The sequence below is a fragment of the Lactuca serriola genome, chromosome 5, assembly GCF_051521515.1.
Source record: "Lactuca serriola cultivar US96UC23 chromosome 5, Lser_US96UC23_V15, whole genome shotgun sequence".
Lineage (NCBI taxonomy): Eukaryota > Viridiplantae > Streptophyta > Magnoliopsida > Asterales > Asteraceae > Lactuca > Lactuca serriola.
This window is the reverse complement of record NC_136412.1, coordinates 6321511-6393599: the sequence shown is the minus strand read 5'-3', so window position 1 is coordinate 6393599 and position 72089 is coordinate 6321511. Positions and strand designations below refer to the sequence as shown.

General features: G+C 37.9%; 2 protein-coding genes and 2 pseudogenes across 2 annotated transcripts; 2 read left to right on the top strand and 2 right to left on the bottom strand.

Moving 5' to 3' along the window:
• Window positions 1-38133: 38133 nt before the first annotated feature.
• On the top strand, window positions 38134-39227 carry LOC145055784 (uncharacterized). The gene is made up of 2 exons (XM_079004172.1): window positions 38134-38289; window positions 38748-39227. Exons 1-2 carry the CDS (start codon window positions 38179-38181, stop codon window positions 39012-39014), a joined length of 378 nt encoding a protein of 125 aa, XP_078860298.1. The 5' UTR covers window positions 38134-38178; the 3' UTR covers window positions 39015-39227.
• A 146-nt stretch (window positions 39228-39373) lies between these two features.
• On the bottom strand, window positions 39374-40474 carry LOC145049307 (chitinase 2 pseudogene; annotated as a pseudogene).
• A 10696-nt stretch (window positions 40475-51170) lies between these two features.
• On the top strand, window positions 51171-64525 carry LOC145049306 (ethylene-responsive transcription factor 3-like; annotated as a pseudogene).
• A 3925-nt stretch (window positions 64526-68450) lies between these two features.
• On the bottom strand, window positions 68451-71437 carry LOC145049305 (zinc finger protein VAR3, chloroplastic-like). Its single transcript, XM_078997732.1, has 5 exons — window positions 71385-71437; window positions 70194-70781; window positions 69921-70023; window positions 69554-69792; window positions 68451-69420 (listed from the first exon to the last, which is right to left on the bottom strand). The coding sequence occupies exons 1-5, from the start codon at window positions 71435-71437 to the stop codon at window positions 68547-68549; spliced, it is 1857 nt and encodes a 618-aa protein (XP_078853858.1). The 3' UTR covers window positions 68451-68546.
• Window positions 71438-72089: the final 652 nt, after the last annotated feature.

Sequence of the window (72089 nt, the reverse complement as noted above, 5' to 3'; positions counted from 1 at the left end):
TCTGTCACGAATTCTGTTTTGTATACCATTTTGGTAAAATTATTTATAATAGTTTTTATAAATAATCATTAGTGAACATATCTAATTGCAACATAAGTTATGAAAATAGCATAATATCTTTGTTTTTAAGCCATCAAAATGGTGAATACAAGTTTACGACTATTTTACGAATAATATCATTTTTAGAAAAATATCAAGCTTTGTATTTTGTTTTATACCTTGTTACCGGTTTGAAAGTTTTGTGCCAAAAATATTTTTATGTTGATTTGAATCTAGGGAGTCACAATTTTTGTATTATCACGAATGATAATTTTTCATTTTATCCAAATCTTTGTGCGGGTTTTATAAAAATATAGTATGGATATATCCAAGAGTTAAACATGCATGGATATATGCTTAGCATGTTTTTTATTCTTTTGAGTGTACAACCCATGTCTTCAAGTTATCATGTAACATATATGTTAACAAACGCATTCATCATGATTTTTATGAAGATATATAAGATAAAATTTCTTTTTCACAAGTAGTTGTTCCATTTTAAACATAATATTTAGGATGCATGCAATTACCCAAAGGTTAAGCACAATACACATAGGTACATGCAAATATCCAATGGTTAAACGATATTTGACTTGTATCCTCCCCCCGAAAAGTATGAAAAACATGAAAAGATGGGGGTATGAAGCTCACCTTGATTTTGTGTGCTAGGAAGAAGAAGAAAGAAGTTGTGTAGTTTGAGGAGATTTCTCAAAATTTGATGAGGTTCTAAGAAGCTACACATGAAAATAGGTGTGTGAATGGAATGAGTTCAAATCTAACATGTATAATAACACTTTGAGTTTCACAAAGGACTTACCAATTTGCCTAGGACCGGTTTTTGGTTGATGACAATGCTCGAAATTTTGAGAGAACAAGGGGAGGAGTTTTTTGATAGCAAGTACGAAAAATGGAAGTGTTTTGTGTGTGTTGTGGTGTTGGCCGAAAATAAGAGAGGGGGGTTGCCTTTGTTAATTGGATGCTTAAGGTGATACTTGTTTGGATGTATGGTGGTTAAGTGCTTTGTTGTATGTTTAACAAAAATGAGGTGGCACTCATTTTTTCCATTCCTTTTTCTTTTTTTTGTTCAACCCTAACCGAACCCTATAGGTTTTTCGGTCCTCAAGGCTTTTAAAATGGGTTTTCGGTTTTAGGGTGGCCGAAAACAACCTAATTGCATAAAGAGTTTGTGGTTTTTTATGTGTGTATGGGTCTTTGGGTTTTATTTGATCCAATAGAAGGGTTTTCGGCTCAATGAGGCCCAAGGGAGAAGTTTTTGGCCCAATAGGGCCCCAGGAAGAGTCTTCGGCCCAATAGGGTGTTGGGCTGAGAATTCTTGGACCAAGGCCCAAAATTGATTGGGCTTAGCTATTGGATCAAGTTTTTGGGATTGCATGCGACCATTTCATATTGATTCTAAATGTACGCTCGTATGAAGTCAAATAACATGGTAGTTTGAATCTCATTAATTTGATGTTGTAAGGTTACACAAAGGAAGTTGTTTTGTACGTGAATTACAATCTCTCCCTAAATTTGCTTGTTGTGACATTTAATCAAACCTAGGAAGATGTGTTCATGACATAGGAGACAAATTTGTCTAATGGTTAATAACTCTTGGACCATAATTCCATTATAAATAAGAGGTGAGTGCTCTCATTTTTCTTCACTCCACTCTCCTTGGCCAAGAGCTCTTTCTTCTTCCACATCTCTTCTCCAAAGTCTTGGACTTTGAAGATTTTTGTTGCTTGCATTCTCTCTTTAAGTCATAATCTTGTTTTGGCTTAAAAGCTTAAGAGTTGTAACTAGCATTATGTCAAGTTGACACATTGTTGGTGTCTCAAGGTTTCATCCTCACTCCATCAACTTCCAAGCCTCCCCTAGAGGACTCAAAGTGCTTTAAAGGTTGTTACTACTTTGTAGCATCCGGGATTTTCCATTCATTATTATTATTCATCATAATTGAAGTGTGGTGTGGTTTGGGTTGGGCTTTGACATTTGGGCCTTGCTAGTGGGCTGAGGAAGCTGCGTACGCGGTGCGTACAATGCCGTGTACTCCCAACGTACTCGTGGAAAGGAAGCGCGGAGGCCAAGCACGTACGCCCAACGTACCAGGAGTACGCCTAACGTACCAAGAGTACGCCTAACGTACATGTGTAGATCCTTAAACCCTAAAAATTATAGTTTGCTCCCTATATAAAGAACATAACGCCTGTTGGTTCAGCCTCCCTTCACTCTTACCCAGCCACCACGAAAACCCTAGCTCCCTTTTGTGTGCCTTTGTGTTCTAGAAGCCATTTGAGAGTTTTATATGTTATTTTAGTGAGAAAAGAAGAAAGGAGCTTGAAGAAGAAGCAAGGATCCACTAAGAGCTTGTAGATCCAGAGGATTGACACCATTTCAGACTCTTTTGAGGTATCAAGCTCCATACTTGACTATTGTATGCTTAGATTTGTTTATTTGGGGTTTTTATGTCCTTTTTAGACCCCATTGTTGGGAGTGTTTGAGTATTGTTGGTTCCAGAGCTTAAGAGCAGTCCTTTTGGACTCTTAGAAGCACCTAGGGTCATAAAAATCGGATCTTGGTGGGTAAGCCAAAACCATGCAAGGGCTAGATGGTTTTAAAGTTGGAATAATTGACCAAAAATCATGTTTTTACCTCAACCTTGCATGCAAGCACATAAAGTTCGTGACTTTATGGTTTAGGAGGTCTAAAAGGATTTAGATCTGCAGTTTGAATGTAAAGACTTAACGAATTAAGTCATGAATAAAGTCCCAAAGAAGTTGGCAAGTACGTTGGGTGTACTCCTTGGTACGCCACGTGTACTGGGCCAAAATCCCCGTTGGGCGTACTCCTTGGTACGCCACGTGTACTGGGTCAAACTCCCCGTCTTGGTCAAGGCCAGCTTACGCTAGGCGTACTGGGTCAAACTCCCCGTCTTGGTCAAGTCAAGCGTACGCTAGGCGTACATACCGGGTACGATGCGCGTACACATGCAGATTGGGAAAAATTAGGCTTTTGGGCCCTAAGAGGATGGGTATGGACTTTTAGGCCCCATTTGTAACGCCTGTGTTTCTGGGCTTGTCATTAATGTTGATGTAATAGTCTAGGTTTAACCTTTGTAACCCGTTTTGAGATAATAGAAGTGTATTATGTGTTTTGTGCTTAATTGTGTGTCTTAATGTAATTAAGAATAAAAATAAGCATCAAAATAAAATGTTAGATAAAGCTGATATCTATGTATAATGTTGTAGTAGTTGAAACGGGGTTTCCGAATATATAAAGAATGCCAAAATCCGAGTTATAACGAAGAAGTTATGACCTGTCGAAGTTTCGCGACAAAACCGGCAACGCTAAATGACGTAAAAAGTGAAATTTATGTTAGAGCGATATTTAGCCTTAGTGATCTAAACGAAAGTCGTAGAGTTCGTTAAACCGAGAGCCTGCATAAAAAAGAACGCCCAAATCTGACTTCGTATGAGGAAGTTATGATTTTTCTAAGTTTCGACTTAGCAGTATGCAGCCCGAATACTTGGTTTGGGACCGAGTTGTTTTTAGCTGAAACAATCTAAACGAGAATCGAAGATCTCATTAATAGTAGTAAAACGATAAAAAGATAGGCTAAAACGGACGTCGGATGAAGAAGTTATGAATTTATAATAGAACTTTCCTGTCCCGGCCTACTAAAAATAAATAATAAAAATAAAGTCAAAATTAGCCGACAGAGTCTAAACAAAAGTTGTAGAGCGTAGTCTCACCTACGCGGGTATATAAAGAATGTCGAAAACGGAGTTCGTATGAGGAAGATATGAACTTTTGAAGTTTATTAAATATTTTCGATATTTAATTTAAATATAAAATAACCGATATTATCCAGGGGGAGTCAGCGATCCTATCCTCATTACGCCCAACGTAAATCGAAGTTCCACCCCCTATAAAAGGATGTCGAGGGCAGCCGAGTTCTTTGCTCATTTCTTCCCTTTCTCTCGCGTTTTTGCATCGTTTTTCACGCAAGAATTATCCCGAAGCCCTGATATCATTCTCGAGCCCCGAAGCAAGTCCCGAAGCCCCGAAGATCCCGAGAAGTAAGATTCCCAAGCAGAAGCTCTGCCCGTGAGGAGCCCGGTTTTTGTGAAGATCTTCCAGATCTACCGAAGAATACTACTTCTACAAGTCGTAGTGTTGTCCGATCATCTTCTGATCATGTGAGTGTGTAGTTACTTTCTTCTAACGCATAATTATGAAGTATTTTATACAAAATACGTGTTATGTGTATATTTTGTTGTATAAGTGTGAATGTATATTCACTTTCTTCGATCTCATAGATCTGATTTATTCTCTATGAAATACGTGTTATGTGTGTGTGCCTCATCTGTTATATGGAATATGTATTGATAGAACATGCTATACTGGTTTTAAACTATATATAAAAATATATATTTTTATCTACTAATATGTTGGGTAGAACATGGGTAGATAGTTGATGTGTGATAAACAGATGAGAGGCCTCGATGTTGTTAATGTTGACCTAGTCATCTAGCGGAGTATGGATGACGACCACAGACTCTTTCTAGACAGTCCAGTGGAACGCTAGCAGGTTCATAACCTGTAGGTGTTGTGAACGATGTGTTCATCGGTGTACTCTATCCCCCTCATGGTTGCCTTTAGGATATCTATTGTTGAGGAAACCCCTTAGCAGTAATGTCCGTCCCGATGAAAATCCTAGATTAGGTCCCTTGAGATAGGTGTTGTTTTAAGGACATAAAGTGAGGATAACGGGAATCGGTAATCGGGTTATTGTTGGTTGGTGATATTAAATATAATTATTTATTGTGGGTTGAAAACCCTATATGCTCACCAGGCTCCCAAGCCTGACCCACTCAGTTTTATTTGTATTACAGGAAGTGGCGCAAGGGCATAAAATGGATGAATCATCGAGTTGTTTTGTTTACAAGTTTGTATATATATATATTTGTTGAATGACTTGTAATGTTATCGTTTATGGTTTATGGTATGTATCGGAACATGACATCCCGAGTTTTGATTATATAATGAAAATGCATCTCTTGATGAAATGATTTGATAAATATTATTTTATCATATTTTGTTTTGGGAACAAATTCCGCGACTCTTTTAAATCAAAAGGATTTACTCTGAAATTATTTTAAAAAGCATAAATGAAATCGGTCTTTTCTGGCCGTGATTTTGGGGATGTCACACCATGGCCCACTGAGAAGTATCATTTTCGACTTAGGAATAAGAAACTTGAGTATTGGGCCTTTTTGGGCCAAGATTGGGCCCTTGAGGATTATTATATTAGACTTGGAAATTTTGGGTCTATTTGGGGAAATAAGGTCTAAATTAGAAATTGGACAATGAGTGGGCCCTTAGGGAATCCTTAATGGGCCATAAGAGAGTTGGGCTTGATAAGCTAGAGTCGGGACTTAAGTATGTCTAAATTAGACCAAAGGGCAAAACGGTCATTTTACCTTGAGTAGTGTTATAGACTCTGATTGAGTGTTATGTGTCTCTGATAGCTGGGAATCATCAGAGCAGCTGTTAGAGATTTCCTCTGTGATACTCAACATGCAATTTACAAGGTGAGTTACCCTCCAGTAGAAGTGAGTCTAAGGCACCAAGGCCGACCCACTAGTAGTTGGTTACAGTTGAGATGATTGTCTTTGTGATAATTGTCTGGTTTGCTATTACTTGATATGTTCTATGTGCCAGTATGTTATGTTCTATATGATAGTGGTATTAGGAGGGGAATAGTCCCCTGATCGGTTGTTAGGACTGAAGGGTAGGTCGTACACCCCAGATATGTCTGACAACATGTTATGATAGATTGTTATGTGATAGTAGTAGATGTGAAATAGTCCCCGTGACCAGTGAGATAGACCGGAGGGTAGGCAGGAACCCCAGAATGGCCTGACATGGGTAGTCAACACCCCAGAATGGCTTGACATGGGTAGTCAGCACCCCAAAATGGCTTGACAAGGGTAGCCAGCACCCCAGAATGGCTTGACATGGGTAGGTCGGGCACCCCAGAATTGCCCGACAGCATGTATGATTGTATAGTATGTGGTATGATGGGGGAACTCACTAAGCTTTGTGCTTACAGTTTCAGTTTTGGTTTCAGGTACCTCTTTATCCAAGGGGAAGGAGCCAGCGGCGTAGCAGTGCATCACATACACACACATGATTTCCGCATTGAGTGTTCTGGGATTGTACTCTGATTTTTATTACTGTTCGATGTTTTTTTTAGACATGTTTATGATGGTTTATGGATGGATATGATATCGAAAATGTTTTCAATAAACGATTTTTATAAATTACTTAAATAAAAACGAATTTTTTTTGGACTCGAAAATTGGGATGTTACAAGTTGGCATCAGAGCCTTGGTTTGAGGGATTCGAACACACCTTCGGGTGTGTTTGGACTCAAATCGGGGGCTTGAAGGTTTTTTTACAAGAAAATAGTTTTCAAAAATCTAAGTTAACAAATTTTGAGAAAGAACGAGGTGTGTGATGCGTACGACCGGCCAAGCTCAAGTAAGTTTTCTTCAAGATACCCATACTAGCTACGTTATGTTATATTATATGATTCTGAGAGCTGAATGCTAGATTAGGGCTAAGGATCTAGGAAGATGCCTTGTATGTCTGTTATATGATTCTGAGAACTGCATGCTAGATTATGGCTATGTGTCTAGAAGGATGTCTTATATGCCTGTTGTATAAGCTTATTAAGTTGTATGCTAGAGATGTTAGTCAACAGTATGAGAGCCTGATTAGGTCATGTTTGATTTGGTTACTCAATGCACAAATGTTGCTTTCTTTGTGCTTATGGGGATCCTAGCTAGCCTTAACTAACTAGCAAGTGGATATGTAATAGTATTCACAAACTAGTTAGGAAAGGATGGTAGGGACTCCTGGTGCAGCTGATGGTGGAGAGTAGGTCGGAGAGTGCCCTAGGTTAAGCCTAGGATGAGATTAGCGTGGAGATTTGTATTAGTAGAAAGGGACTTGGTGAAGTCAAGGTCGTTCTTGAGGAAAGTACAGATAGATGTGGAAGGTAGTATGGGCCCGTACTACTAGAAGTAGAGGATCCGTACTCGAATCAAGGAAGGATGAGATAGAACCGGGAAACTTGGAGAGTGTGTGATCTCTCGAGAGTATGTATGACCCTGAAATCATCATGTTTGTTTCAGTATGGTGATTACGCGACATGGAGCAGGATCAGGGTCAGGCTCAGGCACAGGATTCGAGCAGGTTGATGACGGGCTACACGAGTTCATCGCATCTGAGATCACGAGAGGTATCCTTGAGGCGACCCCAGTCATTTTCGATTAGATCAAGGAGGGGATTATTGAGCTGATAGAGGATCTCCTTCGGATATTCAGGAGTGATTTGGCATTTAGTTAGTCGAGTATGCACACAATGTCCTTCAAGGACTTCCGAGGGAGTGGTGCGCCGGACTTTCACGGGGTGAAGGACCCCATTGCTGCCAGGAGATGGATCGCGGACATTGAGTCTGCATAGTTGACGAGCTTCTGCTCGGAGGGGTCGAAGGTCCGCTTTGTTGCGGGTTATTTGAGGGACAGAGCTAGGGATTTGTAGGAGTTAGTCGGTGACTCGTTGGGAGCCCCAACCATTGAGGCTATGACTTGGTCAGACTTTGTGACCAGGTTCAGGACTGAGTTTGCACCAGTTGTGGAGCTTTAGCAGTTGGTCAGGGATATTCTTGATATGAGATAGACTCCGGAGTCAGTGGCGGAGATCACCGCCAAGTTCAGGGAGAGGACCTTGTTGGTACCTCAGTATGCGGGGGATGAGGAGATGCGGAAGACCCGCCACCATGATATGTCGAGGGATGATATTCGAGAGCATGTCATCTATTCAGCTTACCTGACCCTGGAGTCCATGATTGCCAGGGTGCGGGAGAGAGATGTTGATTTAGAGCACCTCATGAAGAGGAAGGCATAGACAAAGTAGAGTATTGGGGTTTTGGGGAAGAAACCCAAGGGATCCGACGCTAGGTCGAAGGGCCAACCAGGACAGAGCCACTGCAAGAAATACGGTACGCCGCATGAAGGAGCTTGTAGAGCGGGATCGTCAGGCTGCTACAAGTGCGAAAAGACGGGGCACTTTGGCAGGGATTGTACTGCCCCCGCCCCTACAGTTCAGACATCAAACATGATTTGCTTCCATTGCAATCGGAGGGGTCATAAAAAAGCCAACTGCCCTAGATTGACAGTGGTAGCAGCAGCGCCAGTGGTGGCGCTAACTCCAGCGACAACACGAGTTACGGATGGCCGGGAGGTCAAGGTAGAGGCTCCAGTGCTGTGGAGCCGAGCATTTCAGTTGACAGCCGAGGAGGTACGCGCCGCACCCGATGTGGTGACGGGTATGGTTTCCTCTCTCTAATTTTTATATTATGTCGTTGTGATTTTGATATGTTATGCTATGTTACACGCTCTGTTTAGGATCGTTCATGTGAACGGTATTCTAGTTCAGGTTGATGGGATTAAAACAACTTTTAATCTATGAAGATCGATTAGATCTTGAACAAGTATATGAAAATAAAACAGCAAGAACGCAATAATAAGAACAAATCAGCTTGAATCAAACGTGTCGAATGATTAAATAAAATCCTCAAAAGAGCTCGATTAAGAACATCAACTGTAGAGGATTAGAAGATTACAGGAACGATTGAAGAAAAATATTGTACTCTGTATGAATCGCTATCTCAATAATCTCTAAAAACGTTAACCTAATATGCATGCAAGCATTAACTTATATACAATACATAAAGGGCTCTCGGCTGGACAGGCCCAAACCGGAGAATACAAGGCTAAACTAATGAGCCCAAAAGACGCAACATCAAAACTATCTTCAGCCCAACAATCTCCCCCTTTGCGTCAATTTGGAGCGAGACCTTCACTTGTGACTTGGGCCGGCAGCTGAAGCTGGTACCTTCTTCTTTACGGTGTTAAACAGACACTTGGTTATGGAAAGGATGGTCTGTCTAAACCGAATGTACCAATTGATCATATCATTGAAGTACTTGATATCATCAGCCGAATTTTCCTTACACCGCTTGATGATTGATAAGACGTGTTCCAAGCAAGCTGTGGTGTAAAGGTGCTTGTCAGCTAAAGCGAAGAGACATTTCTGTCCTTCGGCTCTAGTGAACATTACTGAGTTTCGCCTCGGATCTATCTTGCCCATTTGCATTTGATTTAGATCGCTGGCCGATCCCACAGGTGCTACTTTCGGTTTCTTCTTAAAAACTGTGGCGATCTCCTGATCCATTAGAGCAACCTCCATGATGTAGCAAGCCAACATCCTTTTGACATGGTCTATGATGGGACCATATTCGGCTTCATTTGTCAGCAGGATATTGTACAAGACTATCCAGTCATGAGGATTCAGATTCGGCAGATCCGCCAGGGTGATAATGTGAGCAGTTCTTGCAGATCCACGAATAAGCTTGAACTTAACGCTTGTGAATCTCCCCACGGCATAAGGCTTCAGCACCCGAACGCTAACAATCTTCTGGGCGCTCCAGGTAAGGTATTGAGGGCGAGCGGCCTCCAGGTAGAAGTCAATGAGCTCCCTGTCAAGCTCATCGTTCGGATGCGGGACTTCAAAAATGTTAGAGAAGACGTGGAAGATGAACGCCTTTCGAGTCAGCGGCATATCAAACTGCGAATCGATAGAGTTGTTGAAGTCGAATGATATCACCGGCTCGAGCCATAGTATGCTTGGAGTCTCTATGGCCTCTTTTATCATACGATCCCTGGTCCAGGCAGGGAAGAGCAACTTTCGGCTCTCAAGGAGATCGTGGGCTTCTTTTTGCTTTCGTTCGGCTTCTTCAGCCTCACGCGCCACACGACTGGCATCGTCATCAGCATTGCGACTGTTCTTTCGTTTCAACATGTCAGCAATGGTCTCCCTGTCTTCATCTTCATCTTCATCTCCTCCCTCAGCTATGTTTTTGCCCTTGTTCTTCACACCCGAACCTGAGGCATGACCAGTTGGGGGTGGTTCGGTTGTGTGAGTAGCTTTGGAGGAAGGAGGTGGTTTCGATCCTTTCTTCTCATCTCCCCCTTGTTTCGGAATGGACACGAAACTTGGTAGGCCTTCAATTTTGCTTAAAAGGTCCATGGCCAGAGAGAGTTTTTCAGCGAGGGTACGCCTCACTGAGTGGTTAAGGATGGGGTCGTGTGCTTCTAGGATGTTTGATAGAGCTACGTGGACATCCGAAACACATGTCTTTATGACCTCCCTCTCGGATCGAAGAGCTTCCAATTGTTGCTGGGAGTTGGAAAGTTGCGTGCTCTTGACCTTGAGGGCGGTAGTCTTATTCGCCAAGACGTCCATCAGAGAATTTTCTGCCGCAAGATCCTCTTGTAGCTTTGCCAGGCGGGCATCGATGGAGGCACGAAGTGCCGAGTTGTCGTCGCTAAGATGTTGTCTGAGAGTAGCGAACGAAGACAGCTCCTTCGAGACAAACTTGGCCAATTGTTGAACAACTGGTTCCAGAGTTGTCTTAGTGGCTTCGGCGCTCTCCTGCAAGGACTTCAGCAGGACAGAGGCGTCATTGAATAGTTTATCAACTTTTTCGGTCGCAGCCTCACAGGCTCAGGTGGAGGCATCTATAGCAGCAGTTGCTGAGGCCACGGAATCATGTTGAGCCCTGGAGAAGGCGTCAACGATCTTCTGAACGGCAGCTTCAGACAAAGATGACTGCTGGTTGGAAGAGGAGGCGAGAAGTTGATCAACCTTCTCGTTAAGCTCGCGAAGATGCTTCTTTGTGACAGGAGCATCATCCTCTTCATCACTCTGAACTTGAAACGGACTATAGTAGACCGAATCGAAGTTCATGTGATCACCACCAAGGTATTGATCATCGCCATCGGAGGCGCCTTCTGGAGATTGAGGTGGTGGTGAAGCTGGGGGTGTTATGGGTTTGGTTGCTTCAGGTTGAGTGGGTGGGGGGTTAGTTTTGGGTGGTGGTTGTGTATGGGTAGGGTCGGTTGTTTGTGTTTGAGTTTGTGGTGGTTCGGTTACAGGAGGGGTTTCGGTAACTGGTGGTGTTTCGGTTGATGTGGTGAATATAGGTGGAGGTATAGGGAATGAGGTTGAAGGAATAGTGGGGTTTATGGTGGGAATGGAAATAGGAATTGTGGGTGGAGGTGAAGGAACTGGGGATTGATGAAGTTCCATCTCTGGGGTTGGGGACCGAGGTGGTGTGTTGCCTCGTTGAGGAGATTCGTCTCCTTGTGATCCTTCAGAGTCCGAACTCCCACCTTTGGATTCACTAGAAGAGGAGGGAATAACGAGCTTTCGCTTCTGTTGGGTCTTCCTCCTTTTTGGCTGTGGGGATGAAGCAGCCTTCGGTTGTTTTCGCTTCTTGGGAGAAGGTCCCTTTGGAGCTTTGGACACTTGCTTCCCCTTCTCTGCCTTTTTGCCCCTGGCCACCGGTTTATCGGCATCATGAATCGATCGCAGCATGTCCGGTGTCAGTTCCCTCGGACCAGTTGGCCTAAACTCCTTGATCGTCCTGATCAGTCTGCTATCGGCGGGCACTTCGGCATACATCGACTCCGGGATAGAGCCAATGAATGAGAATTTTGATGCATCGGATACGATGATCTTCTTGGTATGAAACGTACCAATAGAAGACATCGATGCACCATCGGCTATTGGAACATTGAACTTGTCCATGGCCCATCTTGTGATCAAGATCCAGAACCGGGCCAACGACACCTCAGAGTGTCGGGAAGAGGAAGAGAGGCTCTGAATCAGCTGTTGCCAAAGGACAAACCCATAGTCCAGGTTTATCCCATTGTACACCCCATACATTATCGAAAGGAAAAGACGACTTGCACCGTCAGATCCTGAGCTCCTCTCTGACAGTCCCTTGAAGAGAACTGTAAATAACCCATTCCCACTGGGGCGGTAGGCAGGACTTCTTAAACTTGGCGATGGAGGTGAGAACCTCTGTGTAGCCCATGTTGTAAAACATGTTGTACAACATCCCAACCGGAATCGTCTCCGGGTTAACTCGCGATGGGTCAGCAGCAAACCCTAACATAGTGCAGAAACGGGGGCGAGAAATCGAGGTCTTGTGTTATGCCACTTCAAAGAATACCCTGTCGACAGCCTTGTCGTAGTAAGCCGTCGCATAGACCTGAGATAAGGCCACCATTGGCACCGTTTCGATCCGTGATAGTGCAGGAGCAAGCTGTGAGTACTTGAGGCATTCTATGACCGGCGACATGTAGGAATCATACGCCAGTGGGTTCAGATCAATGACCAGGCATTGTTGGGGCCGGATAGGAAGAATCTGAGAGGTTGCATGAATAGAAGAAGACTCAGCCATTGTTGCAGGTTTGGAGAAGAAGATGAACGGGAGAGTGTTTGGGAGAGTTTTTGCTTTGGAAATTATGGGGGCAGTAAAGAGGTAAAAGGTGGTGTTGATGGCTTTTTATAGTGGGTGATAGGAGAGAGAAAAATCGTTTCAAATCTCTTATGGAAATACGAAGCAGGTTTTTTTTTTGAGTGACTGATTGGTGACAGTTGGGACGTGCGATGATCACGTAGGAGAGAAAGTGTCAGATTCCTAGGATTACGCCGCCCAATAAGCGCCGGTTCAGAGAAAGGAACCGTTTCCATTTCCACACGCGCCTCTAATGCCAGAGTAATGACGCTTCAATATCGCACACGCGTCCTTTAAGTGTCAGAAAAAGCGCGGCCGTTTCAAATTCACGTGCCCTCCTTTTTACCGTCGTTTGAATTTCTATCCTTTTAACTCCCGCCGAGTCAGCAACTTTTTGTCTTATCCCCTTTTAAACAGCTGTTGTAGAGTAAATGAACCACGTGGATAGTTTCTGACCACAACTTCATTATTAACCATCCAGTAATAATCCAGCCTGTAAAATAATTAGTAACGGAATTTTGGAAAATCTAGGATTTTCGTGCAAAGAGTGTAAAAGAAAAGGAAATAAAGCAACTCTTTTTAGGATATTATGTGATGTCAATAATGACACGAAACTGATGATCCCGGGCACGAATCTCTTCCTTCAAGGTCAAGAGAGTCCTCAAAGTGTTAGTTTGGAATCCCGTTGAATTACGATCAAACATTTATTAATAAATGTTGAAAGGCTTCTTTTAATAAGGCTAATTAAAGGTGGTTTCACTTTGATTCATCAATTCTATTCTTGATATAAGAAAGAAAGTGAACAAAGTACTTGTGAGACCGGTGTAGTCTGTTGAACAAGTAGGTTGGAGTTGATTATGTTTTGGCTTTGATTAACATGAAATCTCATATGAAAATTTAAAACTGGATCCCTTGGGAAGAAATGTTATGGTGTGTAACAATTTCATGGGAATCACTCAAAAGAAAAATTGAGATTTCATGAGGGTACATTCGTCAATTCATTGGTGAATTCTTGATCAAATTAATTGGTCACCGTCAATTCGTTGGGGTTGAATTTTGGGTTTCACTCAGCTCGTAGTGGCACGAAACGAAGATCATAAACACAGATGTTGTGTAACCATAAACCTCAGTGGTAGTTTTTGAGAGTCTCAAGGGTTACGTTGATGAAACGAACGTAATGGAGAAGTGTAGTAGGGATGGTGTAAGAAAACATAGTACCTCTGCTGCGAAAATAAGGACCAAGCAGGAAACTCTTAACTCATGTGAGAAAAGAGTGAGGTAGCTCATGATTAGAATAAATATGTTAGCCTTATTGGGAAGACAAGGTTTGTGTATACCAGGTCATGAAGGCTATTATTCAAAATCTTATGAGGCTTGGGACACATACAGCAGCATGCTTCTAGGGACACTTAAGTAAGTCATCAAATATATTCCCATAAACAAATGAGCACACATAAAACAAAATATATATATATATATATATATATATATATATATATATTTGGAGTTTTGATATATATAAAAAAATTATAAAAGAGTTAAAAGAAAAAAATACGACTTAAAAAAAACTTTGGAAAAAATTGAAAAACCGAACCCGAACGTTCAGTTGGTTTCGGTTGGGAAAAAGATGAAAAACCGAACCCAAGCGTTCGGTTGGTTTCGGTTCAGGAAAATTTTGAAAAACCGAACCCGAACGTTCGGTTGGTTTCGGTTCCACAAAATTTTGAAAAACCGAACCCGAACCTTCGGTAGGTGTCGGTTTTGGCAAATTTGAGAAATGAAGGAATTTAGATATACAAGAAATAAATATTTTTAACACAAAGAAAAACAAAATTGTACAAGAAATATACAACACAGAAAAACTACCTTTGAAGTAATGAGCGAGTCAGATGGTTGAACCGAACCCGAACGTTCGGTCGGTTTCGCTTCTTACGTTTGAGGTTGAGAGGTAGTGTGAGGTACTGACTCTGATTCCATCATACCTAGCCCTTGCAATATTTTATTGAATGATGCTTCAGGAAGAGCTTTGGTAAAGACGTCAGCCAGTTGATCAGTGGTTCTTACGAAGTGAACTTCGACATTTCCATCTTCCACATGATCTTTGATGAAGTGATACCTCAGTGCTATGTGTTTGGTTTTAGAATGTTGCACTGGGTTATGATAGATCCTAATTGCACTTTCAGAGTCACAATATAGTGGGATCTTCTTCATATTGAGTCCATAGTCTCGAAGTTGACTTTGGATCCAAATCACTTGTGATGTGCAGGATGCAGCGGCAATGTATTCCGCTTCGGCAGTAGACAACGACACACATGTTTGTTTCTTGGATTGCCAGCTGACCAACTTCCCATCAAGAAATTGACAGCCACCAGTTGTGCTTTTACGGTCGAGTCCACATCCTCCAAGGTCAGCATCAGAATAGGCTTGAATGAAGAAGCCTGAATTGGATGGATACCATAGACCTAAGGAGGTGGTTCGCTTGAGATAGCGTAGGATGTTCTTTACTGCCAGCATGTGAGGTTCGCATGGATTAGCCTGAAATCGAGCACAATAACACACAGAAAACATGATATCAGGCCTGCTAGCAGTTAAATACATCAGTGAGCCTATCATTTGACGATAGAGCGTGATATCGACAGCCGGTTTATCTAGTGAAGGGGTAAGCTTGGTGCCGAATGCCATTGGGACTTTGACTTTTGAGTCGCCCATCATTCCAAACTTCGCTAGGAGAGTCTTCGTGTAAGCTTCCTGATTGATAAAGATGCCTTCTGGTCCCTGTCTTATATTTAAACCAAGGAAAAAGTTAATAGGACCCATTGAGCTCATTTCAAACTTAGTCTCCATCAACTTTCTGAATTCAGCTGTTAAGCTGGGATTCGTGGAGCCAAAGATGATGTCATCGACATAAATTTGAACTATCATAAGGTGGTTACCTTCCTTTTAGCGAAAGAAGGTTGGGTCAACCGAACCTTGTTTGAATTTAGACATCTTTAAAAATTTTGTAAGCGTTTCATACCAGGCTCTCGGAGCTTGTTTGAAACCGTATACAGCTTTATCCAGAATATAGCAATGATTTGGATACTTTTCGTTCACGAACCCAAGAGGTTGCTCCACATACACAGTTTCTTCGAGTTCTCCATTGAGGAATGCACACTTGACGTCCATTTGGAAAACCTCAAAGTTTTTGTGAGCAGCATAGGCCAGGAATATTCTAACAGATTCTAGCCTAGCTACTGGAGCGAACGTCTCTTCGTAATCAATTCCTTCCTCCTGATAGTATCCCTTGACCACCAGACGAGCCTTGTTCCTTATGACATTACCTTCCTTGTCCATTTTGTTCCTAAAAACCCATTTGAGACCAACAACCGAAGCATCTGGAGGAGTTGGAATGAGGCGCCAGACTTTATTCCTTTCAAACTCGTTCAGTTCGTCTTGCATTGCTTGAACCCAATCAGAGTGATCGAGGGCAGTGTTCACTGTCTTCGGTTCAACTTTTGATACGAATGAGTTAAACATACAAAACTCAACCTTTGAAAATAAGGATGTCTGTTTTTCCTTCAGTTGAGATCGGGTTAGAACTTTTTCAGATACATGACCAACTCCTTGAGAGATAGGATGATCTCTGGTCCATTTGGTAAGAGGAGGGTAATTCGGATCGAAGGTTGGATCTAGTTCAGAGTTGATCATCTCTTCTGGTTCAGATTGGCTATCGTAATCAAGCGTCATATCGTCATGCTCCCCCTCAATTGATGAGTCTTGAGAAACATGAGGTTCAGGGGTTTCTTGTGGTGCTGGACTTTCAGACGTTGAAGCACCTTCGTTTGGAGGGGCATCTTCGGTTGGAGAGGCACCTTTGGTTGGTGAAGGACCTTCGGTTGAAGATGTAGAGTTTGGCTCCCCCTGGACTTGTGAGCTTGGCTCCCCCTCGATATGAGAACATGGCTCCCCCTCGACTAAAGCATTGATGGATGGAGATTCATCAGTGGGAGATTCTCCTTCATGCATTCTTCTTGCAGCATCTTCGACAATCTGCTTCATATGATCAACTTTGTTGTCAGCTGCACCTGCTTCTGAGAGAGAAGCTTTTTCCGGTTCGTCAAAGAGTTCCATAAATTTCTCGTATAAATTGGCGATCGAGACTGTGACTTGGCCAGTTTGAGGAAAGATTTCCCCGGCAGTGTCTTCTATGGCCTGTAGCTTCTTGACATAGCTATCGTCAAAGGTCACATAGTATGTCTCTTCAATCCTTCTTGAACGTTTGTTTAGGACCCTGTACGCCTTGGATGTGAGTGAGTAACCCAGAAAGATTCCCTCGTCGGCTTTGACATCAAACTTGTTGCGGTGTTCTTTAGAGTTAAAGATGAAACACCTTGAGCCAAACACATGGAAAAATTTCACATTGGGTTTTCTGTTATTTATTATCTCATATGGTGTGAGCGTGAATCGCTTATTTAGATAAGACCTGTTCTGTGTATAACAAGCAGCAGAAATAGCGTCGGCCCAAAAATAAAGAGGTAAGGAAGCGAAACTTAGCATAGTTCGGGCAGCTTCACACAAGGATCGGTTTCGTCTTTCGACTATTCCGTTCTGTTGAGGTGTGTAGGGAGCTGAGAAATTGTGACTAATTCCCTTTTCTGCAAGAAACTCTTCAAACTCCCTGTTCTTGAATTCAAGACCATTGTCGCTCCTGATGTTGCGAACGACCTTCTTGAGCTGGACTTCAATTTGCTTGATAAACACTTTCAGCTTTTGAGTCGCTTCAGATTTGAGCTTTAGAAAGAACACCCATGTAAATCGTGAAAAGTCATCAACGATAACAAGAATATACTTGCTACCACCGATGCTTTCGATAGATGAAGGACCACACAAATCGATATGAAGCAATTCGAGTGGTTCAACAACTTTTGTGTTGATTACAGATGGGTGACTTTGACGACTCTGCTTTCCCATTTTGCATGCAGCACACAAATGCTCTCTGTCGAACTTGAGCAATGGAAGACCCCTAACATGACCTCCAGTGACAAGTCGGTTGATATCTTTGAAATTGAAATGAGAGAGTCTTCTGTGCCATAACCAGCTTTCGTCGGATTGAGCTTTTGATAACAGACATATGGCTGGGTTTCCTTTGATGGGTTTCATGTTCAGAGGAAACATTTCACCCTTTCGCTCTGACTTTAGAATCACTTTCTTTTTCGTTTTCTCTATGATTTCAGAACCTTCATCATCGAATGAGACTTTGAGACCTGTACCTCCAACAAGCTGAGATACACTGATGAGGTTGTGTTGGAGTCCTTCCACATAAGCCACCTTCCTTATTGTAAAGTCACCATTCGTTATCATCCCGTATCCCTTTATGGTGCCGAAAGAGTTATTTCCAAACTTAACGTTGCCACCATTTGCAAGAGATCTGTATTCCCTGAGCTCCTCTTTCCTCCCTGTCATGTGACGCGAGCAGCCACTATCGATGTACCATTCTTCGTCAAACTGCTCGTCACTTATAACCTGCAAAAATTAAGCAGATTTAGGAACCCAAAGTTTCTTGGGTCCATGTGAGCTTTTCATGGGAACGGGAATAGTAAGAGAGATGTCAACTAGATATGTTCGTTTTATTAGAGTTGTTTCATCTTTCTTTTTAATGGTAAAGACTTTTATTTTGTTAGGATTGGGTGTGTTCGTTTTGGACTCTGGTTTAGATTCATCGACCTGCTGCTTTCCCTTTTGTTCAGCTGATGAATGAGGTTTTTGAGAACAAGCGGAATTAGCGTTAGAGCAAGATGGAGATGAATTGGAAGAACGAGAAGAGTTAGAATGAGAGGATTTGGAAGGAGAGGACTTCCTGGCTGGTGACTCTAGGGGACCCTTTTGCTTTTGATCATTGGTGGGACTGACCTTAGAGTCTTGTTCTCTTTTGACTTCAGAACCGAACCTCTGCGTTCGGTTAGAGTTGTTCTTGGAACCGAACCTTTGCCTTCGGTTGGTATCTTCTTGTGAACCGAACCTTGGCTTTCGGTTGGTATTTTCTTGTGAACCGAACCTTGGCTTTCGGTTGTTGGAACTTTCAGGCTTTCTTACAGGATTGTTTTCATACTTCAGATTCTTGTCTTTGTGTGAATAGTATGCATTCTGGGAGTGCCAGAATTGTTTCCTTTCAGAAAGGTTTTTCCTGTATCTTTGGTTCCTTTCTATCTTCTTATCCCTCATCTGCTTAGGTTGATGATGAACGTTCGCTTTCGTTTTTGATGTCACCTTGGCTGGTTCCTTTTGAACTTCAGGAGTTTTACTTTGAGCTGAGGGAGCAGAGGGAATATCCGTAGAAGATTCAGTTTGCACTGAGGAAGAGGAAGGAATATCTGATGAAGTTTCACTTTGAGCTGTTGGAGTAGAGGGAATGTCTTCTTTTGCTGAATGATCATTCTCCTGAGGAATATCTTTCGTACCACTGGTACTTGGCTCATTGAAGTTATCCGGCTTATTTAATGGTTCAGGGATGTATCTTCCTTTGCTCATCCAGGAGGTTCTTTCAGACAAGCCAACGGTTTCGTTTGCATTATCAATAGGAGCTTCCCAGAAGAACTCATCACAGCCATCAACATTGTCTTCGTTAACAATAGCTGTGAGTTCAGCTGTTTGATGTTCGGTTACTCCAGTCACCTTGTATACCTGATTCGGAGTGGTCCTGACCTTTTGATACACAACAACTTTTTCTACTAATTTCGGGGACTTTTGTTGGGACAATCTAGCGAATTCCATAGAATTTTCAGAAATAAGATTTTTGTGGTTTTCAGTTTCGCTTTTAACAAATTCTGAGTAGTCAACCGTATCCTCTACAAAAATTTCACTCATGTTTTCGTCCTCGTTAAGCTCAGATGCATTTTCAACATCGATTTTATTTTCTGAGCTTACGTTGGTGTTTAGAGAGTCAAATTTTTGCATGGTTTCGGTTCTCAGTTTAAGTCTGTCATTTTCGTCCAAAAGATTTTTGAGCATGTCCTTGTGGTCTTTGGATTTAATGAAGGACTCAATTTTGTCCAGTCCATACATGTAGGTCGGATTGACATCATCAGACGATATCACACTCTCACAATTGTAGGCTTCGGCATCGATTTCATCCTCCTTAAATTCTAGGAAGGGCAAAATCATGCGATGGATCTTTTGACCTATCTCACAGTCTAAGTGAAGTTGAGTAATATTGGAATATAAACGTTTAGCAATTAAACAAAAAATATTTCGTTGTTTTAACAATTTTAAATTGTCTCTCTGCAAATAAATGTTTTCGTCTTTGACTTTAACTAATTCCGACTCTTTTAACTCAATCCACATTCGCCGCTCCTCACTCTTCGACGCCACCCTGCTTAATTGATCAGTCATGTTAGAATTGGTGACTCGAGTTTGAGTTAAGCTACTATCTAAATGAGAAATTCTTGTATTAACATTTTTTTAGTTCTTTCTCATATGAGGATGGTGGTATTTTAGATGAAATAAAAACAGATTGTACCTTCTTTATCAGTTCATCGAGCTCATTGAACTGCTGGCTGAGTGGTTTGGCCGTAAAGCACATATCCTCCTGTACCTTCGGTCCATCGCTTCCTCCATCGGTGTTGTATCCCCTCATTTGTGATACGTCAGTCACCATGAAGCATTTTCCTCCACTGCTTTCCTCCTTACCCACATACGCCTTTCCATGGGTAGGCTTCCTCACTTCTTCATCTTCTGAATCAGTAGACCAAACTTCTATGCTACCGAACTCATCGTCATTAACCGAACCCTGCACAATAAGAGCATTAATAGAAGGGTTAGCTGTAGACTTTTTCTTTCTCAACTCATCCAATCTCTTCTGCAGCACGGCTTCCTCATCATTTCCATCGTCCTTTTCAACCATCTTCTTAAGAACACAGTCCTTAGCATAGTGATTCTTGCCACCACAGTAGAAACAGCTTACTCCGGAATCGCCATCTGCCTTCGGTTCCTTCTTGGGCTCCTCAGCCTTCGGTTCATTGTTCACTTTTTCAGAGCTATAACTCCCCTGCCAGTTTCGGTTTTTGTTGCTGGGGAATCTCTTCTTTATGAACCTCTTAGGATTAGACACCATCATGGCATAATCCTCAGACGTGAGGTCATATTCCTCCAAGTTAAGCTCTTCCTCCTCCATCACAGCTTTACTTTTAGATAGAAGGGCCAACGAACCTAGACTAGAAACAACGTTCTTCTCTTGTACCACAATCTTCTCTTGTGACTTTAGAATACCCACCAGTTTCGCCAAAGAGTATGATTTAAATTGCTCATGGGCTTTGACTGTGGAAACCACTGCTCTCCACTCAGACCTTAGTCCGTTCAAGAAAGTAACCTTCTGTTCGATAAGCTTTCTTTCAATGTCGTGTTTGATCATCTTGCTGAGAAGATGATTGAAGCGATCAAACGTCTGGGTCACCGTTTCTTCGGCCCCTTGCCTGAATTCTCCAAACTCAGATAGAAGCAAGGTTTGGATTTAATGTTCAAGATCTTCGTCTGTGGAATACAGTTCGCGAAGTCTATCCCATACTTCCTTCGCCGTAGTACATGAGCTGACCAGTCTGAATGTGTCTGACTGAAGGGCGAATCTGATCAATCTTAACGCCTTAATATTACACTGGAATTTGTCTTTCTCGTCTTGTGCAATATCCTTCACGTCCTTAAGCAGATCGTTGTACTCTTTTTGTGTCTTGATGATTCTGGATGTAGCAGAATGAGAAAATGGTTCATTGATGATGGCTTCCCATATGAGATAACCATTGTCCTCTGATCCAATCACGTAATCTTCAAAGTGATGCGCCCATACTTCATAGTCATGGGTGTATAAGATTGGAATCTTTGTCATCGAACCGATGCTGTTGGAAATATTAATAGGGTTTGATTGCGTCGCGTCCATTATGATCGTAAAAACCTGTTCAAAGATCAGACTTGTAATAAAGCAGATTAGGGCAAAACAATAAATATTAAGATACGTCAATTAAGATGACGGATCAATAAATATCGATGATTGCGGAAAACCCTAATGGAAATCTTTTTCACAGAAAAGATGTGTATCGATTACACAGCCTCCTGCTCTGATACCAATTGATGGGATTAAAACAACTTTTAATCTATGAAGATCGATTAGATCTTGAACAAGTATATGAAAATAAAACAGCAAGAACGCAATAATAAGAACAAATCAGCTTGAATCAAACGTGTCGAATGATTAAATAAAATCCTCAGAAGAGCTCGATTAAGAACATCAACTGTAGAGGATTAGAAGATTACAGGAACGATTGAAGAAAAATATTGTACTCTGTATGAATCGCTATCTCGATAATCTCTAAAAACATTAACCTAATATGCATGCAAGCATTAACTTATATACAATACATAAAAGGCTCTCGGTTGGACAGGCCCAAACCGGAGAATACAAGGCTAAACTAACGAGCCCAAAAGACGCAACATCAAAACTATCTTCAGCCCAACACAGGTGTTGTTTGATTCGGGTGCTACCCGATCATTTGTTTCTCTTGCGCTTAGAAAAAGGTTTCCTGAGTCTTCGAGCATGTTAGAGTGCCCCCTAGAGGTTGAGATTGCAGACGACCGGTCAGTGCGGGCGTCAAAGGTTTTCAGAGATTGTATTCTGAGGTTGTACGAAGAGCGCTACTTGGTAGATATGGTTCCCATACCTTTGCAGGGGAACAAGGTTATCATAGGGATTGATTGGTTGAGCCCCAATGGGGCGGTGATCGACTGCACGAAGCAGTTGGTGCGGATCAGGACCCCAAGTGGGGGAGAGCTGGTGATTCAGGGCAAGAGGCCACAACAGGGACCAACATTATGTTCAGCAGCGAGAGTTAGGTGTTACCTCCAACAGGTTTGCACCGGATATGTCGCCTATGTTATGGATACTTGGGAGGAGGGTAAGGCGACGGTGGGCGATGTGGCAGTGGTACGGAAGTTTGCAAATGTATTCCCCGAGGAGTTTCCTGGGATACCTCCGGAGAGGCAGGTAGAGTTCAGGATCGACCTAGTTCCTGGTACGACTCTGATAGCCAAGGCACCGTATCGGTTGGCTCCTCTTGAGATGCAGGATTTGTCTACACAGATGTAGAAGCTGTTAGACAATGGATTCATTAGACCGGGCAGTTCACCCTGGGGAGCCCCGATTTTATTCGTGAAGAAGAAGGATAGGTCACATCGGATGTGTATAGATTATCGGGAGCTGAATAAGGTAACGGTGAAGAACCGTTACCTACTCCTGAGGATTGATGACCTCTTTGACCAGCTACAAGGAGCATCTTGGTACTCCAAGATTGACCTGCGTTCAGGTTATCATCAAAAGAGGGTCAGAGAGGAGGATGTGCAGAAAACTGCTTTTCGGACGTGTTATGGTCACTATGAGTTCGTGGTGATGCCTTTCGGGCTCACTATTGCTCCAGCCGCGTTCATGGATTTCATGAACCGCGTGTGCAGACCAATGTTGGATCGATCTGTGATAGTTTTCATAAATGACATCTTGGTTTATTCCAAGACACAGGATCAACATGAGAAGCACTTGCGGGAGGTTCTGGATACTTTGAGGAGGGAGAGCTTGTATGCCAAGTTCTCCAAGTGCGAGTTCTGGTTGCGCTAGGTGCAGTTTCTTGGGCACCTTGTCAACCAGAACGAGATTTCGGTTGACCCGGTCGATGTGGAAGCCATGATGAGGTGGGAGGTTCCGAGGTCTCCATCTGAGATCTAGAGCTTTCTAGGATTGGTAGGCTACTATCGAAGATTCATTCAGGACTTCTCCAAGATAGCCTTGCCCCTGACCCGGTTGACGAGGAAAGTCGTGGTCTTTCGATGGGGGCTTGAGCAGCAGGCCGCATTTGAGACATTGAGATATAGATTGTGCAAGGCTCCAATCTTAGCACTGCCAGAGGGCATGGATGATTTTGTAGTATATTGTGATGTGTCCATCTCAGGTTTGGGCGTGGTATTGATGCAAAGAGGGCATGTTATCGCTTACGCTTCGAGGCAGTTGAAGCCTCACGAGGCGAACTATCCGACGCATGACTTGGAGCTGAGGGCTGTTGTTTTTGCCCTCAATATTTGGCGTCATTACCTCTATAGGGTTCGTTGTACCATTTACACGGACCACAAGAGCCTGGGTTATCTCATGGACCAACCAAATCTGAATATGAGGCAACGTTGGTGGCTTGATGTGGTAAAGGATTATGATTGTGAGATCCTTTACCACCTGGGGAAGGCCAATGTCGTGGTCGACACGCTTAGCCGCAAGGCAGCACCGATCAAAGATATCTGTATGAGGATGACGGTTGTGACTCCACTGTTGGAGTGGATTCGGGAGGCCCCGCAGGAGCCCATGAAGGAGGAACATCGCAAGAGCGAGCATATTGTGGGTCAAGTTTCCTCCTTCGACTATGACAACCGTGGATTGTTGACTCTTCACCGTAGGGTGTGAGTCCCATATCATGGAGGTGTGTGCCAGGTATTGATGGAAGAGGCACACAAATCCATGTTTTTTTATCCATCCCAGGGCGACGAAAATGTACAAGGATCTTCGTCTAGACTATTGGTGGCCATGCAGGAAGAGGGATGTAACATGGTTTGTGGAGAGATGCCTGACCTGCAGAAAGGTCAAGGCCAAGCACCAGAGGCCTCACGGCAAGGTTCAACCGTTAGATATCCCGCTATGGAAGTGGCAGGATATCACTATGGATTTCATCACAAAGCTTCCTAGGACCGTGCGGGGAGTGGATTCGATTTGGGTCATTGTTGATCGATTGACCAAAAGTGCCCTTTCTATTTTGATTCAGGAGAGCATTTCGGTCGAAAGGTTGGCCGGCATCTATATCAGGGAAGTAGTGGTGCGACACGGGGTTCCAGTATTAGTGATTTCCGACAGGGATGTGCGGCTTACTTCCAGATTCTGGAAGAAGTTTCATGACGAGTTGGGTACTCGTTTGCACTTCAGCACTGCTTTTCACCCGCAGAAAGATGGTCAGAGTGAGCGGACCATCCATACTCTGGAGGACATGCTGTGAGCATGTGTTTTAGACTCTGGAGGTAGTTGGGATACTTACCTCCCTTTGGCTGAGTTCTCCTATAATAACAACTATCATGCGAGTATTGTTTGTCCTCCTTTCGAGATGTTGTATGGGAGGAAGTGCAGGACCCCAATATGTTGGGGAGAGGTGGGCCAAAGGGTCATGGGGAGTACTGAAGTGGTACTCAAGACTACAGAGAGGATCCAACAGGTTCAGAGTTGGCTTCAGACTGCTCAGAGTTGGCAGAAAAGTTATGCAGACAAGCGTCGGTCAAACCTGGAGTTCCAGGTCGGGGACATGGTACTCCTGAAAGTGTCGCCTTGGAAGGGCGTCATTCGATTAAGGAAGCGGGGAAAATTGGGCCCCAAGTATATTGGACCCTTCAGGATTGTCGCCCGGGTAGGCATGGTGGCATATAGGCTGGATCTGCCAGCCGAGCTTAGCCAGATTCATAGCACCTTTCAAGTCTCCCAGCTGCGGAAATTCTTGGTAGACGAATCTGCAGTAGTACCTCTCGAGGATATTCAGGTGGATGATAGCCTGAACTACATCGAGCGACCAATAACCATTATATATAGGAAGACAAAGACGCTGAGGAATAAGGAAGTAGAGCTAGTGAAGATGCAGTGGCAGCACCGCAAGGGCTCGGAATGGACTTGGGAGCCGAAGGATGAAATGAGAGAGCACTATCCTGAGTTATTTTCAGCAGCGGAAACGAACTTCGGTGAAGAAGTCTAATTCAAGTGGGGGGGATTTGTAGCATCCGGGATTTTCCAAGTATTATTATTATTCATCCTAATTGAAGTGTGGTGTGGTTTGGTTTGGGCTTTGACCTTTGGGCCTTGCTAGTGGGCTGAGGAAGTTGCATACGCGGGGCATACAATGTCGTGTATGCCTAGCGTACTCGTGGAAAGGAAGCGCGGAGGCCAAGCACGTACGCCCAACGTACGTGTGTAGATCCTTAAACCTTAAAAATTATAGTTTGCGCCCTATATAAAGAACATAACCCCTATTGGTTCAGCCTCCCTTCACTCTTACCTAGCCACCACGAAAACCCTTGCTCCCTTTGTGTGCCTTTGTGTTCTAGAATCCATTTGAGAGCGTTTGTGTGTTACTTTAGTGAGAAAAGAAGAAAAGACCTTGAAGAAGAAGAAAGGATCCACCAAGAGCTTGTAGATCCAGAGGATTGGCACCATTTCTGAATCTTTTGAGGTATCAAGCTTCAAACTTGACCATTGTATGCTTAGATTTGTTTATTTGGGGTTTTTTTGTCCTTTTTGGACCCCATTGTTGGGTGTGTTCGAGTATTGTTGGTTCAGAGCTTAAGATTTGTCCTTTTGGACTCTTAAAAGCACCTAGGGTCATAAAAATCAGATCTTGGTGGTTAAGCCAAAACTATGCAAGGGCTAAATGGTCTTAAAGTTGGAATAATGGACCAAAATCATGTTTTACCCCAACCTTGCATGCAAGCACATAAAGTTCGTGTCTTTATGGTTTAGGAGGTCTAAAAGGACCTGGATTTGCAGTTTAGACGTAAAGACTTAATGGATTAAGTCATGAATAAAGTCCCAAAGAAGTTGGCCAGTACGCTGAGCGTACTCCTTGGTACGCCACACGTACTAGGTCAAACTCCCCGTCTTGGTCAAGGCCAGCGTACGTTGGGCGTACATGTCGGGTACGCTGCACGTATGCATGTAGATTGGGAAAAATTGGGCTTTTGGGCCCTAAGAGGATAGGCCTAGACTTTTGGGTCCCATGGCCCACTGAGAAGTATCATTTTGGACTTAGGAATAAGAAACTTGAGTATTGGGCCTTTTTGGGCCAAGATTGGGGCCTTGAGGATTATTATATTGGACTTGGGAATTTTGGGCCCATTTGGGGAAATAAGGTCTAATAAAAAATTGGACAATGAGTGGGCCCTTAGGGAATCCTTAATGGGCCATAAGAGAGCTGGGCTTGATAAGCTAGAATCGGGACTTAAGTATGTCCCAACTAGACCAAAGGGTAAAACGGTCATTTTACCTTGAGTAGTGTTATAGACATTGATTGAGTTACCCTCCAGTAAAAGTGGGTCTAAGGCACCAAGGCTGACCCACTAGTAGTTGGTTATAGTTGAGATGATTGTCTTTTTGATAATTGTCTGGTTTGCTATTACTTGATATGTTCTATGTGCCAGTATGTTATGTTCTATATGATAGTGGTATTAGGAGGGGAATAGTCCCCCGATCGGTTGTTAGGACCGAAGGGTAGGTCAGACACCCCAGATATGTTTGACAGCATGTTATGATAGATTGTTATGTGATAGTAGTAGGGGTGAAATAGTCCCCGTGACCGGGTGAGATAGACCGGTGGGTAGGCAGGAACCCTAGAATGGCTTGACATAGGTAGTCAGCACCCCAGAATGGCTTGGCATGGGTAGTCAGCACCCCAGAATGGCTTGACACGGGTAGTCAACACCCTAAAATGGCTTGACATGGGCAGGTCGGGCACCCCATAATTGCCCGGAAGCATGTATGATTGTATAGTATGTGGTATGATGGGGGGACTCACTAAGCTTTGTGCTTACAGTTTCAGTTTTGGTTTCAGGTACCTCTTCATCCAAGGGGAAGGAGTCAGCGGCGTAACAACACATCACACACACATGATTCTCGCATTGAGTGTTATGAGATTGTACTCTGATTTTTATTATTGTTCGATGTTTGTTTTTGAGACATGTTTATGATGGTTTATGGATGGATATGATATCGACAATGTTTTCAGTAAACGATTTTCATAAATTACTTAATTAAAAACGAATTTTTTTTGGACTCGAAAATTGGGATGTTACACACTTCTTCTTTCTATGGTTGTGTGTTAAATCTTTCCTTTACTTGCAAGATGATCATTGGTGGGTGATAAAATGTTTATGTTATTTTACAAAACTCAAGTCTTCCGTTTGCCATTATTTGTAGTTTTTGAAACTAGTTTTTTTAAATACAACCCAAAAATTGGTATTAGAGCCACCTTGCAAGTTTGGTTAGATTTTTTGATTTATGGAAATCTTAGTTTTTGGAGAATATGGATAACTTGTTTTTGTATAAAAACAAGTTCATACATATTTTCGTTGACAACTTTATAATTGTTATTTTATGTGACAAAATTTACATGCATTTTTTTTCATTTAAAGCTGTCTTAGAAAAAAAAAGGTTGTTTTATGTTTAAATGTATTTTAGAGAAGCATAAACAAGCCTTTGACCATTTGTGTTGTTTGTGTGATTTCGTTGAAAATGGTTTGTAATATTCTTTTATTCATAAAGTATGTAATAAAAGTAACTAGTTTTTATTCTTGTTATTTTTATGTAATAGATTAGTTTTAGACTAGATTTATTTTATGAAAATTGTTACAAGATGAAGATGGAGACCATTTCTTGAAGAACCATGGAGACCCACAGTTTTATAAAGATTTTATAAAAGTTTATAACTTTTATAAAAGGTTTTATAAAATTGCAACAAAGTTGATTGTCATTGCAAGTGGGAGCTTGAAGATCACATGAAGAACAAGTTTTAATATTTGGTCCCCTTGTCCCTTAGGAAAGGACTTAACACTTTTGTGTTGGCTCACTAAGTTTTATATAGTTTAAGGTTTGTTTATGTCAAATGCATGCTAGTGTTGTTTATTTTTCAAATAAATATTTTGTGTGGTTGATAATTTAGTTTTTCACAAACCCAAACTATTTTTTGACAAAATAAACATCACATGGAGTTTGGATTTCAAAATATAAAATATGGACATTAGATGTAACATGTTTTAGCCATAAAATAAAAACCGGTTTTATAAAAACTATAATTACAACAACTTTTGAAATATTGAATTGTTGTTGTAAAAATCATGTTTTTATAACGTATTCAAACTCCAAAGTATTATTTAATGAAATGAAGTTTTATTAAACAATATTAAAAGGGTTCTACATGGCTCAAACACAAACTTAATACTAGTTTTTAATTTTAAAATTGAACCAAGCCAAAATATAAAAACTGTGTTTTTTTATAAGAACCTTAAAAGTGAGTTTTAGAAAATTGATACCATGCAATCGTCATGATATCACATGTTTTAAATAGAATAATAAAACATACAAATCCCTTTTTCAAAATGCAAGTTTATGCCATCCAATTTTAGAAACATTTGCACGTCACTTCTATAATGCTAGTGGGATAAAGGATATCTAACCATTAGTATTATCTTTTGATGGCCAAAGTATTTTTGCGATTTCTATAACCAAGTTATAGGCCAATTGTACAAGTTTCTCTAATTGGATGACTTGATTGAAAACCTCTTGTGATAAAGGTCACCTAAGCAAGAGTGTTCCAATGCATAGATGAGATCAAAGATTTCAAATTAACAAATGGATTGTTAGGGGGGTCTCATAAATCTAGGAATTATAAATGGTGTAATTAATACAAGCTGTTTACCTTGTTAAAATTGGGTAAATGAGATAAAGGATACCTAACCATTTATTTGATTTGTAACTTGGATCCTAGACTTTAAATAAATAATGTTTTTTGGAAACAAAAGGGTATTATTATTTAAAGAATTAAATACTAAATGAAAACTTTGTTAAAATTTTGTAGATGGCTCCACCAATTACTGTAACACATCTCCCAATGAACATTCAGTTAATTCTGACAAAGAAAAATTCAACCACTCCAACTTTTTAGACTGGCACAAAATTTTAAGAATCGCTTTGGAAAAAGAAAAGAAAGACTATATCCTTGAAAACCAAACTCCCGATGAACCACCTACTCTCCCAAAGGCTGCACATGATGCATAGCTAAAGCATGTAGATTATTCACTTGATGTTTCATGTCTCATGCTTGCCTCTATGGTTCCCGATCTTCAACGGGGTCTGGAACAATACACTGCCTTTGACATGATTGAACATCTCAAGGAGATGTTTGGAAAACATGCTAGAACTGAAAGGTTTGACATTATGAGAGCACTTCATGCCATTAAAATGGAGGAGAATGGGAATGTAAGCACGCATGTTGTCAAGATGAAAAGATACATGGATCAATTTGAGAGATTGGGCTCTCCGTATCCACAAGACTTGGCTATAGATATCATCCTGAACTCTTTGACAAAGTATTACAATGCTTTCATCATGAACTATAACATGAATGGGTGGGAGAAACCAATCTCCGAGTTGCACGGGATGCTAAAAGCTACAGAGAAGAATATCCCAAGTAAAACTCCCCAACTGCTCATGATTAGGGAAGGAAAAGTCAAGAAGAACAAAGGCAAGAAATTCAATTCTGGAATTTGACTCTAAAAGACCTGAGTCTAAGCATTGCATCAAACGATGAGATGTCATTAGAACATGGCCCATCGGTCTATTATGGTAATCGAAGGAAATAACTTATCTTAATCCCATTAAGAAAAATAAGGATTTTCCAATAAGAATCGAGATTTTAACTCGAAGGTTACAATTGAAAGTCCAACATAGTACGAGGAGCAGATGCAAGATTAAACATCGCCAACATTCAAGAAGTACAAGAGTTAGATACTCATCTGAAGTAACATATACGTTACAGTAATTATCTGCGATGAAGATATAATGCATGGATTCATTATACAATCCATGTTTTATTGATGATTCTGGGATGTAATCATCCTAAGGGGGAGATAATTATAGTGCCCGTAGATTTGGGCTAGTCAATTTAGAGACGATAAGCGTCAAAAATGAATTTTTGATAGAGGATTATTTAGAATAAATAATCTTAACTAATTTTTAGTATATGTCATAAGGTTTCCGTACATATAAAAAGCGCCAAAATCCGAGTTATAACGAAGAAGTTATGACATGTCGAAGTTTCGCGACAAAACCGACACGACACCGTGAATCGTAAAAAGTGAGTTTAAAATAAATTACTTTTTAGCCTTAGCAATATAAAAGAAATTTTTAGAGTACATCTCCACCTAAGTGTGAATATAAAGAACGTCAAAAACAGAGCTCGTATGCAAAAGTTATGACCTTCCTAAGATGTAGCAGTCTAAGAGCATGACACGTTGCAGAAACCCTAATTAGCCATGCTCCACGACGTAAAAATAAGGTCCACTACATGGAATTAGTCAAGGAAACTAATCGAGGCTAGAAAAACACGTGCTAAGTCTACGGGAGTGATGTGTTAAGAGCCCACGACGTGGAAATGTCATCCGGACACCTTTCGAAGCTAGAACGCAGATGGCAAGCCTACTAAGTGATTCAGCCATTTGCCACAACGTGGACATATAAGCCCATGACGTGGATATGTTTTTGGCATCCTATAAATATCATATTCGACCATTTCATTCCTTACACCTAAACCAGGGATAAGAAGTTTGTCCCAAATCCCGATGATGTACCGGAACCAGTACTGAACCATACCGAATTAAAAATATGGGACGGTACTTGCTACTTAAAATACATGAAATTCGGGAATCGGTACCGCCGGTACCGGTACTAGTACCGAGTACCGGTACCATTCCCGGTAACGGTACCGGTAATGTTAGTTCGGTTTGGTACTCGGGATTAACTTTCGATCAAATTCGGTATTCGGGAAATCGGGAACGGTACGGTCGGTACCGGTTCCGTCCCACACTCATCCCTAACCTAAACTTTCTTTCTTTCTCTCGTTTCTGAAGGCGTTCCGCGTCCTGAGCCCGACGATCACGAACCACTGACCGTTTCTAGTTAGATTCTATCAAAGCATGCTGCAAGTGAGTGCATAGTTACTTTCATTTTACACATAAATATGAAGTATTTAATATAAATTACGTGCTATGTGTGCATGTTATCTGTGTTTATGATATCTATGCTAGATGAACAAAATGTACATATTCTATTCGATTTAAACTGTATATGTATTTTATACCTATAAATTACAGTTGGTAAATATAGGTAGATGAAAGATGATATAGATCATGCGAAATGAAAGATGAGAATGAGAGGTGAAAAATGATGAGAAGCCTTAACCCAAGCATTGGCCCGGTCATCTAGCAGAGTATGAATGACAACCACGGACTATTATAAACAGTCCAGTTGAACACTAGCAGACTTGCAACTTGTAGGTGTTGTGAACGATATGTTCACCCGGTGTACTCTAAAAACCCTAGCAGCTATGGACTTAGTGCCTTATAAACAAACATTGGCAGCTATGGATTTAGTGCCTTACAAATAAACGTTGGCAGCTATGGACTTAGTGCCCTATAGATGGACATTGGCAGCTATGGACTTAGTGCCTATCAGATAACATCGACAACTATGGAATTAGTGTCTGTTATATAAACCCTGGAAGCAATGGACTTCATACCTATTCCTTAGGACAATCATTAGGAATGAACGAGTGAATGACAAATGATTCTTATGATAGAACCTAAAGAAATAAAGAAGATAATGAGGATGGGTAATTAGGTTAATTGTTTGATGATGAAACATAATAACATTATTATTGTGGGTTGAAAACCCTATGTACTCACCAGGTTTCCCAACCGGACCCACTCAGTTTACTTGTATCACAGGTGTCGATACAAAGCTACATTACATTGAGAGATTAAAGAAGATGTAAATTACCAGTGTAAATGAATGTAAGGTCTGTTTATGCTTATGTTTTATAAACGAATTATATTTTTTCTGAAATGCTTTGATAACATATTTATCATGTTTTTTTGGGAACAAATTCCGCAAAATATTTCTTTAAGAGATACTCTGATTTTCAAAATAAAGCATAAACAAATCGGTCTTTTATGGCCGTGAAAATGGGGATGTCACATTATGCCATGAAAACCCCTCAAGTCCTTAGATATGAAGTGTTGACCCATTTGGGATGTCTAACTCCCAAGGACCATGATATTTGGACCAAAACCAAGAAAAATAACCCTAAAAGAATATCTAAAGATCTCCAAGGCAAGGTTCAAGCTTTATACCAGAAAAATGTTGTGGATGAGACAAAGATTCTGGATCTATAAGCTCCTCCATGAATCTTCAAGCATTTCCTTCTTCCAATGGCTTCAACATACACCAAAAACACCTAAAATGGCTCACAATCACTCAAAGTAGCTTTAGGGTTTCAAGATTTAGGGTTAGGACAATGGAGGCTGGGAATTGAGGCCAGCATGCAAGGTTTAAAGTGTTTAAATAGGGTGCAAAACCCTGAATTTAGGGGTTCATTTCACCCAGCCAACTTGTCGAGTTGATACCTCCCAACTCATCGAGTTGGTCACCAAAACGCGGTCCAAAACATCTCTACTCGACGATTCTGGGGCCTCCAACTTGTCGAGGTGATATATAAAAATGAATAATTTATAAGTTAAATATATACCAGGAACCAGACGTTATATTTCGTTCTTAATATGGATGGGTGTTTACTTTAAGTAGATGATCAGTTACTTGGAAAAGCTCTAAGCAAGAGACAGTGAATGATTCTACCAGTGAATCAGAATACATAGCGGCAAGTGAAGCATTGAAGGAAGCAATTTGGTTGAAGAACTTCATTGGAGATCTTGGAGTTGTTCCAACCATTAAGGAGTCAGTGGAAGTTTTTTGTGATAATGAAGGAGCGGTTGCCTTAATAAAGGAACCAATAGATCATGGAAGATCAAGAGATATCGACAAAAAGAACCATTTCATCAGACATAAAGTAGAAGAAGGTCACCTCATTGTGAAGAAAATATCATCTGAAGAGAATCTTGCAGATCCAATCACAAATAGTCTGAGTAGGGCTAAACATATTTAGCATGCCAGGAGCATAGGTTTGAGAGATGATATTAGTTTTAGTAGTTAGTTAAATTTTGTTTGAAACTTGAAACAAATTAAATATAATTGATTTTGGTGATTAAATAATAGAGAATTATTTCTGAGTTTGTTTACTACTTTGTCAATTATTTATTTCTGTGTTTCAGTTTTGCATGTTTTACTTCCCGAATAATTTGATTATTTAAACTCCACAGTCGTTCGTACTTTTGGAAGTAAGTAGTGAATTAAGACTGTCATGAATTGAACTGTTGATTGTCTAAAGAGTCTTACACATAGCCATGGTATTGCTACAATGTTCATGAGTACTTTGAAATGGAGATTTAAGTATTGGATAAACCTACACTCATAAAATTACTTCATGTAATTTATCACGAGTAATTCTGAGACGATAATATCTTATAATATTAAAACGGAGATATATGAATTGTAGTTTACAAGTAGGTTGTGCATTGATAATACGTAAACGCATCAGTAACTTGATGTTATAAAATGTATTATCATGCATGATTTTATGAGTAAATGGTGCAAGCATATAAGTCAAAGTTTATTCGTTTCTTTTGCCCTAATGGGAAAAACGGATATCTTTGGGCCCCTCGGTGATTTGGTGTTGGCTTATTGTGTCGGGCCCAACCAAGATTAAATTAATGTGTTCAATTAGAAGTTCTATGTCATTACAAATCAGGAATCAGGAAACAAAGTCTTGGACAATGAGATCGATTCTATTCCATGTCTCGTGTTCGAATGATATCTTGTAGAACGGAGGATTATATGATCACTTATCTTAGGACACGTGACCGACTGGGTCAGAGCTCGACAACAACTTTTGGAAGCTACAATTTATTGATCAATCCAGAAGTTATATTGACAATTTATAGTTATAGACTTATCTAAGTGGGATACTGTTGGATTAGGTGTCCAAACCCATAACGAAAATTGGTATATACTTGAATTAATAGTAGCACAGTCCTTTTGGATTGCCCTCAAACCTAGCAATTGGACATGATGACTTATATATATATATATATATATATATATATATATATATATATATATATATATATATAGGGTTAGGTTATTTTGTTTTCACTATCTATTGTGTGCATGTATGATTGATTGTAGACCAATCATTTTAGTTATTTTAAGAAAGTAATTAATGCATATTACATGTTGAAGATATAATGAATATTAATTAAATCTTCAGCATTTAATATGCATTAATTACTTTCTTAAAATATCTAAAATGATTGGTCCGGAATTAATCATACATGCACACAATAGATAATGAAAACATTTGAACCTAAGTCTATATATATATATATATATATATATATATATAGAGAGAGAGAGAGAGAGAGAGAGAGAGAGAGATATTAATTTATTATGTGAATAATAAATTAAATAAATGGTTTATTAATGTGATATGAAAATTATATATTAATTAGAAATCATATTATTTAATTAATAATTAATCATAAACTTATTAGAATTAATTTTAGGATTAGTTGGATTAATTAAAAGTACATGAACTGTTTGGTTATTTATTGATAGTTGAGGAAGGAAGGCTATAGAACCTCATGGAATAAGGTGGATGGAAATCATTAGGGGTGAGCAAACCCGAACCAAGAAACCGAGAAACTGACAAAAACCGACGAAACTGAAACCGAAACCGAAACCGAATCAAAACCGACGGTGTGGGTTTTAAATTTGTAAAAACCGACTTTCCAGGGTCGGTTCCGGTTTTGCCCCCAGAAACCGACCCCTCTTTAAAACCGAGAAACCAACCCAGTAAACCCGCAAACCCGATGCTTTTTAATGATTATATATATATATATATATATATATATATATATATATATATATATATATATATATATATATATATATATTAAAAAAATAAAAATAAATAAAAGAAGCCCAGGTCATTGACTCCCATTTTTGTTTTGCCCTATTCGCCCTCGATACTCATTACTCAGTCTCACATTCACAGTCTCGCATTCGGCATTCCCCATCGGCGCATCCCACTGAACCCAAGCTCCTCTGTACTCCGGCGCTTAGCCGCTCGCACAGACGCACACATCCAAGGCTCCGACGGAACCCCAAACTTCCGGCGCCACCAATCCGAGGTTCGTTCCTCTGATTTTGTTTTTTTTTTTCTGATTTCCCTTGATGTGCTTATGTTCTGAAATCTGAATTTTGTGTTCATGTAGAATCACTAAAATGTAATGATGTGAGATGATGAACTAATACTGAGGCCATTTCTTCAATGATTAGAATAAATATGTAGGCCATTTTTTCTTATTTCTGTTCTTTTTTGTCGATTTGGCAATTTGCCATTGAAGAATTATGGGGATTAGGCAATGTGTCTCTGATTTCGTGACTTCATTTTTTTCTGATTTCGTTTTTTTTTTTTTTTATTTTTTTTTTTCAGATTTGGGTTCATGACTTCGTTCCAAGTATTTAAGAATTCTGGAAATTTTGTTGAAATCTTATTACTCTTAGTCTCTTATTATGTTTACTTGCTATCAAAATAATATGGGGTTTTTGTTAGATTTTGCTTGAAATCTTGTTGTGAAATGTTGATAAATATTGCTTAAATATTGTAATATTATTCTGAAAGCTGTGAATCTTATGGATTGCTGTGAAATGTTGATGAATATTGCTGAATTGAAGCTTTTTATTTCCTGAAATCTTTTGGTTTACATATGGATTGTTGATTGTTTTTTTAATGTAGATGGAAAGGTCTCAACTAGATGCACAAACTGTTGATGTTGATGCTCCACAAACTGTTGATGTTGATCTTGATGTTGATGAAGGAGATGATGAAGAAGTTGCAGATAATAAGGGTGGTGGTCATAAAGTATCTTGGCTATGACAACATTTTGATCGAGATGCCGTAAAGAAGGGTGCTAAGAAAATGAAATGCCCATATTGTTCAACATTGTGTGTTTGGTTGTAATAGACAATTTGTTTGTAAAACTCATGTTTTTTGAAGTATTTAACTTCAATTAGGTGTTTTTTTAATTATTGAACTAATTGTTACATTTCTGGAAAATGGGTTCACACCCAAAACCCATGGGTTTAAACCCAGAAACCGTAAGTGTATGGGTTGAACCCAAGAAACCGAGAAACCGTCCAAACCGATATCAGAAACCGAGAAACCGAACCGACCCTATTGGGTTCTGAAAACCAGAAACCGATCATTTATGGGTTGGGTTGGGTTGGGGTCCAAAACCGACCCAAACCGACCCATGCACAACCCTAGAAATCATCTAGGGTAAGGCCTACATGATTTCGTCCAACGCCCATTGGATAAGGGGATTGGGCTGCTTAGTCACCAAGCAATAGAATCTAGGGCTTATCCCTTGAACCCTAGCTTTGGCCCCAACTCTCTTCAACTATATACGAAACCTTTAGTCCCATGATTTCGTCCACTTCTTCCCTCTACAAGCCTTAGACGAAATTTTTTTCTCCCCTCTCCTTTATCTTAAGTTATCCTCTTGCTAGCTTGAGTGTGATTCCATTAGAAGCACGACATTTGTGGTGTTAGCTTCCAAGAGATTTTCAAAGGGAATTTCTAATTGTCTGGTATAACCACTTAAATGTATGTAATCCTAAAACCCCCTCTTCTAAATTTCGAAAATATCCTAGGGTTTCTAAGATTCTTTTTGATTTTCTTAGTTATATGTTCAATAAAGAAAACATAAATCCTATTTAGGTTTCATGTAAGCTTAAATGTTTTATTTTGTTTGTTTATGTAGATCTCATCATAAATATATCTACATTAGAATTTGCAAGGGTCATAAATTTCTTTCATACTTCAAAATGTCCTACTTATGTTAGTAGCTTTATACACTACTTATGTTAGTAGCTTTATACACTCTACTAGGATCTGAAATTTTAGTATTTAAAGAAATATAACAAAATTTTCAAAAATAAATTTGAAGTTACAGGAGACATAATATATTATTTAAAGGAATAACAAAGATTACAATGCATTCTTTAAAGGAACAACAACGATTATTTTTTCTATGTGGAGAAAGCTGAAATAATAGACACTATAATTTATACAATATTTTCCATGCATATGTTAAATATCTTAAAATTTAAAATAGCTGCAACAAAATTAATTATAAAAAAATTATACCAGAAAAATAATAATTAAAGAGCTATGATAAAAAAATGAGGGCATGAAATCAATTAATGAAATATATATATATATATATATATATATATATATATATATATATATATATATATATATATATATATATATATATATATATATAGTTATGTATTTTTTTTTTGAAATGACAAATCTATTTTACAATGAGGGCATGAAATCAATTAATGAATATATATATATATATATATATATATATATATATATATATATATATATATATATATATATATATATATATATAATTATGTATTTTTTTTTTGAAACGACAAATCTATTTTACTCTACGCTACTCTTAATTCTCCACCTATGTTCCTCATAGGACTTGACCCGTAACCTTAGGAGAGAAGGCATCATCAGATACCGCTGGGCTAGAAGCTTTTGATACGTGATTATGTATAGTATCTATCTATGTAGGAAACAACATTAATTGTTCCTTATTGGAAACCAAACCAATAAACCGGAAACTCAGATGTCGAGGACCAATACAACAAAAATCAATATACGATTTTTTTTTGCACACGTTAGCGCGGGGGGCCACGTGCAGCCACTACGTTTGCACACATGTAGTTATTGCGAATGACGTGTCAACCAGCCACTCACATTTCCCTGAAAGCTGACGTCATTTTCTCTACTCTACTGCTCTTGAGATGATAAGTCGCGAATCGTGTCTTTTCGACCCCCTCCTTATCTCAATTCTCCGGAATGGGCCGCCGCCATCTTCTCTACCTTCTCTACACATCTTCAGTACGGCCGCCGTCCTCCACTCCTTACTTTACTGCGCCGCCTCCTCCTCCCGCGTTTCTAATTCGCAAGGTATAGTAATACAATCAATCGATGTTTTTACAAAACCATGATCATTTGAATTTGTTTTTCTTCTTTCCTTCTTAATCTGATATATAGCGTTGTCATCAACTTTATCGTATCTTGAACGGGATTTGAATGACTTGGAGAATTGAATCTCTAGAGTTGCCATTGTTGTTTGAGTTCATGGATTTCAACTCGTATTTTGCACAAAAAGTTTTTTGTATCCGACTTTTGGAAAATTGACCAGAAAAATTTAAAAGTTGGTTCATCTTGGCCAATTCCTTTACTTCACGTTTATATTTTGAACTCATAGTTCAGATACATCACAAAATTCTTACCCAACTTTTGAGCAAAAGTTGGTGCGACAGATAAATCCTGATCATATCGACCATTGGATAAGATGAAATAAAATCGAAACGATCCTTTTGATGGTAATTAATTGTGTTTAATTTGATGTTGGAATGAAGGGATACATGAGTAGTCAAGAAAGTAGCAAAGGAAATCATATTCATGCCGACGAAACAATCAACCACGACAGAGCACCGTCGACGTTGGAGGAGTTCAAAAGGCTGGAGGAAGAAAAGGCAAGTCAAGGAGTTGCTAGTCAGACGGTGGAGAAGGCAGAAGATGGTGCCATGGAAGCATTCGCCGGCGACGGCAACCTGGAGTCCGTCAAGGAAAGTTTCAAGGAGCCTGTCGGCGTCGGTGATTTCCATAGAACCGGAGACACATGATAAATGAAGATGCTCCGATCGAAGCACAAAATGAACACTAGCGTGTTTTTCATGTATATATATGAAAAGTCTTTTGAGAGTTGAGATCTTGGGACTGTATGTATCTGGCCGAGAAAAATATAATAATCAGCTTACATACAATATATTTACGCGTGTATGTATTAAGCCTTTGAGCTAGCTTTTCTATACAAAGTATACATTTTAAAATTTAAAGTGTAAGCCATTAAGAGTTGGTTGATAAAAAAAAATCATCGATTTCTCATACAATGAAAACTAACTGTAATTAACGGTTGTATTTGATTTTCTCTTTTCAAAGAATTATTGTGATCACTCGATTTAAAAAAAAAATGTAGTCTAACTCAAACCCTTGAAGAATTGAGCAAGAACTCCTGTGATTTCTGCTCGTAATAGAATTTGGTGGTTAAATTGGTTGAAGCAGATGCATCTGCTGAATATATCATAATCCCATTGATATCGAATCCATTTTCCTCCAAAATATGCAATGCGTCGAAGAACGCCTCGCCTTGGATCCCTCTTCCATCGATTTCATAACTCGGCAACACCTTCTCTTTGTCGAACTGCGCCGTCCTCAGCCGGAAATCTTCCAGGTACGCTTCCGTCGTCCTCACTTTATCTGTGTAAAATTGGTGGTTAACATAATCAATAACGCCGCCGTATGCGGCGAATAGTTGCACGTAAGGTATCGTCGTTAGCCGATACGGTGCGATTGTAGCGACTGAAATGACGCTTTGGTTTTTTAGGTAGGTTATGAGTTCGCCAATGCAGTAACTGAAACTTTCGTTATGTCTCGGAAAGTTCTCGTAATCAATATCGATACCATCTAGATTGTAGGTTTGAATTATGGATTTGAGAGATTTAAAGGCGTTTGAGATCCACGTCTGAGAGTTTTCCGGTTTATACCAACGAAGTGTTGTGGAACCGAGACTCCAACCAGAGAGGCTCGCCATAGCTTTTACGTTTGGGTGCTTGGATTTAACTGCGGCTACGGACTCCGGCGTTAACGATGACGCCCAGTAGGGTTTGAATATTCCGTTTTGGGGGTTGCCGGAGGCATCTGCGTCTATAGCAAAACTAAGTATGAAGTGGAAGTCGATGCCGTCGTCAATCGGAACCTCGTCCATCGTCACAGGCTTTCCCGTTGCTCCGATGTATTCCATGAATACTTTTCCATCTGAAACAAAGCAAAACAAAATCTGCAAATAAAGTGAAAAACAAAAATCCATTTTGAAAAACAAACTAAACCCGCTCATTGTCATTGTAAGATACATTACAGAAACATTAAGATAAATGCACAACAAATCATACTTTTATTGGTTTTTATAATTGTGTAATTATAACAATTATATATATTTGTATAACTTACTGCAAAGTTGTAGCAAGGTTAGGATGATGGTGATGATAAAGAACCAAAACCCGCCAAAAATAGTATCGGTTTTCATGTTTTTCTTTGGAGTTGTTGTGTGTTAATGAAAAATTGATATACTTGTGCACATGAAGATGTGGATAATTTTGTTTGACTAGTAGGAATAGATTTATATATGAAAGTTTGTGAGGATCACAAAGAACAAAATTTGTATTAGTTGTCAAAGTTAAAAGCCTAGCCGAGACAAAATCACAGAATTTTTAGACTTTGGATACATCTCAGTTTAAGACCTAACGATTTGATTGTCTTTTGGTAGATCACTAGATCCTGTTGAAATATGTAATTATGTATGTTTAATTGTTGGCTAAATTACATAATTTCGTGATTCACTTCTATAACAAAATTCTTCAGTTTATCAGTTTTATTTGTTTGTTGAAATTTAAGTAGTTTTCTGTATGAAGTGGAATGAATGAATGGAATATTACAACCAATGAAAAGTTTTATTTGTCTGCTATATTCGAATAGAATTGAGCATTCCTTGTGATTTATTACACTTGACTGATTTCTATCCATGGGGATGGGATGGGTGTTTTTTTTTAATTAAAGATAATTCCATAATATAATATTTTTTCCCTAGCTTATCATTTTTTTTTCATTTGGTTTTCTTAATTTATATAACAAACAATATATTTAAATGATCATTTCTATTCTGTCAACTGCAATAAAACACCATAAGGAAATGTAATGATCCCTTACATAACTTGACTCATTTCGTAACATTATTCAATTCATTTCATCATTACCATAAATACCTAACAGAGCATTATGTACGATATTGTTATGTTTTAATTCACTTTCACTTAATAATATATGAACCCATTATTGGAACACGAAATTCACTAAGGGTAAAAGAATGTTATTAATGATTATACAAAAGCATATGTTGTTGAATATTGGTGATCAATTAAGAATATTGATGTCATTAATCGAACCGGGAAAACCAAAAAAGATATGCCAATTCCACTGATCATGTGACGCCTCCACTTCAAGTATGTCTATTAGGTGACCATGATCACCTCGCGTAAAATGACCATGGTGTGATGTAGGACAATTTTCTCATGCCCGATGGAGGCAATCTAGACTCCCTGTCATTCTAGAAAAGCCATGTACAATTGTATAATGGGCTTGCAATTGCAAGATGTCATTGCGTGTAGCCTAACGTAAATATTTTGTACTGTAAATCTCAATCACCTTTTTGCAAAAATAGTGGAGACTATCTCGTGCGATCCTAGCGGACATTCTAAAACTCTCGTCAAACGCATCAGGAAGGATGTTATATGCTAATCGACAAAGTGTGGTTGTGCATGTTTGTAAGGGAGTGAAACCAGATGTACCACTAGCATCGAAACATTGTTGGAAATAACTACACTCCCTCATCACATCTTCGACTATACGTTCATTTAAAGGTTTGAACATTTTGAACCTCTTTTGAAAATAATAGCCATGAAAAGTGGCATGCTCGTCAAAGTAGTATTTGATGGGTTTTGAGCAAAAGAACATCCTATGTGCACATGCAAAACCCTAAAGCTTTGGATCTAGGTTTCTCTATTATACATGCAAATTTATCCAAAGCTCACAAACCCTAATCTAGCATACTTTGAAATTGAGATCTATAACAAAACAAGTTTAGATGATACCTTTCAATAGTTGCAAGAATCTTCAATCTTCAAGAAGCTTAGTGTCAATAGTGTAACACCTCTAATGGCTCACAAACATCACAAGCACGATGATGATTTAGAAGAGAGAAGGAGAGAGGCACAATTTCGGCTATAGTAACTCTAGGGTTTCTTGGTGTAGTCGAAACTGAAGCCCTGAGGTCCCTTAAATAGTTGAGTTGCTAGGGTTTCAATCAAAACCCTAATTGGATAACTTAGGCCCTAAGCAGCTTAAGAACCTTCTGGAATAAAGCCCCTTAGACGAAATTAGAGTGGACATACACTCTAATTTTCGTCCCCCCTTATATCCATAAAGATGCACAGCTCAAAATCAATTATCTTATAATTGACAGTTCCAGTCCATCTATTTAATTAATCTCTTTCAGTCACATAATTAATTCTTAACTAATTCTTGACCAATATTAATTAAACTATATAATTTCTCTTTTAATATATTATTCATATAATATATTAATAAACCATAATAACCTCTCTCTCTATATAAATCATCATGTCTAGTTGCTTTGGTGGAGGCAACCCAAAAGGACCATGCACAACCGGGTCAAGTACATACCAAATATAGTTACGGGCTTAGACACTAATCCAACAATCTTCCACTTGGATACGTCTAGTAACTATAAATGCAAGTACGACTTCAGGATCCAATTAGCAATCGTTGCTCTCAAAGACGCTGACGAACTCTGATCTTATCAGTAACCTGTCCTTTAGATAAGGGATCGTACAATCCTCCATTCTAGATATCGTGCGGACAATTACATGGAACATAGTCATACTTATTGTCCTTCAGTTTGTTTCTCGATTTTTGATTCGTCTGACATAGAACTTAATTGAACACGTCAATTTAGTCATGATCGGTCCCGATACATAAGTCAAACCAAATCATTGAGGTGCCCAGATATCGCTTTTACCCTCTTAGGATAAAAGGAACAAATAAACTTCGACTTATATGTATTTACTATTCACTCATCAAATCATGCACAACAATGCGTTTTATAACATCAAGTTACTGATGCGTTTACGCATTATCAATGCATAACGAAATGGATGATAGAGGAAAGGCATCTGCAGCTAATTTATCAAGTGGAAAAGGGAGCAACAACCCAATAGGTAATTTTAAAAGTCCAAGTAAAAGTCAATATCATAGTGTCGCTGAAAATGTAAATGTAGTGCCAAAACCGATTATGTATGTTACACCGGAGAATTATAATTATATCGGTGATAATGATGTTGGTACATATGTTAATGATGTTGGTGTAAATCATTACTCTGACAAAAAAAAACAGTAGTCGTGGTGAATAAGGTTGGTAATGAATCTGGAAAACAGGAAGTTCCGCTTTTGCATGATGGTGTACTAAAAGGATATGGCGAGTTTGCGGATTGTGACAAGTTGGATATATCCGACCTAGAGAGTGATTCTAACGGAGAAGAATTTGATGACAAACCTAAGCTTATTTATTCAGATACCATGTTTCATAGTATGCCCCCTTTACCTTCGTGTCCTGTAAACGCTGATGTGAACATTCCATGTCAGAGGGTGGATATAAGTAAAGAGATTAAGGTTCTAGACATTTTTGATGACAAAGAGTTGCTCAAGCTTGCAATTGGAAGACAATGCATGGAACAAAGTAAGCAGTATAAGACTACCAGATCGAGCAAAGAAAGGTTCCAGGTTGTTTGTTTGGTAAAAAATTGTTCATGGATGGTTAGGGCAAGGGGAATCCAATCGACTACTCCTTTCCAAGTCACAAAAGTTGCTGACCAACACCCATGTTGTGCAACAAACTTGGAGTCTAATTATCGACAATCAAAGAAAATGGTACTCGGTCACTTTATCGTTGAAGTATTGGCTAGAGATTATAATAGAGTTTATCGGGGTAATGAAATTGTGAGGGACAGCAATTCGAAATTTCCAATCAATATCTCATACCAACAGGCATGGCGGGCAAAACAATATGCGTTGTTGATGTTAAGAGGTGCCAAAGAGGATTCATTCACCAAATTACCAGCGTATCTGCACAACTTGGTCAAGCACAATCCATGAATTGTTACTCAGATAAGAACAAACGATGATGATCGGTTTGAGTTCGTGTTAATCGTGTTGGGTTGCTCGGTAAGCAGTGATAATTTTTATAACAAATACTCCCTCCGTCCCAAAATGATAGTACATTTTTGACTTTTGAAGTCTTTTTATAAAAATGAAAAAACATTTAAAATACAATCCATTCATATATTTTGCATCAATTATTATCTATCAAAAACAAAAAAAATTTAAGGTCAAAGTTGAAGAAAAAAGACTTCAAAAATCAAAAGTGGACTATCAATTTAGGATGGAGGTAGTATAACATATGAATCCTAATTGGTATTTGTTAATTCATTCAAAAATAATTGTAGGTACGAGCATTCATAAAATATTGTAGGTCGACCTAATAATTGATGGTGGTCACCTAAATGGTGAATTCAAATGTATGATGTTGCTCGCAGTGACAATGGACGGTCAAAACCAAATCATGCTTGTTGCTTATGCCATATGCAAAAGTGAATGTACAGAGACGTGGTCCTGGTTCCTTCAAAAACTACGTGAATGTATAGGCAACCTGGAAGACCTTACAATCATATCTGATAGGGCTCCATCCATAGCGACGTCAATTGCAAATATATTTCCTCACGCCCATCATGGAATATGTGGTATCCATTTGTATTTCTACATTTCAGCAAAGAACCTGTACAAGTAGTCCAATTGTCAGATACCTTACACGAAGATACTGTTTAAAACGACAAATATACTGTTCGAAAAGACAATACATTATGCAAGCTACAAATTAGTTGATATGGTTCATGTGGCAAATGGCACAGCCTTGGTATAGCATGTGGTCATGCTATCACAGCAACACGTCATTCAAACATGCATGAATTAGTTGATATGGTTAAAGTATATTACCATGCCGATGTGTTTGTAATATATTTTTAATATATTATGTTTGTAATATATTTGACAATGTGTTTGTAATATATTTGAAATATATTATGTTTGTAATATATTTGACATTGTGTTACAGATTGAAATTGAAATAAAAGTCTTACAAATTGAAATCCAAATGAAATCCAAGTGTTTCAAGCAATAATTGTCTTCAAAATGCTCCCCAAATTCGCCTCTAGAAATCACAAAATCGACTCTCTTTCATTTTGGAACCGGTAGCATCACTTTAGAAAGCAATTAAACTGTTTTTAACTGACGACCTCGTTTACACGGCCCGTTACCTCATTGGCTTTACCCTCCAAAGTTTGTTTTTTGCTGTTAAAAACGACATAAAATAACATAAGTTGCATTTTTTAGCTTACCATAAAAGTGTGTTTTTAAGCCTGATTTTCATGTTTTATATGTTCGTTACGTTGTTTGTACATAGTTGTTCGTCGGAAATTATCCGGACTTCAAATCCGATACCGTTACCTCATTGGTTTTACCCTCCAAAGTATGCTTTGTGCTGTTAAAAGTTTTCCCTATAAGTCAACATGTTGCATTTAAATCTAATTTAAACATACAGAGCTTATCAATTATTTAAATTTTAAATATAAACAAATGTCTTCATACCGCTTCATCTAAAAATCTCAAGTCAATTGCATAAAAAAGCATATCCCAAAACCTTGCTTCGATTCTTTCATTGTACAACTGATGTTTCAAATAAACAGCCAGTTTGTTTCCCATGTATAAAGAAGGGTCGGTACAACTAGGATTCACATACAACTCCAATAAAAGTGTCGGAGATCGCTAAAAGATACGGGGGTGGTGGTTCATTGTGTATTACCCCACCCGGACGATATCGGGGAGCATTTTGAACCTACATTATACACAAAGTCAATAACTATCCATATAGTTAAAAATTATAGTAAATATAATTTTTAACATACTTACAGAAACGTATGGAGAGCTAAGATATTGATAAGGTTTCAATACCCTAACCGGACAACTTGGTTTTGCAACAGGAGGCACGGGTATATGATTTTCCACATCTACAATGTTACCGGCAACAACCTTCTTTTTCTTCTTCTACAAAATACATATTAATTTATTTAATATAATTTGAAAAAATAAAAAATTTAATATACAAAAAAAATTTATAACCCCCTTCACGATTTGTTTTTGTTTTCTACGATCAACATCATCATCCTCGTTTACTCGATTTGAATTCGGTGGACTACCGAATTGTTGGTTCACCGGGCTTGGCATCTGATAACTACATTCCACATTCTCATTCACCTGCATTTAAAAGGAAAAATAATTAATAAAAAAAACAAACATAATTTAACAATTAATTATTTTACCTCGAAACCTTCGTTAAGAATTGATAGTAAATTTCTAAAATTAAATAGTTTACCTCAAAAGCTTGGTTAAAAAATTCATTGATGTCATCCTCTTTTTCAAATCCCCCTTTATTTTTCATTTCTCGGATTTCTTCCTCCAAGCTTTGAAGTCTTGCCATTATTTCTCGGGTTGTTCTCTTGTTAATTCCCACCGTATGAGTTTCTCCGGTGGACTAGGTAAATCGGTTGTTTCCACATGATGGATCAGATGAAGATGCCCCCTACATAAATTATTTGATATATCAATAATAGTTGAAAATTTTAATATACTAGATTTTACTTTATCATTTTACTTACATCTTTTCTAAAGTTGTAGCGTACAGAGGAAGGTCAGACGATTCAGGATTCAGACTAGTAATATATGTCAAATAATGTGGAGTAGATGACTCGACATATGAGGCAATCATCTTTCTTTTGGGTTGATGTGCCTCGTCCTGGTCAACATCGAAACGATCGTAAACTTTCTCCCAAGTTAACCTCCTAAGGTGAAACCATCGCAAGATACGATGATATAAATTATTTCGTCGTATCGCAACATTCCCCGAGGTTTTTTTTAAAGAGAATTTAGTAACTCATGAGGGTACGATGGTAGTGTTCATTGTGGGGGGGGGGGGGGGGAAGGGAAGATCTGTGGGTGGTGGTTGAGGCGGAGCAACAAGCGACAACCTATCAAGATGCCATTGGTTGTGGTTGGGGTTTTTTTAAAGAGAATTTAGTAACTCATGAGGATTTACTATTTACATATGTTAGATAGAAGACATTTCTTGGTTCATCCTCTGGTCCACAATTCCTTCCCGCTATAGTGTTTTCCATTACATCATCAACCTGTATTTTCCTGATTTATTCACAATGGACTAATAAAGAACATAACATTACAATTTCAATGAAAATTTGAAAAAAAAATCTTACTCAAACTAAGGATTCTCAAGCTTTAAATAGACACACTCAAATATTTGTACAAAATAAGACAGATAATAAAGAGGTGGATAAAAAAACCTGAAAACTCATTCCATTCCAAAAACAAATTCTTCCGGGTACACTTGTTCTATTCTCATTTCTTATCTCGTTTGTTGTTATTATAATGCTTCTTGATCCATGTGAAACCTAATTAAGAGAGAAATCACATCAATTTCTTCTCTCGTTTACACAAATAATCAACTACTGAAAAACTGACACAACAAAGATTACGTACAAGAAACCTACTTAGGAGTGAAATCAATAAAGAGTATTTAAGGGTTTTATATATAACTCGAATGAAGATGATTAGGGTTTCAAAACATGAAACGTATCTGGAAAGGATCAAGAAAAAGAGGTTTATGCAACTGATTCAAAGCATAAATAATAAGGGAGGGGATGACTTTAAGGATATTATCGAGAATTCGAGATGATGGTACGATGGTAGTTGCTATTTTGTGTGAGTTTTAGAATACAAATTGGGGGAAAGTAGTAGAAGAGAGGAGAGATATTTGAAGTTGTTGCCTGGAAAATTATAGAATAAAGAGAGTAGGGTTTTCAGCAAGAGAGATGAAGGTGTGTGTTCGACGGTTGTCAACCAAAACATTACAGGTCGTGGTTGCCGGAAAAGAAGAGGGCAAACATAGTATTTACCTTTTTTCTCAATCGATGGCTGTGGCCAGCAACAAAGAAAGCGCTTAACAGTTAAAACAATTAGCATGGAGGAGGTTGTAGAGAAGACGAAGGGAGATACACGGGAACGGAACCGATACATTGCCAGAAAGTTTGGGATTTCAAATTTGAATCTCACATTTACCTTATGCATCGGATATATAAAAGGGAGTTGAGATTGACTTCATCAAAAGGAAAACCGGGTAATTGTATTTTTAGTTTAAATAATTAGATTTTTATATTATTATTTTATTGATGATTAGTTGTACTTTAAGCTTAGAAATTTGAACGTCTTAAAAAATAATATTATTCTATTGAATCTATTTTTAGAAATAGTGAGATTTCTTATATAAGATAGTAAAGATTATATATATATATATATATATATATATATAGGGTTATGTTATATTGTTTCCAGTAACTATTATGTGCCAGAATGCACAGATCTGGACCATCGGATGAATAGAATCAAGAATCATGATCTGAGGGTCTATGATATTACAATAGGGTAGCATGTATCATATAATCACACAATTTTTATCAAAAGGGTATTTTTGGACAATTAACTACATTTATAAAAGGAAATTTTCGGATTTTTAGGGATGATTAATTCTTCTAATTTAAAAAAATCTGAATTTTTTAATTAATTCAATTTCAATTTTTACCGATTTTATTCTATCAGAATATTTTTTTGTTAGAATGATACTCTTTCAGAATTTTATTCTAACAGAATATTACTGAAGAAAAACAAAATTCATGAATAAGATGTTCAAATAACAAACATTCTAATATATTCTTATACATTCAAACTTAAATACAAATTCATACACATTCTTACAGACTAAAAGTCTTATACATTTTAATATAGTTATAAAAATTCTGAAAGAATATAAACAAAAATGAATAACATTCTTAAAAAAAATAACAACATTCCGCTAAAATCCTATCGTGTGCCATGTTTTCTTCTTGAATTCTTGAATTTTGAAAGAATATTGCTGTTTTTGGATGTTGAATCTTGAAATTCTGAAAGAATATTGTTGTTTTTCTTCATTCTTTGAGAATGAAGTATCATATATCTTTTTTTCATAAGTTTCCTCATCATTCCTGCATCATCCTAACAACTGCACCTTAAGCATACAAATAATTAATTGCAATTCTTTCAGAATACAACAAAAATATTCTTATAGAATAAACTATTCTTGCGGAATGGTTTTAAATATTCTTAAAGAATTTGTAGCCTTCCTCAAACTAAAGCCTTCTTTATCAGATCAACAACAGACTTGAAGTGGCACACCAACCACACAGGAGCCCACTTTTGAGTTTTGAGTGAGGTAGATCGAATCAATCAAGACTTGGTTTTAGATAAAAACATGTATTTTTAGGTCTTGATAAAACCTTAATAAATTTTTTCCATCCTTTGAAAAAGATCAAGTACTCGACTGAATTTTTAGCCAAACTCTGGGAAAACCTAAACTTGATAAAGGAAATTACAGATGATTGATTAAAACATAATAGTAGCATTACACTGTTTGTGCAAATATTGAATCTGAGAAATTCCAAAACCGTAAGTGACTTAATTTCTTCCATATATACTAGGTTAAGTTTTGGCAATCAAAATTGGGTTTTGAAATCTGGAAAACATAATTCACAATCAAAAGTTAAGTACTTTTGAGATTATGTGCACCAGTATCAGATGTCAATTTGAATTACTAGCCTAAAAAAATTAAAAGTACCTGGAATTGAAATTATTTGGTGGCGACGCCCTTTTCATCTTCAGTTACAAGGGTTTAGTCGTGTGAAGAAGCAGAGCAGTAGAAGAAGCCAACCGTGAGACGAGATAACTTATAAGAGGGAGAGATTGAGGACTTGGAGGACATAAGGGGAAGTTGTGTTGGCCATGACTGCCTGAAACATAATCGAACCATTTTATAAGTAGCGGAGGAGACAAGGAAGAGGCTACACGCGTTTTCCATCAATTCTTGTGACAAGTTCCCTCCACCACCATCATCACCGATGATGATTGAACGATTAAAGAAAAAAAATGAGTTTATTAAAAGAAAGAAAATCTTAATAATTGATTGGAGAAGGATAATTACCTGGTAATGAGTTTTGAATCTTGATGATTGATTGTAGAAGAAGAAGTAGAAGCCGTGGATTAGAAACGATGATGAGTTAGATTTAGGGCTAGGGTTAAGTAGTTGGTCAAAGAGATTTTTATGGTAATTCCCATTAATTAAGGGATTTTATTTTAATTATCATTCTAAAGTTACATAATTACCCTTATTCAATTTTTTAATTATTTAATTATTCCTCAATTCCTATTGGTGCATTCAGTCACACAATAGTTGTCAAAAACATATGAACCTAGCTCTCTCTCTCTCTCTCTCTATATATATATATATATATATATATATACATATATATATATATATATATATATATATATATATATATATATATATATATATATATATATATAATCGGGGCAAGGCGAGTCGGTGCGAGGATAATCCACTCCCTGCCCCGAACCCGATAACGACCCGTTACCCGACCTGAAATAATCGGGTTTCGGGTTTCCCCGTCGGGTTCGGGTTTTTTTTTTTGCCATCCCTACTTTTGTGGTCTATTTTTGGCTAAGTTGTATTTTTTGGCTATTTTTTGATAAGTAATTAACAAAAATGGCTAGATTTGTATTTTACCCTATAATAAATGTAACTAGGGTTACTTTGGTCTTTATTATTTCCCTTCACGATTTAGTAAAGAGATCGGGAACAATGAAAATAGATGGAAAAAGAGGGGGAAATGGGGATCGAGACGAGTTAGGGTTTGTGGCAGCGATTCGTAACTCCGACAAAAAGCAGACGAATACGCTTAATATTTATCGATCTCTTTAAACGCCATAGCAATTAAAGTTTGAGAATACAAGAAATTATGAGTTACAGAATGGGAGAGAGAAAACAATAAATTATAAGTTACATATACTGCGGGAGTGAGGTTGGAGGGTTACTTCTTTTTTGTTGGTCTTTGATCTTTGATTTTGTTTAACCAGCTATGCGAAGAGGCAGAGCAGTGTCGCCGTCGGTGAACAATGGATCGGAGACGGAAATTAGATTTAGAGGAGTGCGGAAGAGACCGTGGGGTAAGTTTGCTGCGGAGATTAGAGATCCGTGGAGGAAAGCTAGGGTGTCACACCTCCAAACCAAGGATGGCGGAAACGTCCAGAGGTGGCGGACTTCATGTATAGTATCACAACAACGAGTATAATAGTGCTCAAAGTAAATACAACCAATTAAGGATGAAAGTGGGTCCAAACCCGGACCGGATGGACCCGGACCCGGAAAACCCGGAACCGTTTAACAATATTTTTTGGAACCAGAAACCGGACCGGTTTATAGGAACCGATTCCGGGTAAAGTGGGTCTAGAACCGAAAAACCCGGAAATAGAAAAGTGGGTAAGGTAGAACCGGGTCAAATGGGTTTAGAACCGGAAAATCCGGATTTTTTTTTGTAATTACCTCAATCGCTTAATCTTTCAACCGTTATAAAAAAATTAACAAACAAAAAATTACATTTACGTTATAAGGTTATTGACAACATTGATTTTTTTTTTTAAAAAAAGTAACTAGATATAACAAAGTTTGTTTAAAAAAATTACATTTTGGAGAAGATAATGTACGACATTATAATATATTAGCCAAGTCGTTTTTTGTAAATATATCATGCCCTTTTTTTTCAAGATCCAAATCAAGTCATACATAAGAAAAAACATTACGTGAATAAACAATGTGATGTCTTACTGTTTAAATGAATTATGGAATAATTTTTGTTGTTGCCAATTGCCGAATATGTTCTTGTGTAAACTCCACGCACCATAACAAGTTTAATTAACAATAACTTAAAAGGAGAGCAAGTTGTTTGAATTTGATATTTAAATCAATTAGCGATGAAAATACACATACAAGAAACCTTGGAGGACATATTATTCCTTCAAAACTGTTTTGTTCTAAATTAAGCGATTGATTCGAGTGACAAAACTCCATAATAGCCAAGTCGTTTTTTATAAATATATCATGCTTTTTTTTTTCAAGATCCAAATATGAACATAAAAACAAGAGACAATTTTTTTGACATTTGCAACCACACTAACTTGTCTTTTTGTATTTTTGACCTTGAACACTTCAACTTTGAAAATATGAACATAAAAGCAAGAGACAATTTTTTTGACATTAGCAATCTTTTAATTTCCATGTTTTGTCAACATCTCACAACTTCTCATTATAAATAGGCCCTTCCACCTCTACATTTTCACTTAACTTAATATTCTCTAAGTTGAAGGTTTTAAGTTGTTTTTTCTTTTCAAGAGCATCCATGGAAGCTAACCGCCCAATTCAAGTAAGTTTCTTTTTAATTTTATGCAAATATGTACTTAAAGTAATTGACTATACTTCAATTAGGTTCCGTTTTGAATCTATTAGTTTTATGTCTTTGATACTTCATTTTTTTTACATGCTTTAAATCTACCTAGATTTTTTTACTTAATTTGATTAGCATTTGAATTTGAAGGAGAGGTCCACATGTTGGCAACATTTTGATATGTTGTGGTTAGTAGATGATGATGGGGTTGAACGAAGGCAAGCAAGGTGTAAGTATTGTTTCGCTACACTTAAAGCCGATCCATCAAGACACGGTACAAGTAGTCTTAATAAACATTGTTGTACGTGTGCCAAAAATCCGAACAATATAGCTAGGTAATAAGTTTTGTGCTTTTAATTTATTTGGTAACACTTTTTTTAATACTAAATATGTTTATTTTTGTTTTATGTATAGAGATTGAAGATGCGTTAACCAGGGCCGGTTCTGAGGATTCAAATGCCCAGGACGAGATGGATAAAAAAGGCCCTTAGGTCTTGACGTGTAACGAATTAAATTACATAAACTAATTTTTTTATTAAAATGACGATAAACTTTATAGTAATAAACAAAGCAAAATCATAGTATTTTAATGAGTAATTACATATCCTAATAGCTAACCGACGATCCGTGAAGTTCTCCTAGCATTCTTGATTGCAAATTGGTTGACCAACTCTTCATAGTCTATACTTTCTAAGATTTCGTTCTCGATAGATATCATTGCCAAACCGCTAAGTCTTTCTTGTGTCATTGCGGAGCGTAAGTAAGATTTCACAAACTTCAATTTTGAAAAACTTCTTTCTGCAGATGCAACCATTACTGGAATAGTCAACAATATTCTATATGCAATGCTTGCATTTGGGAAATAATCAACTTCTTTCAAAAACTTCAAAACATCTATAGGGTTGCTAAATTCATTGGTTTCCAATGTCTCAAATAATTTCAACTCCGTATAAAGTTCCTCGACATCAATATCCGATCTTTCTTCAAACTTGAGTGCTTTTTCAAGACGATGACAATACGACTTAAGATCTTTATCTTCAATTCCCCTCAAATTATGTGGAAATAAAAAACCAAATACTTTGTCATACTCTTTGAATTGTTCAAATCTTGTCTCAAGAGAAGAAATAGCTTGATCAACAATGAATAAGAAATACTTGACTCTAAGATTCTCTTCAGGTGTAAATGAAACTTCTTCGGTAGTTGAACTCTCATCAAACCTTTTTTTCCTTTCAATCAAACGCTTTTGAGGAAATATTGGATCAATACCCATTTCAATAGCAATCTCCTTAGCTTCAACAATCGCTTTTGAAAAGCCAGTTTCTCTATAATCCTTGAAGTACCCAATCAATTTGTTTATTTCTGTAATAGGATTATCAAGATGCATATCCTTTGATTGTAACTTCTTACTCACAATATTCACATGGTTTAGTACTTCATACCAAATAACAGTCGATACCAAAAATTCAAAGTCACCAAGTTCTTTTTCTGCTAGTGAAGTTGCTTCACTTGCAATTGCAGCATCATTATCTTTTTCTCCAACTTGAAGTAAAGCTTCCCGTACATCCACAAGTTGAGGTTTAATAGCCTTTACACTCTCAACCCGACTTTGCCAACGAGTTTGACACAATGACTTAAGACTCCAAGCTTTAACATTATCTTTCAAAATTTCCCATCTCTTAGTAGAATTTGCAAAGATAGTATAAATGCCTTGGATGAATCCAAAAAAGTTCTTTCCTTTAACACACTTGTTAGCCATATCACATAATGTTAGATTAAGAGAATGACAACCACAAGGAGTGTAAAATGCTCTAGGATTTATATCTAAAAATCTCTTTTGCACTCCTTGGTGTTTTCCTTTTCATATTTGCTCCATTATCATAGCCTTGACCATGCATATAATCAATTTCAAGACCAAGAGACTTTAATTCCTCAAATGTAATATCAAATAGTCCTTTTCCAAAGGTATAATCAACATTCAAAAAACCTAAAAAGGACTCCTCGACAGTAACAGAATTATATGATAAAGTTAAATACCTCACTATTATAGTCATCTGTTCCTGGTGACTTGAATCAAGAGTACAATCAAGTATAATTGAGTAGTACTTTGCTTCATTTATCTTCGTGATAAGTTCTTTTTTAATTTCTTGAGCTAGCAAAGATATTAGTTCGTTTTGGATTAAGTGGCCAAGATAATGCACATGAAGCCCATCACTTGGGATCCGCCGCACATGCTCTTTGATAACCGGGTCAAACTCTTCCAACATTTCAATGACACCCAAAAAATTTCCGTTACCTATGAAATAAAATTAACAAATAAGAGGTGAAATCAGTCATAATAATTAACAAAAATGTATTTGGTGGGATTAGAACAAAAAATTTCAATTTATAGTTACCTTTTTGATACAGCTTTTCATTGGATCCACAAAATGCTAAATTATGTTTAGCAAGAAACTTCACTACTGCAATGATTCTCAAAAGGACTTGTTTCCATTAATATCTTTCTTTCTTGAATTGCTCGTATTGAACTTTATCAATTGTTTCATTCAAGTTCAATCTTTTACGCATATCAAACCACTTATTCCTATTTGTAAGATGATCCAATGAACTTTCGCGTTCTTTAACCCTAGTAGTAACATGGTGCCAATCTGCATAACCTTCACCATCTAACTTCCCTTTTGAAATACCTTTTCTAAACACTTTACAACATATACAAAATACCATGTCTAGCTCTTTTGAATATACTATCCATTCTCTATCACACTTCTCCAAATTTGGTAAAGTTCTTATATATAAAGCTGTAGAAAAACGTCTACCAAATTTATCGTAGGGTCCATACATAATACTATTATCTCTTTTAGAGCCTTTCTGGACCAAAACTTTAATCTCCTCAGAATTAAGTTTTTCCCACCTTCTTGGATCATATATATCAACAAGCTCTTTAACGGGCTCTTGCTCTTCTGCCTCTTTACTTCTATATGCTCTTGCTCTTCAATATGCTCTTCCACATGCTCTTTAATGTGCTCTTCAACATGCTCTTCAATAGGTTGTCTATGGATAAACTTATCTGGAGCACGAGCATCAACCTTTTTCTTTTCTTCATCTAGTTTTCTTTTTTTACTTTTTTGACTACCGGATGGTTGTTTAGACTTCATCTCTACAATTTTACAAACAATAAACATAATTTGATTCTTTAAACACTATGGTTTCTGAATTCCAAATTTCTAATAAACAATTATACAATAAACATAATATCATAATTTAATTTCTGTTTCTAATTATCTATTTCAAAATGATTCATTGATTTCATTCAATATTGTGAATCATTCAATCAGATTTCAATATGATAATATGACATAATGATAATACGACATAGTGATATACAATAAGAATTCATGAATAACATTCAAGAATCTGAAAAAATAATCAGTTAAAGATAAACAATTAAACAATTACACAATTAAACATAACATGAATCTCAAAAATTGATAATACATTCAACTGATTCAAGTATGCAATTGACTTGAGAATTATAATTTACAAACTCATAATCCTTAATTCCTTATTCCTCATTCCTTAATTTCTCATAATCTGTTATACATTAACATGACCAAAAATCAAGAATGAAGAATCATTGTCATTGATAAAGTGATAACAGGAATACATGATAAATCATAAATGGATCATCGTCTAATCGTCTAAGACTCTAATCGACCCTCACCTAGAATCTGTTGTATTCAATGGAGGATGGACGATTTGAAAGATAATCGTTGATTGTTGCACGATGTGTCGATGTCGCTGATGCTGCCCTTCCATTTCCCTGCCCTGATTCACTGATTTGTATTTGTTGATTGATTCAATCGACTTTTTTTTTAACGAAAACGAACAAGATGAATCGATAATGTATTGAATGAACGATCGATTGCTGTTGTCTTCGCTAATTTTCTTTGACGCTGATTTCTGAATCCAAAATTCCGATGATGTTGGATGGATTGCTTGGGGCTGAAGTGCTGAACCGATATACTATTAAAAGAAAATTTTTTTGGGCCCCTTCAGATTTTGGGCCCTGTTCCATTGTCCATGTGGCACCTGCCCTAAACCGGGCCTGACGTTAACTCGACAAGATGGTCAAGGAATAAGTGTTGTTTTGTTCTTAATTGTGGAAGAATTTTGATTTGAATTGTTTTGATTATTAGACTTTGATTTTGAATTGCTCAATAGGTACCATGAACTTGGACCCGACAATTGTCCATTTCTTCGCTTGTGTTATGTTCTTTTCATTGTTATTTTACCACAACATGGATCAAAAAGAAAAGTAATAAAAAATAATAAAGTGGAATGTGAATGTGCACTACATTGATCAAAATATCATTCATTTATACTTGTTTACACCCACATGCACGCACAGTACCAAACAAGTAAATCTTGATTCAAGTTCAAAAACATTAATCAACCAAAACACACTTACAAACCAATAATCATTTATCAACAAAAAAAAAACAAAAAGAGTATAACTACTCGTTAATATCTATCGGCCTTTTTCCATTTCCATTTTGGGTGCGTATGGCGTCTTCCAACTCTAATACATACCAGAAAAAAAAATTAATGTGAAAGTTAGCATAAAACCAATGTTTTGTTATTAGATAATAAAATGAATTTGTTTGCTACCTTTAGCTATGTCATCATCTTTAAGAATATCATCGGTGTTGTCAATAATCGGCTTCTTTGATTTCCTCACCCAATCTTGGGTGCAAACAAAAGCCTCTATTATAGGTGCGCACAAGTTTGCTCGGTAACTATCAATTATGCGACCTCTTGTACTAAAAGCGGACTCGGAAGCCACGGTAGATATTTGAATGCCCAAAAGATCTAATAACATAAACATATAATGTTAAATTATAATACATTATAATAAAAAATATAAGTAATTAAAATTATACCTTTTGCCATCCGCGAGAGAATTGGGTAACGAGATGCGTTATTTTTCCACCAAACCAGTATATCAAAGTCCTTAAGGCCTTGGGTTTGTCCTTCGTTCAAGTATCGTGTTAATTCTGTTTCCTTTGAAGCCGATGAATTCACCGATTGAGCAAAATAGTCACCCACAAAGTCGTCATCATCATCAATATGCACGACATCTTGACTACCACCGGTTTCAAATGGTACATTAGAGTTGGTATTGTAACAATTAAAAAAGTTCTAAAATCTTGATTCAATATCCTTGATTAAAGACTTAGTCTTCACAGTAATATCTAATTTGGAAAGGGGTTTATTTTCCGGCATCTTGTACTTGATCAATGTTTCAAAAGCATGTCTAAGAAATTCTGTCTTCATTCGCGGATCCAAGATAGTCGCAAAGTACATGTAGTCATTCAAATTTACAAAATCTCCCCAATACTTCTCATAGTTATCTATCATATCCTTCACAATTGAATAAAATCGTTTGTTTTTTTGACCAAACTCATATATGTTTGTAAATGCCACATACTTCTCCAAACAACCGATTTGCCAATGGTTTTGAAGTCGTCGGCACCAATTCTGTTTTGACCTTGAACATCTCAAGAAAGCAGACCATTGCTCGACAAGTTACAAAATCTTCACTCACGGGGGTTACCACATCTCGTGCAAATGAACGATCTATCAAAATAATGTTACAAAAAAATTAATAGATCATTTTTGGGGGGCTGTAAATGACTGTGTACATATGCAAATAAGGTGTTTCCAAAGTCTATAACTATTGCAAAACAGTGAAATACAATTTAAAAAAAAATCAACCCAAACGGATTCATAACGAAGTAGATATGACAGTTTAAAGTTAATGAAAAATTCTAAAATAATGTTGTTAACATATTCAAAACAGCTTTGATATATCATTTTTGGAGGGCTGTAACTTACTCAATACACATGCAAATTAGGTGTTTCCTAAGTCTATAACCATTGTCAAACAGTTAACTACAATTTAAACAAAATCAGCCCAAACGGATTCATAACGAAGTAGATATGACAGTTTAAAGTTAACGAAAAATTCTAAAATAATGCTGTTAACATATTCAAAACAACTTTGATATATCATTTTTGGAGGGCTGTAACTTACTCAATACACATGAAAATTAGGTGTTTCCAAAGTCTATAACTATTTCCAAACAGTGAACTACAATTTAAAAAAAAAAAAAAATCAGCCCAAACGGATTCATAACGAAGTAGATATGACAGTTTAAAGTTAACGAAAAATTCTAAAATAATGTTGTTAACATATTCAAAACAGCTTTGATATATCATTTTTGGAGGGCTGTAACTTACTCAATACACATGCAAATTAGGTATTTCCAAAGTCTATAACTATTTCCAAACAGTGAACTACAATTTAAAAAAAAAAATCAGCCTAAACGGACTCATAACAAAGTAGATATGACAGTTTAAATCGGGCTAAAAATTCAGCAAGAATGCAGAAAAAAAATTACCTTCCATTTCATACTCGTAGAAAGCTTTTTGTAAATCCACCGTGTTCTTCAATAAGTCGTAAGTTGAGTTCCAACGAGTGGGACAATCGTTGCACAAAAAATTGGTTGATTCCACCCCGACGGCTTTCATGCACTTTTTAAATAGAGCAATCTGTTGTGTCGACTTTCTAATATATCTTATGACGTCTTGCAATCATTTAACACTCTCGTCATTTTTATTCATCCCGTCTCTCACAATTAGATTGATAATGTGTGCCATACACCTAATGTGAAAGTGTTTTCCTTCATTGTACAAGTTTGGTAATTTGTTTTTTAGAAACTCTATTGTTTTGTCATTAGAACTTGCATTATCAACCGTACAAGTCATGACATTTTTAATACCCCACCCTTGAATACATTTCAACACTTCTTTTCTGATATATTCCCCCCGTTGACTATCTAATTCTTTAAAGTTGATTATCCGTTTGTGCATCTCCCAATTATCATCAATAAAGTGTGCGGTAATGACAATATAATGCACCCTTTTACTTGGACTTGTCCAACAATCGGTGGTCAAATGAACCGTGTTAAGTGGATTACATAAGAATGTTACCAACTTATTTCTTTCTTCTTGATAATAAAGTGACACTTTTTTGAAATTGTTGTTCGACAAGGTACAACCACCTTCCCGTTTAGTGCGTTTGTGTATTCAATAAAGGCCTCATTTTCTACAAATTTAAAAGGTAGACCACCCACTACAAACAAATTCAACATAACCTTTTTAATTCGTTTGTCGTCATGTTTCCAAGTGCTAACACTACCCTCCCCGTTTGGTTCTTTTTTAAATTGTAATGTTTGTTGGTTTTTCAAATTCTCGGGGTTTTGCTTACAATTCTTTGCATGCTTATTTAAGCTAGACGTACCGGTATTATTCTCGTCGGCTTTGAGAACCCTCTCTCACCATTTGCACTTTCCATGCCGAACTCCAATAAAAATCTTCTCAAATGATTTCCAACAATCGGACCTTGTTTTGCCTACTCTTTTTCTCTTTTGTGTTGGTTCCTCATTGATTTCTTGTTGAGTGTTGTCAACAAACACCTCATAATCATCAAGCTATAATAGATAATAATAAAAACACAATTAAAATACAATAACACAACTTAATTCATAAACTTGGCCTACAATACATGACAATTAAGTCTCATCCATACTTGAACCACAAAAAATAACACAACTTTATTCATAAATTTGACCTACAATACATGACAATTAAGATTATGTCTATTAAGTAAATACTAAAAAGTCCGGTGAAAAAGGTGAAACAACATCTATATTTTAGGGATATTAAGTGGGTCACTGGGATACCCTTGCTAGGAAAAAGGTGCATGAAACAAATGTGTTAACTAAGCACATGCTGGGTAAGTGGGTATTATGCAACTTTATGAATTTAAAATGACAATTCTATCCTTTGATTATCAAGTCTTTACCAAAAATGTTAGGGGTATAATGTGGAATTGTGGATTAACAGAAAGCCATTGATAAGCATATGTCACGTGTTTCTTATACCTTTTCTTCTTTTCTAAAGTTCAAGATAGACAAGTTGTATTTTGACTTTAGGAATCAAATTGTTTGACCAAAAAGGTCAAACTGCACAAAATCAAGATTGGAACTTAATTATGTATCTTCATTGTATTTTGACTTTAGGAATCAAATTGTTTGACCAAAAAGTTGTATTTTGACTTTAGGAATCAAATTGTTTGAATGTCCAGTAACTCCAGTTGTCCACCATTGTTGCGATCACAGTGAAGGGCAAAAAAAAAACAAGTTGCGTACCTTCACAAGACATGAAATCAAAATTCTTGACACTTACTTGTGTATCTTCATTGTAATCTATCCAATTGTTCACCATTGTTAATCACAAAGAGGAATTGTTGTTGTCGTCGATCATAATTGTCCACCGATTTGTTGTCGTCGATCACAGGAAGGGCAAAAAAACGAGATGGAACGTGAGGAGCGAAAAAAGAGTCGTCCCAAGATGTGTTAAAGATTCGTCGATCACATATAAGGGCCAAACTTTCGATGTCGAGCAGAGAAAAAAGAGTCGTCAGTGACGACTCGTCACTCGAATGTAGAATTGTCGATCACAGAAAAGGGATAACTCTTCAGTTTTGGTTCTTTTACCCTTACCGGTTCTTGGACACTAAACCGGTTCCTTGGCCTACTAAACCCGGGTTCGGTTTTTTAAACATATCCGGTTCAAAAAACCCGGATAACCCGGACCCGTTGGACCCATACCCGAAATACCCGGAACCCGGATAAGAGTAATTTTGGAACCCAATACCCGAACCGTTTAAGCATTTTCCGGTTATATCGGTTCCGGTTCCGGTCCGGTTTTCCAGTTTTATAACTCATCCCTACAACCAATCATAAATATAACAACTAATTAATCATAAATATAACAACTAATTAATTTTCATGTATAGTATGTACTATAGTTAACTACTGTATTTGTGAAGGTAAAAACTCTTTTGTTTACCGATAAGTAAATATACCTTTTACTAAAGTGAAATAACATGCAATATAACAACTAATTAATTTCCATACTTATGAAGGTAAAAATCCATTTGTTTTCTGATGTATGCCAATACACCAAGACTAAATGACATGTAACGTAAAAACATATATTCACATAACGATACACACCTTGCTCAACAAGTTACAAGGTGCAAATGAAGTTGATAGCATTTTTCTAGTGTTAACATTTCTATTACTGTTCTTAGAAAATTTATAGAAAAATCATCAAAGGTCTAAATCAGAATCCGTAAATTCTGAGAGTTTGGGAAATGAGTCTAGTTTGTTCATAAATTTTATTATGATTTTTAATGACCTCCAACTTGTGTGAAAAAGTCCATAATCACAGATTGGTCCGGATTTGCTCTTGAAATGATAGGCAGTTTTGTAAAAATCACCATAAATTGTAGAAAAATCGTATGGAGGTGTGCAAGTAGTCATTTTAAAGGTATAAACCTGAACTACTTGCACCTAATACAGTTTTGAAAACTAAAATGTTTAAGTTGGCCAAAACAGTTCGTGAATGGAGTTAAAATGTTCTGAGGAAAGTTGTTGGATGAGTTTAATTATGTTCTTGGTGTTTTAACTTGTATTCCCCCCCCCCCCCCCCCCCCCCTTAAAACTTAAGAAAAACATGAAAAGATAGGGGTATGAACTCACTTTGTGTGATTTTAGTGGATGAATGTCGAAGAAAAGAAGTGTTCCACTCAAGAACACTAAGAAGATGCCTTGATGATTCGAGAATCTAACACAAATGTAAAGGAGTTTGTGTAAGAAATCTATGATTTGAGTATAAAGGAGTGAAATAATCATATGGAGGATGATAATACTTACCAAAAGTAGAAGGAAAGCCTTGGAGATCTCGAAATTGAGAGCGAGTTGAGAGAAAAGAGTTTGATCTTTTGGTGGAATGAGATGAAATGAATGAAGTGAGGAGAGAGGTGGGTTTTTCTCAGCCTCTAGAACGTGGCTATGGCTAGAGTATGATGGAAAAAGTACAATGAAGTGACTAGGGATGGTGGGGAGGTGTAGTTGGTCATGGAGTGGGTGTGGGGGTGGTTGCTTGTGTCATTAACTAAAGAAAAGTCAACACTCCACCTCTTGCACTTCACCCACTCTTCTTGGATAAGATTTATCCCCAAAAACGTGATTAATTAATAAATATGGGGCCTTATATGTTAAAATAAAGTTTTGGGTGAAAATTTCGCGTTAAAATAATTAAAAACGGGCCTAAAATGCAAAACTAGTCGAAAACCGGGTGAAATTTGCCTACCTGCGAGACCTCTCGGTATTGGGCCGAGGTTCGGTCCCTTCTGCTGTTGGGCCGAAGGCGAAATGGAGCGAAAGGGGGTAGGAGGCGAATGTGAAGGTAGGGTTCGGTGCTCAGGCGAGGTTCGGTCCGAATGGACCTTCGGGTTCGGTCTATGCGAGACTTCGGTCTGAGATAGGGTAGTTCGCTTCTGCCACCTTCGCTTCTGACAAGTTCGGCTCCTTAAGAGGGTTCGGCTCCTTAAGGCTGTTTTTCGTGTAGACTTCCGTTTTCGAGCTGTTTTCGACTAATTCGAGGGTCGGGATGCCCCGAGTGATTATAAAAAGTTGAGAGAGATTTTGAGAGAGATTTGGGACATATTTCACATACTTGGAGAGATTTGGGAGAGATTTCACATACTTGGAGAGATTTCTCATACCTAGAGAGATTTGGGAGAGATTTCACATACTTGGAGAGATTTGGGAGAGATTTCACATACTTGGAGAGATTTCTCATACCTAGAGAGATTTGGGAGAGATTTCACATACTTGGAGAGATTTCACATACTTGGAGAGATTTAGGAGAGATTTCACATACTTGGAGAGATTTGAGAGAGATTTCACATACTTGGAGAGATTTGGGAGAGATTTCACATACTTGGAGAGATTTGGGAGATATTTCACATACTTGGAGAGATTTGGGAGAGATTTCACATACTTGGAGAGATTTGGGAGATATTTCACATACTTGGAGAGATTTGGGAGAGATTTCACATACTTGGAGAGATTTCTCATATCTAGAGAGATTTGGGAGATATTTCACATACTTGGAGAGATTTGGGAGAGATTTCACATACTTGGAGAGATTTTAAATAGAGTGAAAGAGATTGGGAGAGGCTTCTTTTGTGACCTTCTTGAGTGCTTGGCTCCGCAACACAAGGTCCATAAGCCCCGTTAAGCCATGTTTAAGGATCTTACACACTCCCGATGAGTATGCAACATTGTTTTATCGGTTTGGTTCATTACTTACCATAGTTTTAGGTTAAGGAAATCTAGATATACAAACTTTTCAATTGATGATTTCTCATTAGAATAACGAGTTGTATAGTAATTACCTAACGTAAGCCCTAGTACACAAGGGTTAGTTGAGTCGACCGGTTTGACTTGTTGACTTTAGTTGACTTTGGCTTGACCGGAAATTGACGGTTATCACATAGGGTTTGGCTTGTCACTTTCACTTCCGCTGAGGAGGCTGCCCGTGCCTATGATAACGCTACTCGGAGCCTTCGAGGAGCTAAAGCGAAGACGAATTTCCCCTCAACTGTTACTACCAAGTTTCTAGATGATCATCATCTGTTGTTTCATTAGCATTTATACAACCATATGTACAATCGTTCTCGTTCGTATCAACAACCGGAGCACCATATTGTCGTCCCACAGAGGCCGTCTTGTAGCGGTATGAGTAGTACCTTGGAGTCCTGTAGTTGTCCCATGCCTATAACTGCAGACGTCGTGTGTCCCCGGAGACATCATCCCCGACCGACTCCTTTATTGCCATATGACAGCGGCTACGATTCGTCTAATTCGGTGGTGGTTGATGGAGGTGACATTGGAGATATCGCTTCTTCTTCGTCGAGGAAGCATTTCCTACAGTTCGATTTGAATATACAACCCCTACTGCATGAGATTGAATTCCCCGCCGAAGATGACCTTATTTGCACAACTCTTCGACTTTGACGGTTAAATTTCACTTGCATCTCTCGATCTTACTCTATTTTTGTGCCGAAAAATTAACCCCCAAAATCCATCAATCATACACATGAGATTAATGCTTTATTATGATCAAATATCAAGTTATCTGAAGCCTGTTGTCGTTTTCTTTTTCCTAATCTCAATACTGAATATCAGATATGCTTTGCTCTCGACAAGAACCTCATGTTCATAATCTAATGAATCGGCTAATTGTTCTTATCGTCATGCTCAAGGGTGTTTGAATGTGCATATAAGCTGATTATTGTGGCGTTTCGATTATCTTTGATCAAAACAATCTGATTTTGAGAATCACGAGATGACTTGGTCCTTGATTATTTGATCCTAAATTTCTACTTGCAAAAATTACTTTCAAAATGCCCATCCAAACACCCCTAAAAACACTTACATCTGAAATTCCGAGCTTTATTCATTGGTTTTCCTCATGCTAGCTTCGAACTCTCTATTCCCACGTTTCTTCATGACTTTTTTGATAAATTGTTAGAGTAAATTACACGAATGGTCCCTATGGTTTAGGGTAATATTTGTTTTTGTTTGATCCCTAACTTATCTTTTTAACTCAGAAGATCGCTAATATTTGTTTTTGTTAAGCGTCTGGTCCGTATCTTACCTAAAAAATACTAATTTCCCCTTGACTTTTTAATTTATTTAAATAAACACACCTCCAACTCTACCTCTTCACCTTACCTGCCCCACCATTTTCTCTATTTAAATAATAGAAAGAAAAAACTGACCATAATCTCTTCTTCCCTAAATAACATAAGTAAAGGGACTATTGAAATACATTTTCAAAAAATATAATTAAAGCCAATGTTGTTTCTAACCTCTTCATTTTCTTGATCTAAGCATCACATAATATTCAAACATAATGGCTCACATAAACCAAAACAAAAAACTTGTTTGTGATTTCGAATTTGATAAGATTCTTTGATGATAAAGCCAATGTTGTTTCTTTATGTTCCTAATGCCATAAAGACACCATGGTGCGGTCTAATGGATGAGATTGAAAGAACAAAATTAGATACATCCCTTATGCGTGAATGGAGTGGTGTTGACGGGAATGGGGAAGTGGAACTAGAAAATTCATAGGATATGAGAGAAACGTAAGTCTAATTAGTCTCCCGGTTCCCTGTAATAAATAGTGTCTAGGCCTCATTATAAGATAAATAATCCAACACTGTCTCCCTCCTACTTTCGGAATAGGTGGTTTGTTGGGTGTTGCATCCAATTGAGACCCGCCTGCCTGCTGCTGACAAACATCAGCCATCTAATTGTAATTGGAGTAAATTACACAAATGGTTCCTATGGTTTGGGGTAATTTTTGCGCTTGGTCTCTAACTTATTTTTTAACTCGGAAGGTCCCTGATGTTTGTTTTTATTACACGTTTGGTCCTCTTCTTACCTAAAAAGACTATTATTTAAATATGAAAAAATTGTGGGGTAAGTAAGATAAGATGAGGAGGAGGTGTGTTTATTTAAATAAATTAAAAATCAAGGGAAAAAATAATCTTTTTAGTTTAGACAGTTTAGACAGGGACCAAATACATAACAAAAACAAACAGTAGAGACCTTCTGAGTTAAAAAAATAAGTTAGGGGTAAAACATATAAATTACTATAAACCATAGGGACCATTCGTGTAATTTACTCTTGTAATTGTAATCAGATCGGATCCGTTCAAAAATTTATGATCTAAATTACGTCGAATCAATTATCATCCGAATAGATTTCAATAAAAAGCAGAGACGGTTTTAAGAGGCTAAGTCTTTTTTATGTTTTATAAGGCTACCCGGTATGGGGTTAATGTCACGCGTCTTGGGCTGAGGTAGCCCACCTCCCCACGCATGAACACCGCCCCCAAGTCCGGTGGGTTGCATCTGGCGTGAGGCGGAAGACGGGTGAAGACGTTGGCTTTAATTGACCATTCAGTTTTGGAATGTTATATTCGACTGTTTGACGATTAAAAAAAATCTTTTTATTATTTTTTTAAATTCTCTCTATATATAAATTCATTTGACACATAATTTCCACTAAAACACACCCATATTTTTTCAAAACAAACACACACATTAAACCAAAAAATGGATAATTTTCCACCTTTGATTTCTTCATCATCCGATAATAACGATTCTGATGAGGATTTGATTTTGTATACGTTGTTGTCTGCGGCACGAGATATGGAGAGGGACGAAAGTTCAAATGTTGAGAAGAAGCATAGAAAATGGATCAACAGGGATCGAAGGGTGGCACATGAACTTTTGGTATGTGATTATGTAGTCGTTGATAGTTTATATGATCTATCGAAATTTGAAGAACGTTTTCGTGTTATAGAAATTTATTTTTACGTATAGCTAGAGATTTGACCCGTAATTATGAATTTTTCCAATTACGATGGGATGCTAGAGGTAAACGCGGTTTTACTACGATACAAAAATGTACGACCGCTCTTAGATAATTAGCGTACGGTATTGCTGCAGACGTATCAGATGAGTATCTGAAGATGTATGAAAGGACAGGTTGGGAGTGTACATATCTATTTTGTGAGTATGTTATAGATCTTTATCGTGACATATACTTGCGACATCCAACTAAAAGCGATGTCGAACAGTTGTATATTGCGCATCAAGCTAAACATGGTTTTCCAGGGATGCTTGGTAGCATTGATTGTACACATTTGAAGTGGGCAAATTGTCCCAACGCGTGGCGTGGTCAGCTCACTCGAGGTGATCGTGGGGTGCCGACTGTTATTTTGGAAGCAGTTTTTTCAAATGACCTATGGTTTTGGCATGCATTCTTTGGTATGGCGGGGTCAAGTAATGACCTGAATGTGCTCTAAGCGTCTCCGATATTTAACGATATTTTCAGGGTAAAGCACCAGAAATGTCATATGTTGTCAATGAAAATGAATATAAATATGCGTATTACCTAGGTGATCTGATATATCCAGAATACGCTACATTTGTCAAGTCATACACATTTCCGACCGTCGATAAACGAAAAATGTTCAAGTTAGCACAAGAATCTGCAAGGAAGGATGTAGAACGGGCGTTTGGAGTCCTCAAACAAAAGTTTCACATAATCAAACATCTGACACGAACATGGGACAGGGAAAAATTGACGACGGTGTTGACTGCTTGTGTTATTTTACATAACATGATAATAAAAGAAGAGGGTAAGATTATTTGTTCATATACCACAAACGATATACTTAATCCACTGTAGTAATACAAGTTGGCAGCTCGGCATACTTCTCAAGAATTTTGGAATACAAAACCGTGAAACACATCACAATCTACGACATCATTTGAACGAATACATATGGAAATGACAATTTCAAGGGCAAAATAACGATAACGACGAGGAGGATGACGATGGTGACGAGGAGGAGAATGAAGACAGTGACGAGGAGGAGGATGAGGACGATGAGGACGAGACGGATGATGCCGTTGACTACAACGACGATTAGAACTTTTCTATGTTTTTTTTATGTTTTTTAATTTTTATTTTATTTAGACAATGTAATGTTTAATTTTAGTAATTTAAATTTTAAATTTCTATGTTTTTAATTAATGAAATATAGTTTTATTTTTTTTTATGTTTTCAAAAAATTAATTTATGTTATAAATTATGTTTTTTTATTTAATATAATATTAAAAAGAATTATGGAATGGTAACCATTTCTAATGTTTAATGGATTGGTGGTGAAGCTGACATGACAAAGAGGTGACAATGCTTTTTTGGTGGGTTGTGTGTGACCACTCCCCAATGCCAAAAGATAGCAACATGTTCACAATGTGACGTTCGATGGATAATATCATTGTTTTGCAACTTTGTTATGATGACCAAATAAGTAACTTATGAGAATATAATTCTATCAAAGGTCCACACCACACGAACACGACATCTTGTGCTATTATATTAGTAAGCCTCTTGTAAACAAGCACCAGCCCCGCAGTTATGATACACAATTAAACAAAAATTTACCCCAAGTCACCTGCCATTGTTATCCTTGTGTAGTCGGGGAGGGGGATTCGTTAACCTCCTTTCTAACGGTGTTTTCCTCTTACTCACAACAAAACGATTCACCCCTTTCCGCATCGGCATAATCTCCGGAAAGTCTTCATCCGGAATTTGACTCAATTCCGATATATCTTTAATCTGTGCAACACGTCGGAACCATCTTTCCGCTTTCGCCTCTTCTGACATATCCAAAGGATCCGTTTCCTTCACCGCCGACCCCTCCAAGCTCTTTCCATTCCACCTGTTTCTAACCTCTTCATTTTCTTGATTCCGGGGGGATTCTCCCACAAGATTCATGTCAGGAGCTTCATCCGTCGGAATTGTGCTTTCCGATACCTCCTTGCTGTCGTCTTTCTTGGAAAAGTAATTGGGTGGAAACGGAACAAACGGAACGAAGTTGGTGTTGCTTCCTTTCTCCATGGATTCTTGTTTATATTTAGGGGAAGTTAATGATCGATCTTTTTTCTTGCTAACCACAAACCGGTTTTCTCCTTTACGGAGTGGCATAATCTCGGGAAAGTCTTCATCTGAGATAACACTCGGCAAGTCCGTGGCATCATGCAACTCCGCCACCTTACTGAACCATTTCTCTGATTTCTCTTCTTCAACCGTATCTTTAATTTGACTTTTAATGTTAGATGCTGGTTTTTTTTCTTCATCAGGCTTTTTAGCAAACATATCGGCTGGTAAGGGGACAAATGGCGCGTAACCAGATTTGGTTCCATTTGGAACTTCTTTTTTGGCATCTTGTCTGAATGTTTTCATCTGCCCAATGGGTTCACCTGATCGACTGCATTCGCATTTTAAGCACACCACATTCCTTCCATGATTGAAAAAATTGCATCTGGAAAGGAAAGAAAGTTCAACCCTTTCAATATTATAGAATATGCAATAAGAAATTTAGTAGAGGTGAGGAAATGTAGTTAGATGATTATTCCTGGATTGCTTGATTAAACAAGACAAGAAATGCAACTTACTTTGAGCATAGCCATTCACCTCTCTTCATTGTTGGTCCAGTCTCATTAAATTTCTCCACAGTGGGCAGACTCAAAGCTGCCCCGCTACTGTTAAACTTAGCCATCTCTCTCAGCAAATTTCGGGCAGATGATTCAGTAGCCTCCCTAATGTTTCTTTCAGGATATATAATAGGATTGCTTGCATAACTCAATATGTACTTCATCAAGTCCACACTTGTTGCTTCATTTGATTCGTCCCCCTGCAAATGTTGAAAAAATATGCATTAAATATATAAATTGATGAACCACACCCAAAATCACATCCATGTAGTGTCAGTTCTAGCAAATATAGTTTTGACTGATCAACCAAAATCAACCAGATACAAACCTGTAAGAAAGATCTCATTTTTCTCTCAGTTTCAAGGGAACTTTTGAAAAGGAATGGAGTCCCTTCGGCTATTAGCACCTGGATATCATCCTTCGGAAGGCACCTGGACACAAAAATCATATGAATGATTTGTTGAGAAATAATACAAAGTGAAGGTGGTGTTTGGATATGCGTTTTAAAAGAAATGATCAAATTACTATTTCGAGAACTGTTCGAAATTGGGTGAGGAAGAATAAATTAAGTGATAAGTATCGTGAAGAGGGGACTACAAACCCTAATATTTCAGGCCTATCATGTGCAAAACGCAAACAGGAACACGCAGCATCCAGAAACTCCATTGATAAGCTCTCATTTGGCACAAATTCCTCCTTGATATTCATATTTACGTCGAAAGCACCGGACAAGGATATAGATTCGAGAAGGAGTGACCATTCCGGCCACGGGTGGGACGGTGAAACGAGATAGGCGTCGGCGGGAACATGATTTTTCTCTTGCAGAGTGGATTGAGTGTAAAATTGTTGAGAGGATTTGATCGGAAACAGTGAGTTAGCGCGATAGGGGAGGAGGAGGTGGTGAGGGACGGTGGAGAGGGGAGGCAGTGGACAACTAAGAGAGTGGCGGTGAGTTACACAGAGGAGAGTAGACGGTCGGTGATGGATAGGAGAGATTGGACCGTTTAAGAGAATGGAAAGTCTTGAAGAAGCCCCGAACATTTGATCGGAGAAACGGGAACCACCGACGACGACCATGTTTGGATTGGTCACCGGAGAAGATGTGGCTTTAAACGCATCAAAGACTACAATATCTGTGTTTGAGCACCGTATCTGCAAAATACCGCTTTTACCCCTCTGCCTGGTGAAACTGTTTAAAAAACCAACAAACGAGCATTTTTTTTTTCTTTTTTTATAAAACAAATATTCTAAAAATGATCGGTACCCTCGAATATCCTCTCCGAACTACTCTTCAAATTCATAAGAATTTTTTCATTTTTAATTTTTTTACTTAGATGTGTGAACACATAATTATTTTAATATATTCTGATTATCAACGATAAACTAGTGATTTCTCATCAATGGTCATGACAATCAATCGAAGTATAGCATTGATATCTAAACTCTCTAACACAACTAAAGTCACAAATTAACATTATCTAACTTTAGGATTTGATCAATCTCTAGTCCTAACAGTTTAATAATCATAAACTAATTAAGATTCACATTAGCGTAATTAGATGGTCCTCTTAACTATACATAAATCAACAAAAGACAATAAAAATCATAACTTTAACATGATAGGTGATCATCAATCAAACACAATTAATAACCAAACGAATAAAATCCAAAATCTTTGAAATCAACACATAAAATCGAGTTTTATCTACTCCAGACAATAGCAACAAATTTTAATACCTGAATTCAGAAAGTAAAAACAGTAGGAACACTAATCATGATCAAAAAAGCAAACTGATTGATTCCCGACATGAATCTGCTCTCGAATCCTTCATATATTTGCTCCATATCAGCTTAACGGCCCTCCGGCCGCTTTCTAGACCCTTAAAATCGTAGCTAGGGGGTTTATTTTTGTTGGGAACTGTTAAATTGCATTATTATTTTTTATACACTGTACAGTGTAGGGTCCTCTTTGTAACTTTTGTACCTAAATATAGAGAGATGGAATATACATAAACGCTAACGGGTATTTTCACTAATTATCATGGTATCAAAGCCGTTAATACCTTTATCATTGTTCTTGGTCATCGACTTCATCAAAGCCTCCTACCTTCTCTAATTTATTTAAGTTTTTTTTCCTTTTTGCCGGCAAATCATATCGTCGGTGTTTTCTAAAGCTAACCATCATCTTTATTGGTGGTCAACTTTAGTGGCTTTAAGGCTATAGTGATACACGTTCCTGCATATTTTTAAGCATCTCCGCTGCTCTCTTCAAGTCCTAGAATTACACTAGTTTTGATGCTACAATCCCTCTACCAAAGGTTAGTATCTTGACTTTTGTTTTGATCTTTTTTTTCAAGTATTTTTCTGTTTTTTTTTTATCCGGGTTCATGTTGTCCCCTGCTCAAACCTCCAACTCCATGCCGGCTGCCCATCAATTGGTCTATGCCATCACCAACGTCTACCAACAGTTTAGCTTCAAACTTACCGTTGATGGCTT

Excerpts from the sequence above, each read along its gene's own strand:
- LOC145055784 (XM_079004172.1), top strand. The coding sequence starts at position 38,179 with ATGGGCCGCCGCCATCTTCTCTACCTTCTCTACACATCTTCAGTACGG. Across the intron at positions 38,290-38,747 it reads CCGCGTTTCTAATTCGCAAG|GGATACATGAGTAGTCAAGA; the intron begins GTATAGTAATAC and ends GTTGGAATGAAG.
- LOC145049305 (XM_078997732.1), bottom strand. The coding sequence starts at position 71,437 with ATGGAGCAAATATATGAAGGATTCGAGAGCAGATTCATGTCGGGAATC. Across the intron at positions 70,782-71,384 it reads TTCATGTCGGGAATCAATCA|TTTCACCAGGCAGAGGGGTA; the intron begins GTTTGCTTTTTT and ends TTTTTTAAACAG. Across the intron at positions 69,793-69,920 it reads AAATGAGATCTTTCTTACAG|GGGGACGAATCAAATGAAGC; the intron begins GTTTGTATCTGG and ends CAACATTTGCAG.